Source organism: Rutidosis leptorrhynchoides, chromosome 9, assembly GCF_046630445.1.
Source record: "Rutidosis leptorrhynchoides isolate AG116_Rl617_1_P2 chromosome 9, CSIRO_AGI_Rlap_v1, whole genome shotgun sequence".
NCBI lineage: Eukaryota > Viridiplantae > Streptophyta > Magnoliopsida > Asterales > Asteraceae > Rutidosis > Rutidosis leptorrhynchoides.
In genome coordinates this window covers 232,419,113-232,491,201 of record NC_092341.1, presented here as the reverse complement: position 1 = coordinate 232,491,201, position 72,089 = coordinate 232,419,113, and the positions used below count along the sequence as shown (strand labels likewise).

The 72,089-nt window shown below is 35.2% G+C and overlaps 1 protein-coding gene across 1 annotated transcript; it reads right to left on the bottom strand.

The window, feature by feature from the left end:
* Nucleotides 1–35,528: 35,528 nt before the first annotated feature.
* LOC139867568 (protein RST1) lies at nt 35,529–54,356 on the bottom strand. The gene is made up of 25 exons (XM_071855936.1): nt 53,964–54,356; nt 53,395–53,676; nt 53,114–53,197; nt 52,685–52,961; nt 46,472–46,707; nt 45,441–45,618; nt 45,167–45,360; nt 44,990–45,090; nt 44,779–44,854; nt 44,100–44,231; nt 43,944–44,025; nt 43,374–43,446; nt 42,518–42,686; nt 42,229–42,359; nt 42,042–42,133; nt 41,795–41,886; nt 41,501–41,716; nt 41,311–41,388; nt 40,740–40,922; nt 39,097–39,960; nt 38,715–38,993; nt 37,427–38,089; nt 36,929–37,079; nt 36,269–36,387; nt 35,529–36,128 (listed from the first exon to the last, which is right to left on the bottom strand). Exons 1-25 carry the CDS (start codon nt 54,354–54,356, stop codon nt 35,772–35,774), a joined length of 5,502 nt encoding a protein of 1,833 aa, XP_071712037.1. The 3' UTR covers nt 35,529–35,771.
* Between the last annotated feature and the right edge of the window lie 17,733 nt (nt 54,357–72,089).

Genomic DNA, 72,089 nt, shown 5'->3' with positions numbered 1-72,089 from the left:
CGTAGTATCGATCAAAAGGGTATTCGGTTATCATTGTGTTCATCATTGTTTTCACTGATCATTGCCATTGTCATCATCGAAGTAGCAGCAACAATAGAAACAGGAAGCAAACTGTGCAGCTGCAGTAGCTGTTTGAATAAAAGGAAGAGAATATAGAAGTTGTAGGTGATGGTGTTTTGTGGTGTTTCAATTAGAAAAAAAATAGAAAGAGAAGAGGGAGAGGAGTGAGCAATGTGATGTTGGTCTTTGATGAGATAAAGAAACAGAACTCTTACGTGCAGCAGTAGCAGTTTTAATATGATGGTTCATGGTGGTTTAAGTGAGTTGTGATGTAGCTCTCGGCCAAAAATAACCGAGAGAAGGAGGATCGATGTGATGGTGCAAGGTGGCGGCGGTGGAATGGTTCCGGTGGTGTTGCTTGATAGACAAAACATGAAGGAGAAGATGAAAAAGAAAAAGTGTTTTCAATATGAATCCCCATATGTATGCTATCATTATATGCATATATATAAATGTTAGATATAGATATATAGGATATTTAGTTACTAGAACAATGATTCAATAATTTATTAATAAAAATTCAGTGGGTGGAATTAATAATAATTCAGTGGGTGGAATGAATTGGAAAAGGAAACATAATTAAGATTCGGTTGTTTGATAGTATCACTTTAGTTATATTTATTATATAATGCTAATGATTGTGGATGGAATCATCCAAAAACAGTGTTACATAACTTCAATTTATCACAGTATCCAAAGTAAAACACGGATGAAATAAATGCATGTGGATGTTTGATTGAAAAGATAGAAAACAGAAAGTGTATACATGTGGTGGTGGTGATATCTTCTTATTTATGAAAATATGGACTAGATATAATGTATAGAAAAATGTAGCGACCCGACCAAATCATGTTTGACGGCGCCGTCTACTTAGGTCCCGTTACGTGGTCATAAGTCTTTAAGACAAAGTTTGACCAAAATATGTCGCCTTCATTTCAAAATAAAGATTGTTCCCAAAGTTTACAAGAATTGTTCAACCAATAGTTAAGTTACAACGTTATAATACGAATGAAAACTAGGCGACACGGTTTAAAGTAAAGTCAAAAGACGCTCCATGAAATGCACATATACTCGACATCCAATGCAAGTATCAAATAATGAGCGGAAGCATGTATCATGTATCGTTCAAGGACCTGAGAAAAACATAGAAATCTGTCAACGAAAACGTTGGTGAAATCATAGGTTTAAGTAAGTAAGTACAAGTGAACCACAAGATTTGCATCAATGAAATGATAGTAATACATTCCAAAAGTTTGTTTCACGAGCACCCAATTATCAATGCTTAACATTTCCTTCCATTGAACCCCATCACTTAGTGCTAGAACATACACTGTTTCTCGAAAATATATTTCATTCGTAAACGGTAGCGAACCGTTTGAATGAGGGTTTGTCAAACCCATATGGATCCATACAACATAAGTTCTCGCTTACACCCGGCAAGTGTAACTAATGATAATCGAATTGAGGATTTTGTTCTAAACTCGTATGTAGAATGTTTGTTTTCCTGTACTTGTGTTCACTTAGTAAAAGAAATGTTTATGTTTTCTCATCCCAAATGTAAGTTCAAAAAGAGTAAAAGTGGGACTATGATCTCACCTTGAGTGCACGAGTAGTAAAGTACTTCGACAAGTAAACGTGTGCAAAGAACAATGCTAGTCTTGACCTAAACAATAGGTTTGTATCAATAACGGTAAACACAATAGGTCAAAGATGTTCAATTAGTCCTATGGCTCGTTAAGACTCGATCATAATAGCATGTGAATCAAATTGTCATGTTTCATGCAAGGTACAAGTATAAAAACATGTTAGAACGATTACACAATTATTTGGTTAAGTTTGATTAAAAGTCAACTTGGTCGGGTCAAAGTCAACAGAAAAGTCAACGGGGTCGGGTTGGGTATCCGACAATTTTTCTAAGTTATATAATCATATATGAGCATGTTGGCCAAGTTTCATGTTAATCGGAGGTCCGTAGCATAGCAAACATTTTTATGTCAAATGACTAAAGTAAACAGCCCGTTTTAGTACAATGGGACGGCGTCCCAATTGGCTAGACGGCGTCCCGGTTTTAAGATTGGGACGGCGTCCTGAGAAGCTAGACGGCGTCCCAGTTTTAAGTTTGGGACGGCGTCCCGAGAAGCTAGACGGCGTCCAGATCGTTTTCCAGGCCCTGTTTGCTGTATTTCCTAAGTGCACGAACCAAAACACAAACCAACACATTTCATGACCCGTAAACAATCAAGATATGTATCTTATATCATCGGAAAGCTCTTTCGACAAGGAACGCAACTAAGCACTTTTCATCAAGCAAAAACATCATATACTATAACCGAAATCCCGACAAGTGATCAATAGAGGTTTATTTTCAAGTTTCAAGTTTATCAATTGTAATTTAAGTTTCGGGAATCCAATTTATACATATGATATGCCGTTTTGAAGGTAATGAAACATGTAATACAACTAAACACTTATAAATAACATTAACAAGCATTCAACGCATCAAAAGTTCGTTTTAAGAGTTGTCAACCCTAACCAAAAGTTCACAAAATCAATAATCGCGTTTATGAAGTTTCTTTAATCAATCTATACATCAAAATGAAGCTAATGATACTAGTAACACTTTTAAAACATGCACATTAACAATCTAATAACATTTGATCATCCAAAATCAAGGATTTAGCAAGTAATTTTCATAATGAACTAGTTACACCAAAAACAACAAATCGAGCATACAAATTACATACACGACATCACAATGAGCCATAGACACTAATTAACATACTTTTAAGTCAAGAACACAAATTTAAAGAAAACTAGTGTTTTAGAAATGTTACCCAAACGAGATGAGGTTGGTACCAAAATGAAGAGGATGAAGAGAGGATCACGAATATGTAATTTATTTTGTTGTAAGCCTCCTATATCGGATTTAGATGATGATTGAATGAATTTTGTAAATGGGGGTGTGTTCTTGCTAGAGAGAAAGAGAGAGATGGGGATGATAATGAATGGGTGAAAGGGGTTTGACCCTTTGACCTAGTCAAGGGTTTGATCCCTTGTCAAGTTTAGTCCCTCAACTTTCGTTCGGGTGCGTGAATTACCTAAACGAGATAATTTAAAACGCTTATCAACGGGAGATGTTATAAACATATAACGGACTTTATATTAGTATAACGGAAAAGTAAATGGAAAAAGGCGGGATGTTACATTACCTACTCCTTAAAAGAAATTTCGTCCCGAAATTTAAGTAGGCATAGTAGTCGTTGTTTCTTCCTCGAGATCTTGCGTTTCTGAATTCACAAATAGATGAGGATACTTCCTTTGCATTTGGTCTTGTCTTTCCCAAGTAAACTCGGGTCCTCTTTTGGCATTCCAACAAACCTTGACAATCGGGATTCGGCTTTGTTTCAATGTCTTGACGGAGGTGTCCACAATTTCAACCGGTTCCTCCAAAAAATGAAGTTTGTCATCAATAGTAAGTTCTTCGAGAGGGATGACGATATCGGGTTCGGCAAGACACTTTTTCAAGTTAGATACATGGAAGGTAGGATGAACGGAGTTTAATTGAGGCGGAAGATCTAAACGATAAGCAACGGTTCCAATACGCTCCAAGATTTCGAAAGGACCAATATACCGCGGATTTAGCTTCCCGCGTTTCCCAAAACGGATTACACCCTTCCAAGGTGCGACTTTTAACATTACTCGGTCACCGACTTGAAATTCAAGATCGTTGCGTCGTTTGTCGGTATAGCTCTTTTGACGACTTCGGGCCGTCCTAAGCCTATCTCGGATTTGAACGATTTTCTCGGTGGTTTCGTGAATGAGTTCGGGTCCGGTGATTTGCACGTCGCCTACCTCGGCCCAACAAAGAGGTGAACGACATTTGCGGCCATATAGCGCTTCAAAAGTTGCGGCCTTTATACTCGCGTGATAACTATTATTGTAAGAGAACTCGGCGAGAGGTAAGTGCTTGTCCCAAGCTTTTCCGAAATCAACCACGCAAGCTCGTAACATGTCCTCTAAGGTTTGAATTGTACATTCGCTTTGTCCATCGGTTTGAGGATGATATGCGGTGCTCATGTCTAAACGCGTTCCCAACGCTTCTTGCAATGTACGCCAAAATCTAGAAACGAAACGGCCATCTCGATCGGAGATAATCGATAATGGTACACCGTGTCGGGCTACGATCTCCTTAATGTAAAGTTGTGCAAGTTTCTCCATTTTGTCCGTTTCTTTCATGGCAAGGAAGTGTGCGGATTTGGTGAGACGGTCAACAATAACCCAAATGGTATCATAACCGCCCGTCGTTTTTGGTAGCTTGGTGATAAAATCCATCGTTATCCTTTCCCACTTCCATTGCGGGATCTCGGGTTGTTGAAGTAATCCGGACGGTCTTTGGTGTTCGGCTTTGACTTTGGAACATGTCAAACACTTGGAAACATAAGTAGCTACGTCCCTTTTGATGTTCGGCCACCAATATAGTTGTTTAAGGTCGTGGTACATCTTATTGGCACCGGGGTGAATCGAGTATCGTGACTTATGGGCTTCATCTAAAATAAGGCTTCGTAGATCCCCATAACTAGGCACCCAAATTCTTCCGGCGAAATATCGGAGTCCGGTTTCTTTAACTTCGAATCGAGAGGTGAGGACGTTCAAGTGTTCGAGAGAGATGTTTTCATCCTTGAGAGCCTCATCTTGGGCTACCCGAATTTGGCTATTAAGGTTGGTGTGAATGGTGATGTTTAAAGCTCGGACACGGAGAGGCACCGCTCTTTCTTTTCGACTTAAGGCATCGGCTACTACATTTGCCTTCCCGGGATGGTAACGAAGCTCGCAATCGTAATCGTTTAAGGTTTCAATCCACCTTCATTGTCTCATGTTTAGTTGCTTTTGATCGAAAATGTGTTGAAGGCTTTTGTGATCGGTGAAGATAGTACTCTTGGTTCCATAAAGATAGTGTCTCCACATTTTAAGTGCAAAGACAACGGCTCCGAGTTCGAGATCATGTGTCGTATAGTTTCGTTCATGAATTTTGAGTTGTCGAGAAGCATAAGCAATGACTTTCGTTCGTTGCATCAATACACACCCAAAACCATGTTTTGAGGCATCGCAATATACAACAAAGTCATCATTGCCTTCGGGAAGTGACAAGATAGGAGCGGTGGTTAGCTTCGTTTTCAAGATTTGGAATGCGGATTCATGTTCGGTCGCCCAAATGAATTTCTTTCCCTTGTGAGTCAATGCGGTTAGAGGACGTGCAACCAAAGAGAAATTTTCGATGAATCTACGATAGTACCCGGCGAGGCCCAAAAATTGACGAATGTGAGTAGGAGTAGTAGGAGTCTCCCATTTGCTAATGGCTTCGATTTTTGTTGGATCGACTTTAATACCTTGGTCACTTACAACATGACCAAGAAATTGAACTTCCTTTAACCAAAATTCACACTTGGAGAATTTGGCATAGAGTTGTTCTTGTCTTAAAAGTTCAAGCACAAGTCGGAGATGTTGTTCGTGCTCTTCTTCATTTTTAGAATAGATCAATATGTCATCGATGAACACAATAACGAATTTATCGAGATACGGTTTGCACACGCGGTTCATAAGATCCATGAACACCGCCGGTGCGTTAGTGAGACCAAATGGCATGACAAGGAATTCATAACTACCATAACGAGTTCGGAAAGCGGTTTTGGAGACATCTTCCCCCTTAACCCTCAATTGATGATAACCCGAGCGGAGATCGATTTTCGAATATACACAAGACCCTTGTAGTTGATCAAAGAGGTCATCGATGCGAGGAAGAGGATATCGGTTCTTAACCGTCAATTTATTTAGTTCACGATAATCAATGCACATTCGTAGGGATCCGTCTTTCTTTTTAACAAACAAAATCGGAGCGCCCCAAGGTGAATGGCTAGGTTGGATAAAACCACGATCAAGTAGTTCTTGGATTTGACTTTGCAATTCTTGCATTTCGGATGGGGCGAGTCTATATGGTGCACGTGCTACGGGTGCGGCTCCCGGAATAAGATCGATTTGGAATTCAACCGGTCGATGAGGTGGAAGACCCGGCAATTCGTCGGGAAATACATCGGAAAAGTCACTAACAATTGGCACATCATCGATATGCTTATCATCGGACTCGACTTTCTTAACGTGGGCAAGGATCGCAAAACAACCCTTACGGAGCAGTTTTCTAACTTTAAGGCACGAAACGAGGTTGAGTCTGGTGCAACTCTTATCGCCATAAACAATCAAAGGTTCACCATTCTCGATAGGAATTCGGATTGCGTTAAGATCACAAAGGATGTGAGATTTCGTTTTGACTAACCAATTCATACCGATTATTACATCAAAGCTTCCTAGTTCCATGGGTATCAAGTCAATCTCAAATTCCTTACCCAAAATGTTTAACGTACACCCCCGGTAATATGTGTCAGCACTTAATAGTTTCCCGTTAGCCACTTCAATGGTATAAGTGGTATCTAATGGAAGAGGTGGAGTGCTAAAAGAATGAGTCAAAGTCTTGGATGCAAAGCATTTATCGGCACCCGAATCGAATAAGCAAGAGACATAAGAATTGTTGAGAAGAAACGTACCCGTGACTAGTTCAGTGTCATCCCGGGCTTCCTCGGTGTTGATGTTGAAAGCTCGGCCGCGCATATTGGGGTTATCTTTCTTCTTTGGGCATGCATTTCTATAATGACCCGTTTGGCCACATTCGTAACAAGTGCCCGTCTTTGGTGCATTGGGCCACTTTCGAGCGACGGGAGTGGCACTTTTACAATCGTTGGCCTTATGACCAATTCCTTGGCACCGATGGCAAATTAGCTTACTACATTCGCCAAAATGATGTTTGTTGCATTTGTTGCAAAAAGGTAGATTCCCGGCATAACCCTTCTTGCCGTCGAAAGTGAAAGATTTCTTGGCAAAGTTGTTGTTGCTTGATTGGGAGGGTTCCCACTTTCTTTTGTTGCCGCCCGATTTATCCTCGGCCTTAGGTGCCGGAACTACGATTTCGTCAACCGTTTCAATTAGTTGGCGAGCCATGTTCATAGCGGCTTGATGAGTAGTGGGTTTGGATGACATCACCCCTTGTTTGATGCTTTTTGGAAGACCGAGCATGTAGAGCTCAATCCTTTGAGATTCGGGGTTAACAAGATTAGGACACATCAAGGATAGTTCGGCGAAGCGTTGATTATAAGCTTTAAGATCGTTTCCGACCGCTTTCAAAGCTCTTAGTTCTTCCTCAAGTTTTCGGGTTTCTTCGCGCGGAAAATATTCAACAATCATCTTTTCCTTTAGATCGGCCCAAGAGAGGGCATGAGCTTCATCGGTACCCACCGATTGAACATAGGTGTTCCACCATGTTAGAGCAATTCCGGAGAAAGTGTGAGTGGAGTATTTGACCTTGTCTTGGTCCCGACAACCGCTTATGCTAAAGACGGCTTCCGTTTGCTCAAACCATCGGGTGAGCACGACCGGTCCCCCGGTTCCATCAAAAGTGTGAGGTTTGCACCCCATGAAAGCTTTATAGGAGCATCCCTCGTTTGAGTTTCCGGCTCCATTGTTGTTGTTGTTGTTGTGGTTGTTGTGGTTGTTATTATTATTGTTGTTGGATGAGTGACCGGCCATGGCCGCATCTACGGCGGTAGCTATCATCCGTTCGAGAGCTTGTTCGGGAGTTTCATTGCGGCGTACACGACGAGGAGCCATTGTTCCTTCAAGACACAAGAATATCATTGATTAGTATTCTCAATAATACTAACCGTGATATAGAATAAAGATAAAGAGAAGTTTTTCCTCGACTCGCCTTAAATTCTTTATGTCATAATGTCGGAACGTTCATATGAGTCACCGTAATATAATCCCGGAAATTATATTACCCTGATTCATATGTGCATTCGACATCATTTCATATAGTCAAGGTGGCGTGTCAATCAATTTAAACAACGTGAGATTAAGATGAACTAAGAGTAGATATGAGTAGAAGCGTTCGAGTATAAATGCACAAGTAGTCAAGTAATTCCTACTTCAAGTCTATATGCCGGTTGTAGTCTAGACTCACCAATGTACCCTATGACTCGGGGTCGACACCAATGAACTCTAAATCCCTACAACCAACGCTCTGATACCATCTGTAGCGACCCAACCAAATCATGTTTGACGGCGCCGTCTACTTAGGTCCCGTTACGTGGTCATAAGTCTTTAAGACAAAGTTTGACCAAAATATGTCGCCTTCATTTCAAAATAAAGATTGTTCCCAAAGTTTACAAGAATTGTTCAACCAATAGTTAAGTTACAACGTTATAATACGAATGAAAACTAGGCGACACGGTTTAAAGTAAAGTCAAAAGACGCTCCATGAAATGCACATATACTCGACATCCAATGCAAGTATCAAATAATGAGCGGAAGCATGTATCATGTATCGTTCAAGGACCTGAGAAAAACATAGAAATCTGTCAACGAAAACGTTGGTGAAATCATAGGTTTAAGTAAGTAAGTACAAGTGAACCACAAGATTTGCATCAATGAAATGATAGTAATACATTCCAAAAGTTTGTTTCACGAGCACCCAATTATCAATGCTTAACATTTCCTTCCATTGAACCCCATCACTTAGTGCTAGAACATACACTGTTTCTCGAAAATATATTTCATTCGTAAACGGTAGCGAACCGTTTGAATGAGGGTTTGTCAAACCCATATGGATCCATACAACATAAGTTCTCGCTTACACCCGGCAAGTGTAACTAATGATAATCGAATTGAGGATTTTGTTCTAAACTCGTATGTAGAATGTTTGTTTTCCTGTACTTGTGTTCACTTAGTAAAAGAAATGTTTATGTTTTCTCATCCCAAATGTAAGTTCAAAAAGAGTAAAAGTGGGACTATGATCTCACCTTGAGTGCACGAGTAGTAAAGTACTTCGACAAGTAAACGTGTGCAAAGAACAATGCTAGTCTTGACCTAAACAATAGGTTTGTATCAATAACGGTAAACACAATAGGTCAAAGATGTTCAATTAGTCCTATGGCTCGTTAAGACTCGATCATAATAGCATGTGAATCAAATTGTCATGTTTCATGCAAGGTACAAGTATAAAAACATGTTAGAACGATTACACAATTATTTGGTTAAGTTTGATTAAAAGTCAACTTGGTCGGGTCAAAGTCAACAGAAAAGTCAACGGGGTCGGGTTGGGTATCCGACAATTTTTCTAAGTTATATAATCATATATGAGCATGTTGGCCAAGTTTCATGTTAATCGGAGGTCCGTAGCATAGCAAACATTTTTATGTCAAATGACCAAAGTAAACAGCCCGTTTTAGTACAATGGGACGGCGTCCCAATTGGCTAGACGGCGTCCCGGTTTTAAGATTGGGACGGCGTCCCGAGAAGCTAGACGGCGTCCCAGTTTTAAGTTTGGGACGGCGTCCCGAGAAGCTAGACGGCGTCCAGATCGTTTTCCAGGCCCTGTTTGCTGTATTTCCTAAGTGCACGAACCAAAACACAAACCAACACATTTCATGACCCGTAAACAATCAAGATATGTATCTTATATCATCGGAAAGCTCTTTCGACAAGGAACGCAACTAAGCACTTTTCATCAAGCAAAAACATCATATACTATAACCGAAATCCCGACAAGTGATCAATAGAGGTTTATTTTCAAGTTTCAAGTTTATCAATTGCAATTTAAGTTTCGGGAATCCAATTTATACATATGATATGCCGTTTTGAAGGTAATGAAACATGTAATACAACTAAACACTTATCAATAACATTAACAAGCATTCAACGCATCAAAAGTTCGTTTTAAGAGTTGTCAACCCTAACCAAAAGTTCACAAAATCAATAATCGCGTTTATGAAGTTTCTTTAATCAATCTATACATCAAAATGAAGCTAATGATACTAGTAACACTTTTAAAACATGCACATTAACAATCTAATAACATTTGATCATCCAAAATCAAGGATTTAGCAAGTAATTTTCATAATGAACTAGTTACACCAAAAACAACAAATCGAGCATACAAATTACATACACGACATCACAATGAGCCATAGACACTAATTAACATACTTTTAAGTCAAGAACACAAATTTAAAGAAAACTAGTGTTTTAGAAATGTTACCCAAACGAGATGAGGTTGGTACCAAAATGAAGAGGATGAAGAGAGGATCACGAATATGTAATTTATTTTGTTGTAAGCCTCCTATATCGGATTTAGATGATGATTGAATGAATTTTGTAAATGGGGGTGTGTTCTTGCTAGAGAGAAAGAGAGAGATGGGGATGATAATGAATGGGTGAAAGGGGTTTGACCCTTTGACCTAGTCAAGGGTTTGATCCCTTGTCAAGTTTAGTCCCTCAACTTTCGTTCGGGTGCGTGAATTACCTAAACGAGATAATTTAAAACGCTTATCAATGGGAGATGTTATAAACATATAACGGACTTTATATTAGTATAACGGAAAAGTAAATGGAAAAAGGCGGGATGTTACAAAAAAGACATTTAATAATTTAATAATATAATATAATAATAATAGATAATCAATTGAAATATAAATGTGTAGGTTCCTCAGACGCTATCTATCACGGGCTAAATTTCATGTTCCGTTGCAAATCAGTGGCGGATAGAAAGTATTCGGAAAAATCCTAAATTTTTATTTTAATTATCTTTATTTAATTCAATCATTATGGTATAATTTCCGGTCATTAACTATTAAATTACTATTCACTCTCAACCCCAAGTAAAATATAAAAAAATATTAAAATTCAACAAGTAGTTTCTAAATATAAGTTTAATAAGCCTATAATTTATAAAACTCATTTTCGGATCACCTTTTATTTTAAAATTATATAAGTTCGAATTAAACTTCTCTAAATAGTAATCGAAACGTCCAATGAGTATTACAATCACTTAATATTTATTTTTAATATACTTATATATATATATATATATATATATATATATATATTGTTATGTTTTAAATAATAACTATTATAATATAATATTTTATTTTATCTTACATAGTAAATTCAGATAATAGATTTATATAATATTTCAAATTAATATATATATATATATATATATATATATATATATATATATATATATATATATATATATATATATATATATATATATATATATATATATATATAATTAAATATATACATATCTATTTACAAAAAGTTGTTCGTGAATCGTCGGGAATGGTCGAAGGTCAATTGAACATATGAACATAGTTCCAAAATTTTCGAGACTCAACATTACATACTTTGCTTATCGTGTCGGAAACATATAAAGATTAAGTTTAAATTTGGTCGGAAATTCTCGGGTCATCACACATGTCGTCAACCGTAGATGTAATGAAAGATTGTCTTTTCAAAAATGAATGCAATGTTTGTAAAATGTATCATATAGAGGTCAAGTACCTCGCGATGTAATCAACTATTGTGAATCGTTTATAATCGATATGGACTTCGTCTGGATGGATTAGGACGGGTCCTTTCAGTTGGTATCAGAGCGGTGGTCTTAGCGAACCAGGTCTTGCATTAGTGTGTCTAACTGATAATTGTTTAGATGTATTAGTAAGTCTGGACTTTGACCGTGTCTGCATGTTAAAAATTTTGCTTATCATTTCGTGTCGAAAATTTCCTGCTTATCATTCTTAGAGAATCACTTGTTTATCACCCTTAGTCTAGACACATCTTATTGCATTAATTGCATGATTAGTGTATAGACAAAATTTATATCTTAGCATATCTGCTAATTCATATCTTAGCGTAACTGTTATTGTTACCGATGCCTGACAGCTTCCGTAGATTCCTCCGTAACTTATGGGATTTTAGTATTATATATGCATATGTAAATTATATATTGCAGGGTACTAATCTATATCCTATAATCTATTTCTTATCGAAAATCATTCATCTGATCGTACGAGATGAATCACTCAACCAGATCGAATTCCTTGAATTCCGACAGCTATTCCAATATTGAGTTTCACCTAAGCTCTGAAAGCAGTGTCACCAGAAGGAATCAACCAATCATCCATCCCCAATTCATCTGATGGGTTCGTTGCCGACTTAATCGATGGAGACGCACAGACAGGCGATCCCTTCCACTAACCGAATTCACCTCTTGATAAAGAACCTGAAGCACTTACCGGCGAACCTGTTCGTAACACCATTTTCACCCTCATTTCCCGAATATCTCGCCATGACTATATCATAACTCAGATTCTAAACCTTATTCATCCGCTCGTCCGACCGACAATCATCCCGAAATAATAGAAGAAGTCAACGAACTTCGCGCTCGAATAATCAATTTGGAAAACGTGGTGCAAAACCTACCAGCTTCAGCAACAGCACCGGCAACACCAGTACCACCAACAACCTAAGTTTCAACATCACACACCTCAACATCTCAATCTGTACCTCGAGTATAATCATCGTTCTATGTATTGTTCTACATCATTTATTTTCGTTCGACATGGCGATCATGTAATCTCTAATGTTTTAGAGATTATATATTCTTGTTCTAACGGTAAACCAAATGAGTTTAATATCATATTAACTCATTAAATCCATGATTACATCTGAAGAAAATATATATGTATATATGTTTTCATAAAGATTGTAATTAAAAATTCTTTTGTACAAACTGTTAATGGTGAAAACATTTTAACGGGTAGGTAATACCCAAAGAATATTTAGATTTCACATTAATAAGTTACACTGTACATTCTTCGAATCTGATTCAATAATCATTTACTATCCTATTTATAATCACCGATATACAAATCCGTTCACCACAAAATAACCAGTTTCATTCAATTTCATATTTGAATTCTGACCTATCAGAATCCAACAAGTGGCATAATGAAGAAAACATTAGACAAAATAAAATTTTGTCGTTAAGAATCCACGCTAACAAAATCCTAGCTAACTGTTCCTAGCTAATTGTTAATTCCGTATCGCAATTTATTTATCGTAATTTAATTATCGCAATTTACATTCTCGCAATTTTATTTATCGTCATTTAATTTCTGTTATTTACTTTACGCACTTTATTTATCTTCATTTAATTTCTGTTATTTATTTTACGCACTTTAAATATCGGGACACGTTTACAAAGTTTTGACATATCATATCGACGCATATATATATATATATATATATATATATATATATATATATATATATATATATATATATATATATATATATATATATATATATATATATATATATATATATATATATATATATATATATATTATTTGGAATAACCATAGACACTCTATATGCAGTAATGATCGAGTTCTCTATACAGGGTTGAGGTTGATTCTATAATAATATATATACTTTGAGTTGTGATCGAGTCTGAGACATGTACACGGGTCACGATATGTATTAATTAATTGGAATATTATATATTAAACTATATATGAATTATTGGACTATCAACTGTGGACTATCGACTAAGGACTAATAACATTGGACAATAAAAATGAATTAAAATATTGTTTATAACATATGAAACTAAATAATTCTTCAAGTTTGCCACTTGATTTCATCTTAAACCTCGTTTAAATCTTGACAATTATAATATGTGTTCAAACCTTTCATGATTCTTGAAAACACCTCAATCGAAAGGATGAGCCAACCGCACATCGTCTACGGAAGGAAAGATTTATGCATATAGTTATGCACCTGAAAAACTCTCCGAAACTGAGTAAATGTTTAACACGTAGCTGTGCTAATTCTTTAGTGTTATTATTACCCAAAATAACTTTGCGATCCCTTTTCAAAGTAGCCAATTTTGTCACAGCCCCAGCAAGTCAACTTTGACTTTTCATTCGAAGTAACCTTACTATAATCCTGATATATACGATTACCCTTTTGATACCAGAGAATTCTTTTATTCCACTATATTACCAGCAGACGTACCAGCAACCTCGTTGCTCCTTGGCTCAAATCTCTACGACAAATCAATATATTTATCTATTGAAGTCTTATCATGAACTTCATATATTTATCTATTGAAGTCTTATCATGAACTCATCGGTATCTTGTAACAATAATTACCATACCAAGTACCAGAATGCATCAATCGATAATCTCGAAATTCTCAACGATTCCACGACAACAATTTATATATATATATATATATATATATATATATATATATATATATATATATATATATAACTTCTATCTCCTGGATTTACGAATTCCAATTCTGAAATTTTGAAATGCACCCAGCCTACGAATTAATACATTGAACTTTGAAAAAGCTGAATGAAGCAGCAGAAACTGTAGGCAACCGTAAACAACCTTAATCGCTGGAAGTTTGATGATAAAGAATAGTATGTTGGAAAAGCTCAGAAAAGTTGGAACTGGAAAACGGATTATGCGAAACTATGAAGAAAACCGTGGACAAATCACAAAGAATAAGTTTAACTTCAAAGAATCCAAATGATTCAATGTCTGCTGAAGTCTTTAGCGAATATCTTACTCCTTACTCTAAACTCTTGCGGACAATAGTCTCCATCATCCTCCGATCTTAGATATTCAAAGATATTATCGTATCTTTTATTATAAATATCCTCCATATTTCTGAAGATATTTTCATAACTATTCTTATCTGAAATCATTAATCTCTTCGTGCTATCAGTGTTACATCATATAGAAACTGTTAGCTTCTATATTCTGTAAACTTTCGAGCTTAAAATATGAATGTTATTGAAGTAATATTGGGAACTGATGCATGAGTTAGTATAATATAATGACACTTGATCAACATGATTATATTACAGTAAGTCATGCTGAGTTTTCTAAATGGAACATGATGATTCACAGATTATAACGTCATCATGTGTCATGCTACATAACTCTTTCATTCTGAATAAATTCTGAACATATCAAGAAAATATATTCTTGATAGTTCTATTCTCAATGGTTCTGATAATTTGACAAATCAAATCGTGCTATAACTTTCTTTCTTGTTTGGAACATTAAATTCATTCGAAACTCCATATCTACGAATTCTGGACCATTACCAGAGATGTCCAATCGTAAAAAGAAGAAACGAAAGGACATAACTCCAGAAGAAATAGAAAATTGGAGTATAAATCGCAGCAAAATAGGAGAGAGCATTAACTGTGGATGAGAATGAGTATAGAAAATGGAAGCAGGGATTTCGAAATATAAGAGAAAATATAAAGCCCAATAACAACACGGAGATTACAAACTGTGGATATTAATACGAATAGCAATATAAAAACACGGTATAATTAAGAATAGTATCACCCTAAGGTAATAGTAGAAGTAAACAGATTCTTCTGGTGGAAGATTGAAAAGAAGGATGATAGAAATGATAATTAGGAAAATATCAAGGATCAGAACTGGATTAAGCATTTTTAGAATCTTTTGGACGTATGAAACAAGAAGGAAAGTATAGGAATGGTGAGAATAATGGAACGGAAGAGTTTAAATTATCATGGGAATATCAGATAGAGTAATTGAGGCAGATCACCGTATTTAATTATAGAGATCTTAATCTCCTTATTCGCTGAAGAATCAAATCTCTCAGATTTCGAAGATTTTCTTTAAATCCCTTAAATTTCGGAAATCAATCGTGACTACGTCACCGGTTAAGTCGAACCTTCATTTACTCATTTCAATCTTTTATGATAGCTCCACTCGTACACTTCGAGTAATCAAATTGTTTTATCCATATTATTCAATGGTGATAAAACTTTATTTATCAACTCATATTCATCATGAAAACATTCTTATTGTTAGTTATGACGACCCCACTCAAATTTCAGGACGAAATTTCTTTAACGGGTAGGTACTGTGATGACCCGGGAATTTCCGACTAAATTTAAACTTTAATCTTTATATATTTCCGACACGATAAGCAAAGTCTGTAATGCTGAGTCTCGAAAGTTTTGAAATCTATATTCATGTAATCAATTACCCTTCGACTATGCTCGACGATTCACGAACAATTGTGTGTAAATAAAAACGTAAATATATATGAATTCTAAACATAAGTAATATTATATATGGTAATTTATAAACATGAAATATTATGGAAGATATGATAATTAATAAATTGTAATATATATAAATATTATATATATGTTATTATATATATGTTATGATTAATAATATGTAATATCAAGTTTGATTCATGGATAAAAATATAATTAAATATAATTATTATAGTTACTTCCAATACTTTTATTAATATTATATTATTAATCTTATTATTATTATTATAGTTATAATTAAAATTCTAATAATTGTAAGGTATGATTATCAAGACAAAAGTTAAAAAGATATGAATTATTATAAGAATGATTAAAATTATAATCTAATTATGATTTAAATTAAAATTATCATTTATTATTATTATTGTCATTATTAGAAATTAAGTTTATTTAAATTATCATCATTGTTAGTATTAATATTATCATATTATCATCTTTATCAACAATATTATTATTATTATTATTATTATTATTATTATTATTAGTATTATTAATTATTAATAGTATTAATATATTTATAATGATTAGTTTCAAGAATTAAGAATGTGATATATATATATTTACAGATAAATAAACGAGATATATAAATTATAGATATATATAAATACATATCATATATAAAATACAGATTATATAAATATATATACAAATATAGATATATATATAGATAACTACGGATATAAACATAAAAATATAGATAAATTACGCAATTTAAAAATCATGGGATCCAAAAGTTGTTAGATATCCCAATTGAAACTATAGCTAATTTTGTTTCTGTCTCCAGAGTCGTACAATCAGTTGCATATCTCTATCTGATGTGAATATTTTTTTTTGTTTTTGTCTTCTGCTTTGCTGTAATACTATGTCGATACATATACAGTTGCTATATATCAAATCGTCTGTCTGGTAGAGGGAACGAAAGTCATTCAATTATTTTCCATCATCTTTACCCTTCATAATTCACTCCTGCCTGTTATACATTTTCTTTTTGTTTGATAAAATTAAACAGAAATAAGAAAGACTGTATCGTATATCCCAGTTCTTGGCTCGTTTTATTCAAATCTCAAAACCAAACGAAATTTCAAAGTGTATAAATACAGAAAGGTTAGAAATCCTTCACTCAAACTAACTGCAAAGTATCCAAATCCAATTCTTCAAAACAAGAACGAATTCCTGAGTCAAAGTTTTGGGTTTCCAAAAGTCAACTAATGTTCTATAATCAAATTCGTATCTTCTGCTGCGATTTCACTCAAATTGACGACTCCAATAGATTTTATGAGTAATTTGAAACTTACTTTGTGTTGTAACATTTTTACAAAACATTTTCAAAATCAAAAACACAATTTTTTTTTTTTTTAAAAACGTGACCTGCACAGCAGGGGTGTTCGTATTTTTTTTATGGTTTTCCAGTAATTTAAATCCCTACTAGTCGCTTCTGTATTAGGTTTAAATACTAAAAAAATTAATCAGTAATTCGTTGCTAATGTATTTGGACCTCTGATCAAATTAAATTATTGGAGAAGATGAAGATGAACAAGCATAAACAGAATAAGGGTTATAATAAATTCTGGGGTATTATAAACAGATAAATGGGTGACAGCCCAACGGTTTGGAGTGTTTCGGGTTTTCGAGAGGTCGAGGGTTCGAGTCCCTGGAGCTGCACTATTTTTTTTTTAGGCCGATTTCTTTAAGGTAGCCTTATTTTTATTTTATTTTTTATTTGTATTATTATTATTATTAGGTGTATTAATGATTATTGTTAAGTATTATGATTATTAATATTATAAATGTTAGAATTATAATTATTATTACTAAAAACATATTTATATTTATAAGTATTAAAGACATTATTATCATTAGTATATTTTTTTTTACAAATCAAGTATTATTATGGTTATTATGATTATGACTCTTATTATTGTTATTATTACACTTTTCATTATTTTGTTATTATTATTATTGTTATCATTAAGTAATAAAATCATTATTAGTATTAGCATTATTAATCATATCATTTTAATATTATTATCATTTTTACTGCTAATATCATTATTATTATTATTACTATGATTCTTATTATAATTATCATAAGTAATGTTATTTTCTTTTTTTTTTACCATTACTATCTAATACAACTATTATTAATATTATTATGTATATAAAAATATACTTATAAGTAATATTATATAAAAGTAAGAAATTACTTATATTAACAACTTTTATATAAATATTCACACATAACAAATTAACTATATATATATATATATATATATATATATATATATATATATATATATATATATATATATATATATATATATATATATATATATATATATATATAGTTATATAAATAATAACCATATTTAAACATATATACAAATTTAATATATAAAATATAAGGTTATAATATATGAAATTGCTTAATTACGAATATATGTATTAATATATAAATGAATAATATAGGTTCGTGAATCCGAGGCCAACCTTATACTTGTTCAATGTCGTTCTATGTATTTTTACTACAAAATACATTAGGTGAGTTTCAGTTGCTCCCTTTTACTCTTTACGTTTTTGGGCTGAGAATACATGCAAATGCTTTATTAACTGTTTTACAATATTTATATGCGTGAGTTTCATTTGCTCCCTTTTTAAATGCTTTTGCAATATATATTTTTGGAACTGAGAATACATGCGCTGCTTTTATAACTGTTTTACAAAATAGACACAAGTAAATGAAACTACATTCTATGGCTGGATTATTAAACCGAATATGCCCTTTATTTAGTCTGGTAATCTAAGAATTAGGGAACAGACAACCTAATTGACGCGAATTCTAAAGATAGATCTATCGGGCCCAACAAGCCCCATCCAAAGTACCAGATGCTTTAGTACTTCAAAATTTATATCATGTCCGAAGGAGGATCCCGGAATGATGGAGATATTCTTATATGCATATTGTGAATGTCGGTTACCAGGTGTTCAATCCATATGAATGATATTTTTGTCTCTATGCCTGGGACGTATGTTTATGAGAAATGGAAATATGAAATCTTGTGGTCTATTAAAATTATGAAATGATTATTTATGTTTAACTAATGAACTCACCAACCTTTTGGTTGACACTTTAAAGCATGTTTATTCTCAGGTACGAAAGAAATCTTCCGCTGTGCATTTGCTCATCTTAGAGATATTAATTGGAGTCATTCATGACATATTTCAAAAGACGTTGCATTCGAGTCGTTGAGTTCATTAAGATTATTATTAAGTCAATTATAGTAAGATATATTATGAAATGGTATGCATGTCATCAACCGTAGATGTAATGAAAGATTGTCTATTCAAAAATGAATGCAATGTTTGTAAAATGTATCATATAGAGGTCAAGTACCTCGCGATGTAATCAACTATTGTGAATCGTTTATAATCGATATGGACTTCGTCCGGATGGATTAGGATGGGTCCTTTCAACGATTATGATGTTAATGATGATGACGATGGTATAGATATACGGTTAGAATGATGATGATGATGATCCGTTGATTAAGATGATGATTATGATGAAATATAATGAAAACAGATTGATACGGGTTAATATGTTTGGGAGTAATATAATTTCAGAAAGTGAGCAAGCAGCTCAATGGCGTGGATGGTGTGATGTCTAGCATGAGGTCGCTGGTTTTGTAGTGACCCGAACTTTTTCATGTTTATATATATATTAAATGAAATTGTTATTTACATGATTAAGTGTTACCAACATGTTAAGCAATCAAACTTGTTAAGACTTGATTAATTGAAATAGGTTTCATATAGACAATTGACCACCCAAGTTGACCGGTGATTCACGAACGTTAAAACTTGTAAAAACTATACGATGACATATATATGGTTATATATATAGTTAACATGATTTTATTATAAGTATGTATCTCATTAGGTATTTTAACAATGAGTTATATACATAAAAATAAGACTATTAATTTAAGAAACTCGAAAACGATATATATAACGATTATCGTTATAACAACGTCTTACTAGGTACATATGAATCATATTAAGATATTGATACACTTGGTTAATTATGTTAAATGATAATTAAATATATTATTAAGTGTATTAACAATGAAATACATATGTAAAAATAAGACTACTAACTTAATGATTTCGAAACGAGACATATATGTAACGATTATCGTTGTAACGACATTTAACTGTATATATACCATACTAAGATATATTATATATCATAATATCATGATAATATAACAATTTAACATCTCATTTGTTATAATAAACAATGGGTTAACAACATTCAACAAGATCGTTAACCTAAAGGTTTCAAAACAACATTTACATGTAACGACTAACGATGACTTAACGACTCAGTTAAAATGTATATACATGTAGTGTTTTAATATGTATTCATACACTTTTGAAAGACTTCAAGACACTTATCAAAATACTTCTACTTAACAAAAATGCTTACAATTACATCCTCGTTCAGTTTCATCAACAATTCTACTCGTATGCACCCGTATTCGTACTCGTACAATACACAGCTTTTAGATGTATGTACTATTGGTATATACACTCCAATGATCAGCTCTTAGCAGCCCATGTGAGTCACCTAACACATGTGGGAACTATCATTTGGCAACTAGCATGAAATATCTCATAAAATTACAAAAATATGAGTAATCATTCATGACTTATTTACATGAAAACAAAATTACATATCCTTTATATCTAATCCATACACCAACGACCAAAAACACCTACAAACACTTTCATTCTTCAATTTTCTTCATCTAATTGATCTCTCTCAAGTTCTATCTTCAAGTTCTAAGTGTTCTTCATAAATTCCAAAAGTTCTAGTTTCATAAAATCAAGAATACTTCCAAGATTGCAAGTTTACTTCCAAGTTTTCTAAATCCATTCCAATTAATCATCCAAGATCAAGAAACCTTTGTTACTTACAGTAGGTTATCTTTCTAATACAAGGTAATAATCATATTCAAACTTTAATTCAATTTCTATAACTATAACAATCTTATTTCAAGTGATGATCTTACTTGAACTTGTTTTCGTGTCATGATTCTGCTTCAAGAACTTCGAGCCATCCAAGGATCCGTTGAAGCTAGATCCATTTTTCTCTTTTCCAGTAGGTTAATCCAAGGAACTTAAGGTAGTAATGATTTTCATAACATCATTCGATTCATACATATAAAGCTATCTTATTCGAAGGTTTAAACTTGTAATCACTAGAACATAGTTTAGTTAATTCTAAACTTGTTCGCAAACAAAAGTTAATCCTTCTAACTTGACTTTTAAAATCAACTAAACACATGTTCTATATCTATATGATATGCTAACTTAATGATTTAAAACCTGGAAACACGAAAAACACCGTAAAACCGGATTTACGCCGTCGTAGTAACACCGCGGGCTGTTTTGGGTTAGTTAATTAAAAACTATGATAAACTTTGATTTAAAAGTTGTTATTCTGGGAAAATGATTTTTATTATGAACATGAAACTATATGCCAAAATTATGGTTAAACTCAAAGTGGAAGTATGTTTTCTAAAATGGTCATCTAGACGTCGTTCTTTCGACTGAAATGACTACCTTTACAAAAACGACTTGTAACTTATTTTTCCGACTATAAACCTATACTTTTTATGTTTAGATTCATAAAATAGAGTTCAATATAAAACCATAGCAATTTGATTCACTCAAAACGGATTTAAAATGAAGAAGTTATGGGTAAAACAAGATTGGATAATTTTTCTCATTTTAGCTACGTGAAAATTGGTAACAAATCTATTCCAACCATAACTTAATCAACTTGTATTGTATATTATGTAATCTTGAGATACCATAGACACGTATACAATGTTTCGACCTATCATGTCGACACATCTATATATATTTCGGAACAACCATAGACACTCTATATGTGAATGTTGGAGTTAGCTATACAGGGTTGAGGTTGATTCCAAAATATATATAGTTTGAGTTGTGATCAATACTGAGATACGTATACACTAGGTCGTGGATTGATTCAAGATAATATTTATCGATTTATTTCTGTACATCTAACTGTGGACAACTAGTTGTAGGTTACTAACGAGGACAGCTGACTTAATAAACTTAAAACATCAAAATATATTAAAAGTGTTGTAAATATATTTTGAACATACTTTGATATATATGTATATATTGTTATAGGTTCGTGAATCAACCAGTGGCCAAGTCTTACTTCCCGACGAAGTAAAAAATCTGTGAAAGTGAGTTATAGTCCCACTTTTAAAATCTAATATTTTTGGGATGAGAATACATGCAGGTTTTATAAATGATTTACAAAATAGACACAAGTACGTGAAACTACATTCTATGGTTGAATTATCGAAATCGAATATGCCCCTTTTTATTAAGTCTGATAATCTAAGAATTAGGGAACAGACACCTTAATTGACGCGAATCCTAAAGATAGATCTATTGGGCCTAACAAACCCCATCCAAAGTACCGGATGCTTTAGTACTTCGAAATTTTTATCATATCCGAAGGGTGTCCCGGAATGATGGGGATATTCTTATATATACATCTTGTTAATGTCGGTTACCAGGTGTTCACCATATGAATGATTTTTATCTCTATGTATGGGATGTGTATTGAAATATGAAATCTTGTGGTCTATTGTTACGATTTGATATATATAGGTTAAACCTATAACTCACCAACATTTTTTGTTGACGTTTAAAGCATGTTTATTCTCAGGTGAATACTAAGAGCTTCCGCTGTTGCATACTAAAATAAGGACAAGATTTGGAGTCCATATTTGTATGATATTGTGAAAAAACTGCATTCAAGAAACTGATTTCGATGTAACATATTTGTATTGTAAACCATTATGTAATGGTCGTGTGTAAACAGGATATTTTAGATTATCATTATTTGATAATCTACGTAAAGATTTTTAAACCTTTATTTATGAAATAAAGGTTATGGTTTGTTTTAAAAATGAATGCAGTCTTTGAAAAACGTCTCATATAGAGGTCAAAACCTTGCAACGAAATCAATTAATATGGAACGTTTTTAATCAATAAGAACGGGACATTTCAGGTTCGAGTCCCAGCTCTGACACTTTATTTTTATTAGCCTTTTAAGGTAGTCTTAACATTAGTATTGCTATTATTAATTTTATCATTTCTATTATTAATATAAGTATTATTATTATCATTATGATTATGATTATGATTATGATTATGATTATGATTAATAATTATTAGTGAAAGTATTGTTATTATTATTATTATCATTATTATTATTATTATTATCATTACTATTACCATTAGGATTATTATTACAACTAAACTAGTATCATAATTATTATTAGCAGAAAAATTATTAGTTTATAGTTATTATATTTATCAGTATTATTATTATCAAATATTACTTTTAAGTATTATTATCACTATTATTGTTTTTATTGTAAAAATAATACAATTTTTTTTCTACCAAACAAATATTAAGTTTGATGTATTATATTTATTATATATATTAATTATCAATAAATTAGTTAATTAGAGTAATTTAATAATTATTTGATATATTAATATTAAGAACTTACTTAAGTTAAAAATAGATATTAATTATTTATTAACAAGATAGAAAATAAAAATAAAAATATATTACTAATATTAATATATAAACTTATTCGATTACGATTATTTGTGTTAATAAAAATACTTGATATAGGTTCGTGAATCCGAGGCCAACCCTGCATTGTTCAGTATCGTCATATGTATTTTTACTACAAAATACAGTATTGTGAGTTTCATTTGCTCTCTTTTTAAATGCTTTTGCAATATATATTTTTGGGACTGAGAATACATGCGCTACTTTTATAACTGTTTTACGAAATAGACACAAATAATCGAAACTACATTCTATGGTTGAATTATTAAACCGAATATGCCCCTTTTTAGTCTGGTAATCTAAGAATTAGGGAACAGACACCCTAATTGACGCGAATCCTAAAGATAGATCTATCGGGCCCAACAAGCCCCATCCAAAGTACCGGATTCTTTAGTACTTCGAATTTATCATGTTCGAAGGGAGTCCCGGAATGATAGGGGATATTCTATATGCATCTTGTTAAGGTCGGTTACCAGGTGTTCAATCCATATGAATGATTTTTGTCTCTATACACGGGACGTATATTTATGAGAAATGAAAATGAAAATCTTGTGGTCTATTAAAATGGTGAATTTTATTGTTTACGATAAACTAATGAACTCACCAACCTTTTGGTTGACACTTGAAAGCATGTTTATTCTCAGGTATGAAAGAAATCTTCCACTGTGCATTTGCTCATATTAGAGATATTACTTGGAGTCATTCATGACATATTTCAAAAGACGTTGCATTCGAGTCGTTGAGTTCATCAAGATATAAGTCAATTAGATGGATATATTATGAAATGGTATGCATGCCGTCAACTTTTGATGTAATGAAAGATTGTCTTTTCAAAAACGAATGCAATGTTTGTAAAATGTATCATATAGAGGTCAAGTACCTCGCGATATAACCAAATGTAATGTATTCGTCCAAATGGATTAGGACGGGTCGTTATAGATATGGATATGGATACGGCCTCACCTGATCTATATCCGATCCATTGCCATCCCTACCTATGGGTCGCCAGGTAAGCCAACTGGGTCGCAGTTTGTCCAACCCGGTCGCCAGTTTGGAACTAGATCGACATTTTAGCCATGTGTTGCGAGATCGGGAGCCAAGCTGGCTTTGAGTCATCAGTTTTGCTTAGTGTTTAGTTTCAAATGATTATTTGCAAGTTGTTTTTTCTTCACGCGCAGTCCTTTGTTGCTGTGTACCTTTTCCTGAGAATGCGTTGTTGTTTACCAACAGTTGTCTTGACTTGAAAATTCAGTAGGTGCACTGTCTTGGAGTTCCATAGACTTCATCATAGTGTTACGCAAGTCCCTGGATCAATTCCTGAAGTTCCTTGCAGTTGATTTTAACGTATAGAGTGATTAAGATTTTGTGTGTGTAAGTCTCGGAACTTCTTGATCTTTGTATACATATCAGATTGACTTCTAGGTTTTTGGTAGACATATACGCCTCTTAATTGAGTGTTGGCAATCTCCGTTAGTAATCACGAGCTTCAGTGGTGATCTTTTAGGATATTTCTTGAGCTAAGTTTAGAAAATCTTAATTTTGGCTCTTTTCCTTGAATATTCCGGCTTTTATACAATCCGTGGTTTCAAATCATGTTTAGCAAAACATAGCGGGTTAGTGCGTTGAAGGGTCTATTTTGCTTGAATTCATGTGGATTTGAAGTGGAAATCATTAGTAAAAATGTGACTTTTTACACGATATCAAGCTTCCGGATGCGGATGGTTAACACGTAGTAATAGGATTAATAGGGTTAGTAAGAGGTTGAGATAATAGACATCGAGAAGGAGGTTGTAACATCCCGCATTTTTCCGTTGAATTTATTTTAACACCGTCTTTTTTCTTTTCAGATAATAACTTCCGTTATCTAAATTTGTACCTTTCATTAACTAACGTTCCTAATATTCCCGTTACTTAATTATAACATCTCACATTTACTCTAGCGTTTTTTTTTAAAAATATTCGTTCGGTAAATTCCCGCACCCGCTTTTAAACTCGAGGGACCAACTTTGCCAATTGATCAATGTGGTAACTAGGTCAAATGGTCAAAGTCACCACCCACCACTCATTTCCATCTTCCACCATTTCTCTCTTTTTCTTACTTCCATATTTTCTCCATCTTCTTCTTTTGTAAAGAATCATCATCTAAATTCCATCTAGCAAGTAAACATCAAAACAAATTACATTTTCGTGATCCTCTCATCATCTTCTACATTTTGGTACCAATTTCATCTCGTTTGGGTAATATTTTTAAAACTCTAGATTTCATGTTCTTAGTGTTTTTGACTAAAAATGGTGTTAATTAGTGTCTATGGCTCAAGTCTAACATGAATATGTGTTTGGTTTGCTCGATTTGTTGTTTTGAGTAACTAGTTTGAATATGAAAAATGGGTGTGTTTAATCTTGAGTTTTGAGTGATTAAATGTTGTTTAAATATTAAATTTCATGTATTAAATGTGTTACTAGCATCATTAGCTTCAATTTGATGTGTTGGTTGATTTAGAAAAGCTTCATTTGCAAAATGGTTGAATTTATGATTTTGGTTAGGGTTTGATGAACTTTAAAACGAAATTTTGATGCATTGAATGCTATAAAATGTTGTTAGTAAGTGTTTAGTTGTATTGTATATTTCATTACCTTCAAAACGGCTTATCGTATGCGTAAATTGGATTCCCGAATCACCTTTTGCATTTTTGAGCTTGAAACATTAAATAATGATCATTTATTGAGGTTTTCATTGTTGTTAATGATGGATTTGATTGATGAAATGTGTTTAGTTGTATTCCTCTTTAAATTACCTTTCCAACGATATAAGATACGTGTTTTGAATGTTTACGGTTCATAAGTTATGGTTGTTTGAAGTTGGATTCGTGCTTGAGTGTTCAAAAACTGCCAGACTTGCTGAACAGCCATTCTGAGCGCCGCTCAGGGTTCTGGAGCGCCGCTCCGGGCCCCGGCTGTCCAAAAATACGTATTTTCGTTTAATTCTAACTATGCTACGCACCCCCGATCAACATGAAACTTGGCCAACATGCTTATATATGATTAAAAACCTCAGAAAAATTGTCGGATACCCGACCAGACCCCGTTGACTTTTTCGTTGACTTTGACCAAGTTTGACTTTTAGTCAAACTTAACAAAACACTTATGCAATCGTTCTAATCTTATTTTATACTTGATTCTTGCATGAAACTTGATAACGTGATTCACATGCTACATAATCGAGTCGTAACGAGCCATAGGACTAATTGAACACATTTCGACCGACCATGTATCGTAACCGGTTAATTGATACAACTTACTTGTTTAGGTCAAGGCTAAGCAAATTTCATGCACACGTTTACTTTGTGAAGTACATTTATACTCGTGCACTCGAGGTGAGATCATAGTCCCACCTTTTCAACAACTTTTATACTTTTAAATCATGGGATGAGAAACATATACAGTTTTATACTACATACTTTTATGCTTTGAACACAAGTACGAAAACAAACATTCCACAGTGAGTTAGAACAAAAAGCCTCAATTTAATTTTCATTAGTTACATTTGTAGGGTGTAAGCGAGAACTTATATTATGTGATCACATGGGCTTGACGAGCCTCATTCGGACGGTTCGCTACCGTTAGCGGATGAAATATATATTCGGGTTTAGTGTATGTTCTAACACTACGTAACATGGTACAAAACAGTTAAGTCTTGATAATTGGGTGCTCGCGAACATACTTTTGGAATGCAAACAATTTGGATAATCAACATTATGGAAATAAAAAATCTTGTAGTTCAAAAACAACGTTTACAAACACCTATGATTTCACCAACGTTTTTTGTTGCCAGTTTTCTATATGTTTCTCAGGTTCATGATTGACTATTTGATACATGCTTCCGCGTACACTCATACTTGCTTGGGGTCAAGCATACATGCATACACTTTGATTACTTGCTTGGAGTCAAGCATACATGCATACGCTAGTGATAGCACCTTTGGATTCAAACAAATATTTACATACATATTTACGCTATTTATAGCAACCGTGATTTTAAACTAATTGTGTCGCAAGTTATTTCATTTATACTTTATAACTTTTGTAAACTTAAACTTGTTGTCGAACCGTTTGGTAAACTAAACTTTGTAAGTCTTGTACGTTTCAAATGAATGCGACATAATTTTGGTCAAACGCGTCTCATATAGGGACTATGACTACGTAACGGGACCTAAGTTAACGGCGCCGTCAATGACGATTTTGTCGGGTCGCTACAGATGGTATCAGAGCGTTGGTTGTAGGGATCTAGGATATGCATTAGTGTGTCTGACAGAGTCGTTAGGACGCATTAGTGAGTCTAGACTACAACCGGATATTTAGCCATTGCATTCTGACATACATTTGCTATAGATAGCACTTACTTGACTACTTGTGTATTTATACTTGAATCATTCTTAGGCAAACTTCTTAGTGGTACCAAATTTTCATCATACGAATCCGTATTCTACCACTTTCTGGTAACACTCATAAATTCAAGATTTATATGCGTAAGGATGACGACGACTTCATTAGTTATACTAGTTCGGGAACTCTGTATCCCACGTTGTTATTCACCCTGTTTCAGCTTACTATCCACAAGTATTGTAAAGTTACCACCACTACTTTAGATGAGTATCATCATCACTATTTATCACTACGGTTACGTACTACTCGTTATCATAATTCGTTACTCTTTTCGTACCTAAAGACATTATTGTTTGACTTGAACCGCATTGACGTGAACAATCATTTATACACTTCCCTCTGGAAACGCATCTTCAGAGTTGCACTACTTCTTTCGATTCGATACGAGTCACGTTAGAGATGTCGTCACGCTTTTTTCATTTTAAATCTTCACGATTACACGAACTTGATATTATGGAGTGATGTGGGAATGGAGGTATGAGTTAGTGTAATATAACGACACTCGATCAACATGGTTATATTATAGTAAGTCATACCAAAGTTCTAATGACTCGTGATGGTGATTGGACTCGATCAACCTAATCACCACTATGTGCCATGTACATGACTTCATTCTTTTTGTTGGACATCCGAAAACTCCGAGAATATTGATGACAACCATACCAAGGACACACCTTCGATTATTGTCGAACCATATTTATGCTTCCGAATGAATGACAAATTCTTTCAACTTCAAACATATGTTACACATGTATACTATCTCATTTTCGCACAGTTTATCGACGAACTACAATATGCTTGATATGCTCACATCGAGGCGGAAATTCTCTCGCATTAAACTCGTACTTCCGTATAAGGAAATCTTTTCTCTAAATTCTCAATGGAGAGAGAGACTCTTCACGTTATACTAGTATTCTCCACGAGGGTGAATAGTCCTAGCGAACGTTTTCGGAAACCGATAAATCTTCCGCGACGCGAATTTCTTGAGAAACAAAAACTTGTTCAAATATATCTTAAAGGAATGTACCTCGTCTCGGATCGAGATTCTCGTTCCACTTCTAGATTTTTGGGGTGCCTTACAAAAAGCCTTAGGACCACGTTTAGACATGAGTACGGTGTATCAACCACAAACCGACAGACCAAGCAAACGTACGATTCAAACCTTAGAAAACATATCACGAACTTGTATTGTTACCTTTAATTAATTCCTCTTACAACGATAGCTATAACTCGTGTATTAATGCCGCACCTTTTCAAAACTCATATAGCCGCAATTGTCGTTTTCTTAATTGTTGAACCGAAGTAGGTGACAAGCAAACCACCGGACCCGAACTCATTCATGAAACAACCGAGAAATTTGTTCAAACCCGAGAAAGACTCAATACGGCCCGTAGTCGCCAAAAGAGCTATGCCGATGTTAGACGTAAACCTCTCTAATTCCAAGTGAGTGACCGCGAAATGTTAAAAGTCGCACCTTGAAAAGGTGTAATCCGTTTCGGGAAACGTAGAAAGCTAGATCCGTGTTAGATTAATTCTTTTGGAATCTAGGGGCGTATTGGACCCGTTGCTTACCGTTTCGAATTCCCAACTCAAACAAATTCCGTTCATCCTACATTCTGTGTATCAAACTTAAAGACGTGTCTTGCGAAACAAGAACTTGTTATTCTGCTCGATAAGCTTACTATCGATGACAAACTTCCCTTCCTAGGAGAACCGGTTGAAATATTGACTCGTGAAACCAAACTCTGAGACAACGTGAAATCCCAACTGTCGAAGTTCGTTGAAATACCCAAGGAAGTACCTTCACTTAACCGTAGAATTGACAACGCAAGATCTCGAGGAAGAAACAACGACTACTACTTCCAACTAAATTTCGGGACGAAATTTCTTTTAAGGTGTGGGTAATGTAACATCCCTCATTTTTCCGTTAAATTTATTTTAACACCGTCTTTTTTCTTTTCAGATAATATCTTCCGTTATCTAAATTCGTACCTTTCGTTAACTAACGTTCCTAATATTCCCGTTATTTAATTATAACATCTCACGTTTACTCTAGCGGTTTTTTTTTTAAATATTCGTTCGGTAAATTCCCGCACCCGCTTTTAAACTCGAGGGACCAACTTTGCCAATTGATCAATGTGGTAACTAGGTCAAATGGTCAAAGTCACCACCCACCACTCATTTCCATCTTCCACCATTTCTCTCTTTTTCTTACTTCCATATTTTCTCCATCTTCTTCTTTTGTAAAGAAATCATCATCTAAATCCCATCTAGCAAGTAACATCAAAACAAATTACATTTTCGTGATCCTCTCATCATCCTCTACATTTTGGTACCAATTTCATCTCGTTTGGGTAACATCTCTAAAACTCTAGATTTCATGTTCTTAGTGTTTTTGACTAGAAATGGTGTTAGTTAGTGTCTATGGCTCAAGTCTAACATGAATATGTGTTTGATTTGCTCGATTTGTTGTTTTGAGTAACTAGTTTGAATATGAAAAAATGAGTGTGTTTAATCTTGAGTTTTGAGTTTTGAGTTTTGAATATAATGTTGTTTAAATGTTAAATTTCATGTATTAAATGTGTTACTAGCATCATTAGCTTCAATTTGATGTGTTGGTTGATTTAGAAAAGCTTCATTTGCAAAATGGTTGAATTCATGATTTTGGTTAGGGTTTAATGAACTTTAAAATGAACTTTTGACGCATTGAATGCTATGAAATGTTGTTAGTAAGTGTTTAGTTATATTGTATGTGTCATTACCTTCAAAATGGCGTATCGTATGCATAAATTAAATTCCCGAATCACCGTTTGCATTTTTGAGCTTGAAACGTTAAATAATGGTCATTTATTGAGGTTTTCATTGTTGTTAATGATGGATTTGATTGATGAAATGTGTTTAGTTGTATTCCTCTTTAAATTATCTTTCCAATGATATAAGATACGTGTTTTGAATATTTACGGTTCATAAGTTATGGTTGTTTGAAGTTGGATTCGTGCTTGAGTGTTCAAAAACTACCAGACTTGCTGAAAAACCATTCTGAGCGCCGCTCAGGGTTCTGGAGCGCCGCTCCGGGCCCTGGCTGTCCAAAAATACGCATTTTCATTTAATTCTAACTATGCTACGCACCCCCGATCAACATGAAACTTGGCCAACATGCTTGTATATGATTAAAAACCTCCGAAAAATTGTCGGATACCCGACCAGACCCCGTTGACTTTTTCGTTGACTTTGACCAAGTTTGACTTTTAGTCAAACTTAACAAAACACTTATGCAATCGTTCTAATCTTATTTTATACTTGATTCTTGCATGAAACTTGACAACGTGATTCACATGCTACATAATCGAGTCGTAACGAGCCATAGGACTAATTGAACACATTTCGACCGACCATGTGTCGTAACCGGTTAATTGATACAACTTACTTGTTTAGGTCAAGGCTAAACAACTTTCATGCACACGTTTACTTTGTGAAGTACATTTATACTCGTGCACTCGAGGTGAGATCATAGTCCCATCTTTTCAACAACTTTTATACTTTTAAATCATGGGATGAGAAACATATACAGTTTTATACTACATACTTTTATGCTTTGAACACAAGTACGAAAACAAACATTTCACAGCGAGTTAGAACAAAAAGCCTCAATTCAATTATCATTAGTTACACTTGCAGGGTGTAAGCGAGAACTTATATTATGTGATCACATGGGCTTGACGAGCCTCATTCGGACGGTTCGCTACCGTTAGCGGATGAAATATATTTTCGGGTTTAGTGTATGTTCTAACACTACGTAACAGGGTACAAAACAGTTAAGTCTTGATAATTGGGTGCTCGCGAACATACTTTTGGAATGCAAACGATTTGGATAATCAACGTTATGAAAATACAAAATCTTGTGGTTCAAAAATAACGTTTACAAACACCTATGATTTCACCAACGTTTTTCGTTGACAGTTTTCTATATGTTTCTCAGGTTCATGATTGGCTATTTGATACATGCTTCCGCGTACACTCATACTTGCTTGGAGTCAAGCATACATGCATACACTTTGATTACTTTCTTGGAGTCAAGCATACATGCATACGCTAGTGATAGCACCTTTGGATTCAAACAAATGTTTACATACATATTTACGCTATTTATAGCAACCGTGATTTTAAACTAATTGTGTCGCAAGTTATTTCATTTATACTTTCTAACTTTTGTAAACTTAAACTTGTTGTCGAACCGTTTGGTAAACTAAACTTTGTAAGTCTTGTACGTTTCAAATTAATGCGACATAATTTTGGTCAAACACGTCTCATATAGGGACTATGACCACGTAACGGGACCTAAGTTAACGGCGCCGTCAATGACGATTTTTTCGGGCCGCTACAGTGGTGTTGCAAGTGTTTGATATATCCGTCAGCTTTAATAATACATAGTAAGGTTAGTAGAAATAGAATATTGGTCTGAGCACGTAGATTGTTTTCCTTTATGATCCGCTCATATGATCACATGGAGTGGTGACATAGGTCAATTACCATGTCACTATTTATATGGTGTATTAGAAAAAAGGGAGTGGGAGGTGTGTCAATTGTGTTAGTCGCCATCAAAATATATCTTTTATGATATTTCTTTGCTAAGGATAGATATGAGTGCTACTCCGTAATACTTTTGTGAAGCACTAGGAATTTTTTGAACTTTTTTTTAGAATATCTTTTTTTTTGATGAACAAGCATCCTTTAAGTTGAGTTCTTTTTCTCAAACGTATTCATTTTTGTTCTATAAATGGTTCAACAATAAATGTTGAACCATTTAACTAAGAGGTAATCAAACGCAATATTAGTTTTAAATTGATGAAATTATTAGTTGGAGAAATGAAAATCCTCATATTTTAGTTTTTTATTGATTCCTTTCCAACTCCATTATACAATACGATCTATTTAAATTTTGGATTTGTCTTTGATATTATGGTTTCAATTGGGATTTTAATGAGGTAATTTAATTTCTTTGAAGATGATTTCATGATAATTTGATGTGCAGGTGGGAGTAGATTTATTTGAAAAACATGATCATGGAAAAGGTTCGAGGTGAGTGGATGAGTGAAGTTTATAAATGAGTGAAGTATATAAGTGAGCATCTTCTATATTAAATTAAATGTGGATGAGTGAAGTTTATAAATGGGTAAAGAAGATGAAAGAAAAAACTGAAATTACGGGACTATATGTGTAATTTTTCCTTTTTTTTTTTTTTTTTTTTTTTTTTTTTGTGCAAAAAACATGAAATTAAATTAGAATAGATCTAATGATCTAGTAGAGTTACAATTGTGTCAGACTACACGCCAGAATGAAAGATCACACGATCTTTTTTTGACTAACATTGACTTGGTCCCTATAACAAATCATTGAACAATAAAATATTGCGCCAATATACCCTTAAAAAACTGTTCAAACTCATATAACTAATTCAATTACAATAATTAAACACACTCTGAGATACACTAAATGAAACTCCTTGAAATACGAAACAGTCCAATTAAACTCACCCACCTTGTGAACTACACCACCTTATAACCATCTTATGAACTACACCAAATGAAAATTCCTTATAACCATCATAACCAAACCAACGTCCCCAGCTCTTCGAAGATCCAACCGGCAAATCCACCAGAAACCGCAACAAAACTCGACAAGGAATCACCCATCTACATCCAATAAAACCCAAACCACCAACATACACCATTCAAAACCTAGAGAAAGGAGATCAAGGGAGGCGGAACGAAAAATCACCGCCGAAAAAGTGACGTATATTTGGATGTCATAACATCATGAACCAAGAAACCCCCCACTCTAAGAATTGACCATAGCACCACTAAAGAGAATTGACCTAGCACCACTAAAGAAGTCCGGGAAGAGTGTAGAGTCGAGGATGAGTGGTAGAGGCACCATGAACAATCCATCGGAACAAGACCGGAGTAAATGGTTCGAGTGTTGGTGACGAGGGAAACAGGACCGGAAGATGAGCAGGGACCATAATAATGACAAACATGATAGGATCGTACAACCTAACAACATGTCCTACAATATAAGCCCAAGAGTCCATCCTTTTCTAAAACCAATCGGTAGCAGACGGAGTTCCCCTTAAATTTATATGCATTACATTTGTTTTGTCCCAAAACCGATGTGAGACTTTGATTTGCACCCCAACAAACCTCCCCTCAAACCCAAGTCCATAGGTCATCCCCTCCAACGATAGTCCGTTCCAACCTTTATCACTACAACCTCGAAACTCTCCACCTGATTAGGTCCAGGATCAGGGAGATTTCGGTACAGCTGTCCACCACATCCGGGCTATAGCTTGGCTCTGATACCACTAGGATCACATAGTCCAACAACATGTTCTACAATATAAGCCCAAGAGTCTATCTTTTTCTAAATCCAATGGGTGATAGAGGAACTTCTCGTTAGACTTATATGCATACATTTGTTTCGTCTCATGACCAATGTGAAAATTTGATTTGCACCCCAACAAAACATCCACCCATAACAACAAAACACAAAAACCTTGAACCCATGATACCATTTTCCGGCGAACAAAAAGTTGCTTGTTGAAAGTCCAGGAAACGTAACTCCGATTAAACCACCAAAAGTCACACAAAGATGCATTACCGGACAAAACAAGAGCAACGACCGACCGCCACCTATCTCCGGTTGAATTCCGGCAGCACAAGAAAACAACGTTTGAGTCGCTAGAGACCAACTACAACAAGATCCAGCTCCAAGCCGCCCAAACAAACAACCCCACCACTAGATCCACAAACTACCAGAGTAACCACGGTAGTTTACACCTATGAACATCGACGAGGAAGAAAGGGCCAACGATAAACCAAAAGGAGCAAAGACCATACGACTAGTAGGAACGTGGAGGAAAAACCGGAAGAAAAAACAGAGAAGAAAATGGTGGCCGGACCACTAGTAGCCCCGGTGGCCAGAGGAGATGAAATGGAGGAATTTCCCTTTTTTTTTTAATTCTTGGGAAGTGTACCGAGAGTGTTTGTGTGTGTGTGTGTGTGTTTTTTTTTTTTTTTTTTTTTTTTTTTTTTTTTTTTTTCAAATTTAAGGTAGTTATATGACTATAATTTTTCCATTTATTATTATTACAGTTGCTACTATTAGTTCTAAGGTATTTGGTTTATAAATTTTCTTTTAATTAATGTTAAAAAAATTAAACGCAAGGTGATGCTGATAAATATCCATAAACATAAACATATATTTAATTTAATACAAAAGATGCTCACTAAATACCTAAATCACATTCCGTTGGTATAACCTCTTCAAGAAAAGGAAGAATTTTATCACTTTGTAACACCATATTGATCTATCTTAGTTTATCGTCCGTGTATAGAAACAAGAAACAAGCATATATTACCATATCATCAGCGTACATAAATACTTTGGTAGATCGATGAACTTGCAAGTCGTGAATTAGTATTAGTCCAAATTTAGGAGACGTTCATGTTAGCAAGCATGAGCCGCTGCTCAGGAGACAAGTGAGTTTTCAAAGCAACACAAGTATGATGCATCACTTTCAACATATACGCACCCATCTCTTTTTCGGATTCATCAACCGATTGTTGACTTGAAGAGACTTTTCCATTAGAAACCCAATCGTAAATACGGTTGGCTGAAGTCAACATAAGTGAAGCTATTGATTCAGAAACTAACCCCCAGTTACTGTTGTCTGATATTAGTGATGTTATGGTTAAAGACAAGTCGCTTAATACAGTATGTGGGTTCACGATCAGAAGAGGCATATATTTGGAGAAGCTACCACATAGCAAGCTAATAAACTGTAGAGCCTGCAAACATAGAAGTGTACTATATATTAGAATATAGATGGATAGATGACATACTTTAAAAGAGATGCTGATTTTGACCCACATAATAGGATCACTGGTCAAACGGGTCTAAACCCACATGATAGGGAATTAGTACTTACTGTCGTAGGGTAACTTGTTACACAGCTAATTTCGGCTGCATCAACAAGCCACTGTCGCTTAACACTTCCTTCAGCATGTTGCAAAGCCATTACTACTTCTACCAGAACCTCCCATATTGCTGCAGTTTTACGGAAAGATTACACACACACACACACACACACACACACACACCCATATATGTATGTATATATAGGGTTCAAACATTACTTTATAAACACTTATCAGAAAAACATTTTTCTTCACACTTTTACAATGATTGTTGAAATAACTTTTAGAAACTATGGTACAAATTTTAAATCAAATATATTAACTTCTTCACTGTGACTATTCACTAATATAATGTGATTATCACCTGCTCGAGATAATCATAAATTAGGACTTGATAAAAACATGTTATTCATTTCATTATCAAGTTATACAATGCTTTTCAAATGTTGACCAACTTTGTATTTGAACAATATTGACCGACTAAATCTGACTTGGCGAACTAAACCCAGTTTTGAGCCATTGATCGACGTTGACCGATAAGAGGGGTTTTGGAAAATCTAATCGCCTGCTTCAAAAAAGGGACTACTCGGAATTTTACAACAGTGATACCTATAGATACTACTATCATATAGAGCTATAAACATATCAAATAACAGGTTTAGCAAACTAACCATCAGATCTGGTGTTTAATATGTAAGGTTTCAGTTTTGACAGTTCAATCAATGGAGTAGAACCATTCGCCACCAACCTCGCTCTAGCAATCATCTTTTTCTTCGTTATGTAAAACTGATGGCTTTCCTGAGTGACACTCGTAACCTGAATCTGTAGATGGCACCGGTTACCGTACAAACTTAAGATATAAAATATATTACAGGCACGTCAATGAATGTATGGATAAACAGTTTAACTAGAATTATACTTAGCCTATTAATGGGTACCAGTTATACTCCTCCTTTAATGGGTCAAGAGGGTAAACATCCAAAAAGTAGCTATAATGGAAACAAATTGAGAAGTCACTCCTGAACTGTTCTCTTTCAGACACTAGATTCTAATTGAAAATTATATATTTGTCTCAAATTTGCAACTTGGCTAAAATGAGCCCTAGTAAAAAAAAAAAAAAAAAGTAATAAATTCCATCAAGTGATTCCAAATATAAAAAGACATGATACCTGCAAACAATGTGATAACCAGTCCTGACGAGCCTTCCCCAAACATTTTACTGCTTCAAACCACTCATCCCCTTCATAAGTTTCATTCACATCTGAAGAACTTAATCCCGAAGCTACAGGCAACAAAGAAAAGAGCACCTCCATGCAATGCTCGAAGTTCGGCATAAGTTTTTCGGAATCGAGAGAAACTTCTTCTAAACACATACGAACACTCTTCCAGCATGATAATCTTAGTAGACTTTTCTGTTTTTGATCATAAATTTTGTCAAATGATAATGGTGACTGTATGAAGTCAGCCACGTCATCAAATAGTTTTTCAAGCCTAGATCCCGAGAATATCTTTAAAGTATGTGGTAGATGAGAAAAAATGCACAACTGCAAATTCATTTCAAGCATCTTGAACCTCGAGAGTTCGAATAGCTCATCAAGGAAAGTTAACAACGGATCAAACTTACTGCCATGAACCAAAGAGAATACTAAACATTCTTTCCTTAATTTCCCTTTCATGAAAGCAGAATCTACTTGTAATATATCAGCAACTTGATCCTCATATCGCATGCACCTTCTAATGATCGAACCCCAATCAAGCTGTGGCAGTCTTGGAGCATTGGTGAGGCATTGCAAAACAGTAACAACTGTGGTAACGTGGGACCCACTAGCAGTCTGAAAATGAACAAGTGATGAAAAGATAAGTATAACTCAGGTTTAAAGGTGCTAATGAGCTTTTAGTGAATGTGTTTTGCATGGATGTATCATATATGCTCATACATTAAAACATGACACATATATGCCCACTATATAGAAGATTTTTATATAGGTAGAAGACAGTAAGCCAAATAAATAAATACTTTGATGTCAATGAAGAATAATTATTCTAATGATGCTATTAACACTAGTCATGACTTGGGTTGTTTACATGTGTGTTTTGAAAGTATCATGTGATGTTCTCTAATCAATATCAGATAATCAACTATAATAGACCAGACTAGAGAAGATACTATTCAGATATGCCCCTACTATTTTGAATTTGCATTAACAAATCTTGCGCCTCTAAGCAAAATTAGATAAGCAGATTTTATTCATCCAAACACTAAAAGCTGAAAATTGGGGTTTCAGGTCACAATGATCAAAAAATCAGTTCTAATACACATATCTGAACACATCCATAACAAAGCATCAAATCTGTTACCAAGTTTTTTGTACGATCATTATGGAAAACCATCTAATATTTGACGGTACAAAATTGAATTTAAGATGAGAGTAATTAAAATAGTGATAGGTTACCAACCTCGGAGTAGTTTAGATTCATTAGCCACAAGCTGAGTTTCATGACTACACTATCATCAGGCAAACTTTGGGATGCAGAATTTGGTTTTGTTCTGTCTTCATTGTAAAGATCACTGGACCAGATATAATGTCTAAGAAACGCGACTGCCCAAGCAGCGTAGTGTTGCAGTTGGTGTTCATCAGAATGTTGAGCAACAAGAAAAATATCCTGTATCAATGACGTCAAGCTAGGCTCCATAACAGCATTTGAGAATAGAGGGCCAGTAATATAAGAAGATTCCTGTTGAAGAACAAGTAAACAGTAAAGTTGAGTAATATAATAAAACACTGTATATATTAGAAGATTCTTGTGATGGGTCGAAACTGCCACCTCAGTGATTTACCTTCAATTCAGGACCAGATCGAGAAAATGGTAACGGGCAGTGCAGAAACATGGTCCCAGCCCCTGCACCCAAAGCATTTACAACTCCAAGCATAGCACCAAAATGAATAAGAGGTGGTTGAGGATTAGAGTATATCTTTTTAAACATATCCAGTAAATCTATCACACACTTAGCATCCAGTGAGTGGACCCCCTCATTCAAAATGCATCCAAGAAAATTCCCTGCGCCTACACAGGACGCCATCAACAAAGTCTGGCGAAAAGTGCCAGAACTTTTTGTATCGATTAATTCGTCTATTAGATCTTTATATGCACCCAAAAGATAGTTCAGCTCAGCGCCATCAACTAGTTCTACTTTTTGGGAAAAGGACACTACAAATGGAAGAGCAAGACAAGCACCCATAGATAAAAGTGGTTCCGATTGATTGTCATGAGGAATCCATGATGTAATCAGGTTTTTTATTTTCTTTACTGCATCAGGATAACCAGATCTGTATATTGCAGTAACAGAGGTTCCTAATCCTATGACAAGTCCTGACACACCCCATATATCTTCTTCAAGATGATCAGAACTTTTGTTGATTAAACTTGTGGTAATATCCGGGTCATTTGTATTTTGTTGCACTGAAAAATATTCAGATAGAGTTTGGAAAGTGGTAGTTGAAGATTGTGCATAGTGATCAATTAATCGACATAAGGTTCTGATAATCTTGCCAAGTAATTCAGTTTCCTGAATCTCGTGGGCTTCTTTATCTGAAATGTGGTTTCGCCCTGGTTGAAAGCGTGTAAGAAGATCTTGACATGAATAACCTAAAGCAACTCCACAAGCACCTCTTACAAGAGTGCTTTTACTTGTACATGCAACCTAAAATCAAATATGAAACAAAAAAACATATCAGAAATGTAGCCTAACATGATAATGTGCCATGCTTAAAAACACTTCTACGTAGGTACTTTGCAACTCCCTAATGTGAATAGGACTGTTTAATTACAACGAGAGAGAGAGAGAGAGAGAGAGAGAGAGAGAGAGAGAGAGAGAGAGAGAGAGTGTGTTATACCCATAAATAAACAAGAAGCAAAGAGATATCCTTTTTATGTGAGTGTGTTTTAAAGGCAGAAGCGAAAGCATATGCAAAGATAATACTATATTGTTCTAGTTGAGAAAGCTACATTTGCAACATAATCCGAAGTCTGAACTACTAGATGATGAATGGGAATATGTGGCTAGATCAGGTTCAATGACGGGTCATACTGTCATACCACAAGCACCTTTTGTCAAGTTTGACAGAATTTATATTACTAAAAGGAAAATTCATATTGAAACGATAATCTAAATCTTTAAAAGGTTTAGAAGGTTGTTCACAAAGAAATAGACTTTGGGTGACTCTCAACCATTCTTTAAGTTAAACTTAACTTTTCACCTGTCTAAGATCAAACACAACCCTAATCAACCAACTAATATATATATATATATATATATATATATATATATATATATATATATATATATATATATATATATATATATATATATATATATATATATATATATATATATAATTACTATGGGATAATCTGAAACTCAAACCAAATGAAATCTTTGTACAATCTTCTCAAATACAAAACGAATGTGATCATTAGTACCTCAAGAAGTGCATTTATGTTTTCAAATTTTTGTTTGTGATCAGTCACGTGCAAGCAACTTGAGATGACTCCAAGAGAAAGTGCTGCTGACCACTGGCGATATTCATGTTCATGCTGATATAACCAACTCAACAGAAACTTCGATGCACTTGCTTTTGTAGCATGAGCAGATGGGGGAAGGACCTAGCATATCAAAATATTGAACCATCACAAAGAGTATTCATATGGTAATCAAAAACAACCTGGTAAGAAGAAACAAGATTATGTTTTCATTTGTAAACTACATTATGATTCGCGTATGATTTGTCTTGCATCATTTATGTTTCTGTATTGTTTAATTGCTGTATCAACTTCAAATTATTTACTTAGTTGGCATCCGTTGTGTCTCAATTACGGGATTGTATCTCTAGTCAAAGATTTAATCACGTCTGTTGTCAGCCTGGATAATAATTGCACAGAGTTTGGTTGTTTGAAGTGTCCTAGCATTTCAGTCATAAGATAAACATTGACATTTGACACAGAAAAATAAAAGTGGCATCGCCAATTATGAGCATAGCATGGTAATATTTACCAAACAGAGTGCACCCACAGCTAGCCCAATATTCTCAGCAGACCTAGGAATAGATTTCTCAGCCACTTGTCTCATACACTGCAATGTTAGATATACAATTCTCACATTCAGATATCATTTGAAATGAAATAAAGCAACATCAATGAATGTGACACGTAGGCTGTGGGATACAGTTAAATGGTTACTGAACCTTTAGAATATCATCAGTTGCTTTGGAAGGTGTGGCCAACACACTGGAAGATGCCTTAGCGTCCATTAACGATATGCAAGCCCGCAGCCAACGTTGCAGGAAGGGTTTCCAAGACTGCAGTGAAAGAAGTGCAACTATCATATTCCTTGAGAGCTGTAATGAGGAAGCTATCTCCTTTAATGCCATTTCGTATTTGGCATGTAAATCATGCAAAACCTGGATACAAAAGACAGCAGATGTAACAACACGGTAAGTATTTTATAATGACAGTACACAAGATGGTACATGTTTTACCTTTAAACCGCCTTGGTTATTATCATCTTTCACATTGAAAGAAAAATGAAATAGAGCTGCACCTGGTAGTTCTCTTCCTTTACTGTTATTTCCTGCACATGGCATGGTAATATATTTTAAGCAAACAGCTTGCATGCTTACATAGTTACATACGTGTATTAGGGATTTCCATTGGGCCGTAAGGAGAGCAGGCTGAGACAAACTAAAGAAACAAGTTTAAATTTGAGAACTGATCTGAAAGATGTACCTGAAAGTTCAACAACGCGCGGAAAAACGTCTAGTAATTTTTCAATCTTGTTGGCAGGCATCTTTTTCTCCTTTACCAGTCTTCGTCTCGTGCTGGGGATAAAACACACAAGGAGCATGTATCAGAACTTGGAATATAGTAGCAAACAGTCCAGTGTTAAGAAGACAAGAAGAAAAACAATTTTTACATGTGTTCGTGTGTTATAATCTTTGCTTGAAAGCTCTCCATGGCCTCAAGAACTTTGGGACTATTCTCAGAAATAAGCACCTCTATGTTCTTTTCCCTGAAATCTGGAATGAATTGTTGGATGTGAGGTACCTAAAAGATCCCATATGGATAAAAGAACTCAGACAATGCTAGATCTAGAGTAGTAAAAACTTGTATTTCGTGCATCATAGGTAGTCGAATAGCAACTGTGACATTCTAGTATGATAATGTGCAGTATTGACTTTTTATTAGACCAGATAAAACTATACCTCATAGCGAATCAACGCCTCAAAAGCAGATGCTCTAGCATTAGCCCAAGAAGAGTCATCTAAGGAGTATCTTGATGTGGCAATTTCCCATAGTATCTTCATAACGCTCGTCGCGCTTTCTGGATATGATTCGGCATCCATTGCACCCCATCTTAAAAGTTGAGATATGCTGGACACAGATCATCGCTGACAAATATTAGAATGGATATGTAGTGTACGGGGGTAGTTGTACAATAAGATTCCGTGACAGGTGTGATAAATTTGCAGAAACATATGACATGATAAATCATAATGGCTGAATACCCACATAACACGATTGGTAACATGAAATTATCAACTATATAACGAATATATGTTCTTTTATATTTTGATATAGAAAGAATATAGATAAGCGATTAATAGTTTGAGATATGTGACTATTTAGGGTATGTTTAGCAAAACTAGCTGGTAGCTAGTAGCTTTTAGGTAATAGCTGGTAGTTGGTCGCTTGTAGTTAGTAGTTGTTAGCTTTTAATATGTATATAGGTGTCTATCAGGGTAGCTGAAACTGTTAAAATAAAGTGTAAAATGACAAAAAGCTAGGAGCTTTTGCTCAAACGCTAGTTCAATTAGCTTTTAGCTTTTTCACTCCCTCAAAAGCTTAAAGCTCTTGTAGCCAAACAGCTTTTTATTTGGTAGGAAAGCTTAAAACTAGAAGCTAATGCTTCAAAAAGCTCTAAAAAGCTTGCTACCAAACATGCCCTTATTCACCAGAGTGAGTATCGAATATTCTAGCACTTCATAGAATAACTATTCATGTATGATAATTGAAGGTAGTTTTAAACAAATGTAAACATACAAATGTGTCTGGACTAACCTATTTGCAATAACAGGATCAGTAGAGTAGCTGAGAGCATACTTTGATACAACATCCCAGGCAGTATAAAAATCTGGATAGCAGTTTCAATACAATATCAATAGATCAGCCAGCACCATAATAGTAATATATACATCTGATTACCAGCAGTATTGTTGTAAGCAACAAGTTCATATGGGACAAAAACAGAAAGGCAGTGCATGTGCTTTCAAACACGCATGTCGAAAAGGCAAACATGAAGGGGTTAAATATCAAGTCTAAAAAGGTATATTTCTTGTACAAATCATTACCGCTTGGATCAACCAAACACAAAGTTTATCTAGAAAAAAATATGACTTTAATAGATATCATTGAGTTGAATATAATTAACAAGAATTATATCATTCCAATAATAACCCAACATTTAACTTATATATATATATATATATATATATATTAAATTAAAGGTTGTATGCATAAAAGACACTTTAGGCACCTTTGGACTCGTTTTAAACATTTGACATATTTCCAAAATGAAGTGAAATTGCCACATCTGCAGACAGATTTGATTCATGTACTAGTTTGTCTCACCAATCACATCAGCTTCACATAGAAGGGAAAGACTTTGAATACCGAGAGCTTGTATTATAGTATCTGTGCTCTCAATGCATGCCTGTAAGTTAAGATAAACATAACATTTAGCATAAGAACATGTTTCTCATAAAATTAGCTACAGACCATTCATACCTCAACTGATAAGATAATGTCTACACCCCTGTCAGGATTCTTCAAACAAACATCCCGAATAGTAACAGCCATGCTTATACCGATACTTCTCTCGCATTTGAAATGGGTGAATGCTTCAGGAAGTAATAAACCCTTAAAAAAAATAAAGTAAATAGTGAAGTGATAAGGTCTATAAAATTTGAGAATATAGAAGTACAATGAAGGAATCTTCACAACTTTATACATTCAAACCTATAACATGAGTCACCATGTATCATACATGTGAGCATATTTCTCGTTACTGTTGCTAGTATTGTGATTTTGGCTCAAATCCATGTCTTCTTTATTTTCAATTTATCATAATAAAATTAATGCTCTTCTAGGGCTACATGCATTATATCTACTTAAGTATCTCATCCCACCAAATGGCCTTTGGCCTAGCAATATGAGAGACACCCAACAACAGATGGGTTGAGGTTCAAGCTTCAATTGAAGCATTGAGTGTGTGTATATATATATGTTGTGGTTGTAACAAGTGTGTGGATTAGGTTGTAACCCTGACATTAAAAAGCAAAACAAAACAACACAAACAAGTCATATATACATACATACATATATAGATAACGAAAACAAATGATGAACATAAAGATGAAAAAACTTCTAAAACACTTCATGAAAATAAACAGAGGAAATTCCTTACCTGCAAACTTCCAAAAACCCGGTCATTGATCTCCCAGGTTTTACAAAGCAGACGCAAAGCAGTAGCGTATAACACTCTAACACACAAAAAACCAAGGAAACAAATTATCAAATCATATGAACTTATAAGTTCTTTGGGCAGATTATAATGCAAAACATTATCTTATGAATAAGAATAGAACAAAAGAAAGAGCACAATCATAGCGACATACGGATTTGCATCCTTCTGAATCATTGGTAAAATCGTTTGGACTACAAGTGGTATCATTGCTGAATGTGACACAAGTGAGGGTAGCATCCTCAGAAGTTTCAACTGTGACATTTACTATAAGATTAGTAATGTTAACATTTGAGCTTCAAATAGAAAAGACTAATAAGACGTTGCCTACCAATATGTCATGATAGTCTATTTCTTTAGCTTTAGCAGAATATATATTTTGGTAAAATAGAACTACTAGAAACAATGGAACACCAAGTTTAGGATCCATATTCCCAGTAACAGCTAACAGATCTACCGCACAGTTTCCTAATGTAGGATGCAGAATGAGAACACTGGCAATTGCACCAATCAATGGCGGAATTTCTAGAAGAATAGGAAGGTATTATTAGGTAAAAGATATGTATTTGAGCATGATTGATAAATATTGAAAATTAATAGTTTACCATGTGGAAATATTTCCTGCAACTGAGACCCAGGAAGGGATGATTTTTGGACTTCAACCATCTTTTGACAATACTCTGTTATTGAGACTGTCCAGCTTTTCGGGGATTTCTGGTTTTTTATTACATCATTATCGCATAGCAAATGTAAATAAAAAGAGCCAGAAATAGAAGTTTGATCCTGAAAAGATAAAGAAGAAGCCCAAGATCATATACTTGCTTGTTTGACCTACAATAGCATGGCGGAGCAAAACTGCAATGGTGGAAATTAAGATATCGTGTTTGAAGAAAGTAAAACGGTCACGTGAACCCTAAAAAGTATGAAGGCATGCAGAAAAAGTACACTTTCCAAGTAGCTGATACAAGCATCAGTGAAAGTATATTTCATTTTAGCTTATTTAGCATATATGCATGATGTCTACAATAAGTATACAGAAAAGCACGTTTAAGTTTATGTTTTCACGTGACATGGTAAGAACCCGTGAGAGTTGGTTCTAACAGTAATTCTAGTAACCGCGCTATTCAATACATAGTTCAATTCAACAAGCTGTTCAGATGTGCCTATTAACAGACCACTGATTCAATACAGTTATAGTGAAATTGAGTTGTATCAATTAGTTTCCTCACTAAGACATGTGATAAAGTGTTCGGGGAGTCATTCAATTAGTTTCCATACTTGGATATTGTGTTCAACTTCTATTTTAGGGAATCAACTGATTTGACCTCAAACAAAACCATGCAAGTTCCATGAAAAAATTTAATGAGACAACTGAGAACTATGTGTTACCATGTCAAAGAAATCGATCCGACATCTAAGCCACACAGGACAAATTATCTAAAAAGATAACTATGAAACAAACATAGGTGAAAACAACTCAAACATTATATTATTACACTACATAAAACAAGTCTTACCAGTAGAAATAACCAAAAGTTCATTATAAAATTCTACCACCTCTTAAAAATAAGGCCATGCTAAATAAGTAGAAAAAAAAGTTATTGTCAGTAATAAGATAAGATGCTGGAAACTGCACCTGAAACCACAAATGGCGGAAGACCCTAAATATGATGTCTTCCAATCTACTGATGCGTGGAAATCTCTCCTCCATTAGTAGTTCATTTATGGAAGAAACCGAGATATTCAAAGAGAGCTTTCTTAAAATAACAAGTAACTCGGATGCTGCTTCTTTAACATATCTAGAAGGAGATGACATGAGATTAATGGCAGGAAACACAAATAAAATCTCTTCATGCACATTAATCATGGTCTCTGCACGTGTAGAATCAATATTGGCAAAAGAAAAACCTCGTCAGCAGTATGCAATAAATTTTATATTATTCCATGTATATATATTCAAGTTCCTTGAGTCCAGAACTTTGTAAATGCTTACAAACAGTCATGCCATTAAAAAATTATATTATGTTATTGTGTACAAGATTGACAATATCATACAAATAAGTTCTTCTAAGGTGTTAAGAAATTTGAACTCTGATAAAGACATACTTAATGAACGGATAATGTTTTCAATTTCAGACTACCTGGGAGGGCGAGTATATTTTACACACAGATGTATGTGGCCAAACCAGGTTATTCTGTGACCGTTACCGACCCTTTCCTTAACCATCTGAGATAGTGAGATTTGAACCTGAGACCTCTTGTGAAGAAAACAGGACCTCAATCACTTGGGATGGTTAAAGAACACATCGAATATATATGCTAAGAAATATGTGTCGTGATTATATTAAACTGTTGCATTAAATATGCCTATTGGTCTTGACTTAATAGCTACCAAGCAAATTTCTGAGATAGACGTTATGGGTTGAAGAAATTTGGTACCAGATTATAAGACAGAATAGTAAAATTTAAGAACAAGAACTTATTGGAAATCCTTCTCCAATTATAGAAAAACTCTTATTACATTCTCCTTATTACATCAAGCAACTATCCCTATTTATAGTTGATTAAACTTGTCCATTAAGCAAGTCTAGAATAATCTAGGATAATCAAGTTTAGAATAATCTAGAATAGTCAAGTTTAGAATAAATTAGAAAAGTCAAGGAAGAAGCAAAATTGAAAACAATGACGGCTAGCCCACTTGTTATCCGTTCACATGTTCCACCTCCTCAAATCCATTTGAGATATAATTTCACAAAATAAACCTCTAACTATTACTTTATGTCAAGATTGGTCCAACAATCACCCCCCCAATCTTGACCTTGAGTCATCATTTATTTCTTTGAGTCTTCAATCCTTTGAACCCCAAGAATCTCTCTCATTTCAGCAAACTTTAACTTCGGCAATGCTTTTGTAAGAATATCAGCCCGTTGTTGATCTCCACTGATGTATTCAACTTTAATCTTCTCGTTTTCAAAACACTCTCGTATGAAATGATACCGTGTGTCGATATGCTTACTTCTTCCATGAAATACCGGATTTTTCATCAATGATATTGCTGACTTATTATCAACTTTGATCACAACTTGTTCTTTTTTTCTTCCAGTTATTTCAGCTAAGAGTCCCCTTAACCATATTGCTTGACAAGCTGCTGCAGTAGCAGCCATAAATTCTGCTTCGCAGGATGATAAGGCCACTGTTTGTTGTTTTTGTGAATTCCAAGCAATAGGTCCATCATCAAAGTAGAACACTAATCCAGTAGTACCCTTTCCATCATCTGGGTCCACCGAGAAGCTGCTGTCACTAAATCCAAGTAGGTTATTGCTACCATTCCTTCGATAGTGAATACCCAGGTCTACTGTTCCTTTCAAGTACCTGAGAATTTGCTTAACAGCTTGAAGATGAGTAATTTTAGGAGTTTGCATATACCTACTTGCATATCCCACCGAGTATGCAAGATCCGGCCGTGTATGAGTTAAATACCGAAGGCATCCAATTGTTTTTCGGTATTCAGTTGCATCAACACATTTGCTGCCATCATCTTTCATCAACTTCAGACCTGGTCCCATTGGATATTTGGTAGAATTGCACTCCCACATTCCTGCTTCCTCTAGGATTTTTTTAGCATATCTTGATTGATGAATTTTTATTCCATCTATGCCTTGTATTACTTCGAGTCCGAGATAATAAGAAAGTAAGCCCAGATCACTCATCTCGAATTTATCTTCCATTTGCCTTTTGAATTGTTTGATTTTCTCCAGGTTATTACCCGTTACAATCAAATCATCAACATAAATTCCTACCAAAAGTGATCCTTCTTGTGTTCTTTTTGTGTATACAGCTTGTTCAAGCTTACATCTTCGAAATCCATATTCCTTTAGAACTCCATCTAATTTTGTATTCCAAGCACGTGGGGCTTGCTTCAGGCCATAGAGAGCCTTTGACAGTTTGTACACCTTTTGTTCCTTCCCCTTTATCACAAAACCTTCCGGTTGAGATACGAAGACTTCTTCCTTGAGGTCACCGTGTAGAAATGCTGTTTTAACATCTAGGTGATGAACATCCCACCCTCTTTGGGCTGCCAAAGCTAGAATAAGTCTAACAGTCTCAAGTCTAGCTACGGGTGCGAATACCTCGTCAAAGTCTACACCATGTGTCTGGATGTAGCCTTTGGCAACTAGCCGTGCTTTATGTCGTGTGACATTTCCTTTTGCATCCCTTTTAATTTTGTATACCCATTTTAGTCCAATAGGTCGGTGTCCTTGGGGTAGATCCATTAACTCCCAAGTATTATTCCTTTCAATGGAAGCTATTTCACCTTCCATAGCTTGCTGCCATTCTTTATATCTTGTAGCTTCCCTGAAATTTGTTGGCTCTCCTTCAGTAAGAAGAAGATCATATACATCACTTTGATTTTTCCAACCTCGAGGTGGTGTATCATCATATGTCTCCTCTTTTGCCATAGATGGATCTGACTCATTGACTGTCTCTGTCGGGAGACGAGACAGCATAGGTCCTCGTTGTTTTACTGTTGTTTCAGGACTGCTAACATCAGAATGGGTTATGCTTTCCTCATTGGTCGATCTTTCTTGACTTGAGGAGTTGCTGCTTTGTGGGCTATATGAGCTACTTGGGCTGCCTGGTTCAGTAGGCCCATTTTCGGAATTTTGATCAGCCGAGAAAACTTCACCGGGGTTTATATGTATCACGAATTCTCCTTTGTGATTAGGTTCTTGATTGTATTCTACTCCGGAATGCCAATCCCATTTGCGTGCTTCATCAAATTCCACATCTCGACTGATTACTATTTTCATCTTCTCGGGATCATACATACGATGTGCCTTAGTTCCTGGTTCAGTTCCTAAATAAACCATAGGAATACTTCTGTCATCAAGTTTTTTTTTTACTTGATCTGAAGGTACTTTCACATATCCAACACATCCAAACACACGTAAATGATCAAGATTTGGTCTTCTTCCTTTTAAAACCTCATATGGTGTTTGATTTTTCAGAATCTTTGTGGGCAACCTGTTTAGAACATAAACCGAGTGACGTACTGCTTCAGCCCAGAAACTTTGTGGCATATCCATTGCTTTAAGAATACTCCTTGTTGTGCTCATCACTGTTCGATTTCGCCTTTCAACGATACCATTCTGTTGTGGTGTGTAAGGTGCAGTCAATTGTCTTGTGATTCCAGCATAATCACAATACTGATTGAACTCGTTGGATGTAAATTCTCCTCCCCGATCAGTTCTAAGGACCTTTATTTTCCTTCCATATTGATTTTCAGCAATCGCCTTGAATTTCTTGAATTGCTCAAATGCCTCTCCTTTGGTTTTTAACATGAAAGACCACATAAACCTGCTGTGATCATCAACAATCAGCAGAACGTACCTGTTTTCAGCTTGGGTGGCAGGGGAAATAGGTCCGCACAGGTCTGCATAAACCTGTTCCAGTGGATTTTGGGCTCTAAAAGTCGTCTGGACAGGAAAACTTTGTCGTGAATGTTTCCCTGCTAAACATGCTTCACACATCTGTGTAGGGTGATCAATAACCGGCACTCCATCCACTAGATTGTTGGTCCCTAGCCGCTTTATTGTATCAAAGTTCACATGGCCGAGACGGGCATGCCACAACCATGCTGGATCATCAATCTTGGCATGTAAACAGATTGGTGTCCCAACCTCGAGATTAATTTTATACAACCGATTAGGGGACCTTTGAACCTTCATTAGCAGCGATCCATCTACCTCAAACATATATAAGAAACCATGTTTGATCAAGATTACACAACCCCCTTCTTCAGCTTGCCCAAGACTAAATATGTTAGTCTTTAAGTATGGGATATAAAGTATGTCGGTCAACAAACGTTGTTCACCATTCTTACATGTTAAAAGAATAGATCCTCTTCCTTCTATATCCACACACGAGTTATCCCCAAATCTCACTGTACCACCAATATCCGTATCAAGTTTTGAAAACAGTCCTTTGTTTCCTGTCATGTGGTTTGTTGCTCCAGTATCTAAGTACCACATGTTTTCTCCACCATCATGTGACTCATACTTTGCTGGAAAAACCTTCTTTTCACTTAGATGAATTACTTCCTTCTCGCTTCTTTGATTGGCTACGGACATCAATAGTGCAGGTCTATCATCATTAGCCACTGGTAGTTCGGTTGATCTAGCTTGAGTCAAATTTGCTTGTTCTCCTTTCTTTCGTGTTGGACAATCGGATGAGAAGTGTCCAAATGCATCACATCGAAAACACTGCAGCTTTGATCGATCTTTAGTTAAGTTTTCAGTTATTTGTCTACCAGCAAAAAAGTTTTGTCCGCGGCCTGAACCCCTTCCTCGACCACCAAACTGTCCACGACCTCGGCCCCTACCCCGGGTGTCTTGGCCATTCCCTCGACCTCGACCAAAGCTGTTTTCCCTTTTCTTTCTTGAGTCCCATCCTTCATAGGACAACAGAAGTTGGTCATGGATGTTATTTATAGTCTTTAGACTGGTTCGTTCTTCGTAAGCTTTTAGCCTACCCACAACTTCCTGAAATTTCACCGTTTTGAGATCAACCAGTTGTTCGATAGTGGCTGCCATATTTAAGAATTTTTCTGGTATGGCAGTTAATATTTTTCTCACCAACGTGGTTTCCACAATGACGGTTCCAAGTGCAGCTGATTTTGAGGCAATTCCAGAAAGTTTTGCTGCAAAATCATCAATTTTTTCGTTATCTTTCATCCTTGCTGCTTCAAATTCAGCTTTAAGAGTTTGAAGCCTAGCCTCCATCACTCGTTCAACTCCAAGGTGACGGGTCTTGATTGCATCCCAGATTTCCTTCGCATGGGTGCAACTTGCAACTTGAAGAATCAAGTCTTCAGGTAAAGACTGATACAGATAAGCGATTGCAGCATTATCCTTTTTCTGATCGACATCAGTTCCAGGTTCAATTGATTCCCAGATTCCATGTGCCTTAAAAATCGCTTTGATCCTAAGCGACCAGATGGGATAATTGGTCGCAGTTAGGATAGGGCACTGGAACGTAAGATGGCTGGTATCCTTGATTGCATCCGAGGTATTGATAATATCCCCATGAATCTGGTCTTCGATCGACGCTCGTATTTTTCTGTCTTAGAATCTGGTGATTGATCTAGTCCTTTTGATCAACAACACGATCCCTTTTGTAACTCAGCTCTGATACCAATTGAAGAAATTTGGTACCAGATTATAAGACAGAATAGTAAAATTTAAGAACAAGAACTTATTGGAAATCCTTCTCCAATTATAGAAAAACTCTTATTACATTCTCCTTATTACATCAAGCAACTATCCCTATTTTATAGTTGATTAAACTTGTCCATTAAGCAAGTCTAGAATAATCTAGGATAATCAAGTTTAGAATAATCTAGAATAGTCAAGTTTAGAATAAATTAGAAAAGTCAAGGAAGAAGCAAAATTGAAAACAATGACGGCTAGCCCACTTGTTATCCGTTCACATGTTCCACCTCCTCAAATCCATTTGAGATATAATTTCACAAAATAAACCTCTAACTATTACTTTATGTCAAGATTGGTCCAACATGGGTATCATTTTTTCTATCAAAACGACAGTAAAACACATAAAGGCAGCGACAGTTTGCAATTATAAAGACTAATATAAAGTGGATTCAACATATAAAGGGTATTGCAACTTCCAAAGGCACGCTGAATTTTCTAAAATTTTAGGTATCAATTATTGAATTTTAGGAGTTAGGGTATCTCTAACAACTACACGAGGTAGCTAAGTTACGATATAATGCAAGGTTGAAAAGTAACAAGAACCCGATACTACATCAAGAAAAGCTGAGCAGATTTACCGTTTACACTTTTCCACTTTAAAAGATCCATAACCAACTGTAGTACCAATAACTGTATGTGTTCCAGCTCTGATTGAATGAGGCTAACAAACAATGACAACATCACAGCAGATAATTCAGGTATATATTCCAAACCAAGCTCTGCCTGCACAGCTATTATGCACCTTGACATGTCATAAATGCGTTCTTCTTCAACAGAATAACTGGAAATATCAGTGCACCATGAGAAAACCATCTCTATAAGTTCTGCTCCACATAATTGTGCGTCATGAATCAGCTGGAGGTCAAAGACTAAGTCAAATATAAAAAATATATATGTTTTCATGGGTATTCAAACTCAATAAGCCCTCTTAAGTAATAACAATAGTTGAATACATACACAGACAACCACATAAATTAAAAGCAATCTATCAAATATCAATGACATACCACACCATTACCAGCCAAGTGACTCAAAACCGCAACATATGCATCCACAATAGATTCCATGAGATAACATACATTAGTCACATCCTAAAAAACATCATACGAGAAGTTAGTATGCACACCTATATTGGTCTAAAAAAGATGTAAGAAGTAGCAGATGATAGCTTCATTAGTATTAACGACAATTAAAGGTTGCATAATCAATTAATAGCTCATATAGTCTCATACTACAAATAAACCAAAGATTATAGGCAAAAAAAAATATAAGCTTCCTATTCACTTACTTCTGCGCTGTTGCAACGCATGTGTTTACAGCATCTCATCAACAACTTAAAAACGGGAAGTGCCTCATCAGGAAAACAACAACAGAGCGATGCAATTGAAGATAAAAGATTCCTTGCAAACAACGACATCGTATCCGAAGACGACATTTGGATCACCAAAAAGTTCAAAAATGGTCTTAGGAAGTCACACACTCCATCCATTCCCAAATGCCTATTCTGCATAGTAAATATAAGCACCTGTCGCACAAGCTCTGTCCGAACCTCCGTTCTGCAAGTGAGAATCTGCCAAAACCATCCATATTAATGCTCCATTTACATTAGAATTATCATACTCTCACAAACATTATATAAATATTCTAATTTTAGTACATCGTTATACAATTATAATTTCGTCTGTTAACAATCAGCGCAAACACATTATTATAAACATACGAATCAAATTGATTTTGCTAAAATGTCACCTAAATAGTGAGCCTGATTAGACTATAAAATAATATTTCGTACACATGATAACCTAAAAAACAAACTGATTTAGTATGAGGTAAAGTATTAATTTGTACATTTGTTACCTTAACGAAAGGATGAGCTTCGTTAGACTGAAACCGAAAGCGATCAATATCATTTTGAAACCCTAAACGAACGAGGAATCCTAACGCTTTAACGAAAAGGTTAACGAAGCGTGAACCAGAGCCTTCTAGGGCTGATTGAAGTTCTAATAAACCACGAGAAACCTGTAATTTAGAATCCTTAACAAGAAGACAAAGCTCTCGGACTGATTGATCAACAACCGCCGGTGAATTTGAATTTAAACATTGAGCAACGGCGTTTAATGCCGGGTCGGATTCAGGTCCGGTGAGTGATGAAAGTGATCGAAGCTTCTCAAATATGGATATAACAGCGAGTTTTTGGAGCGATGGTTGAGGTAAACGAGTTCTTTCTAGAAGAGGGTGAAATAAGTCCATAGTTGTTGACGAGAAGTTCAAATGTGTGCGGCCTCACCGGACAGCGATGGTGAATATCACTTGAACGAATACTTGATTACTTGGAATATGAAAAGGTTTATCAATGAAAAAAGTTGAGAATTGATTTGCTAAACTTTTAAATTAACAAAAATGACGTACAGTATAAGCCCAACTTGTTGAATTCTCTAACGATTGGTGTAATGGGTTGAGAATCAAGGCCTCGAAATTTTGGAAGCTTATTGGACTGGCTTCTTTATGGGCTATATAGATTGCAAAGAATGATTTGGTTTTTAACGGATTATATAGGTGTTGGTCCGCTACCGTGGAAAGAATAAAGTTAAAGGTGTTTGAATGGCTAATGAATGCGAGAGTGTGCGAGAGTCAGTGGCGATTCTAGGATGCAAACTCAATGGGGTCCTATACAATTTGAGTGATACATTGTAAAAAATTTTTTTTCTAAAGAATGACTATTGACTTTCATAATAATCACTAATTTTAAAAATATATGGGGTCCTATCTATAAATTTAGTAGTGTCCTATAATATTTTATTAGTATTTTATACATATGTAAAAAAATTTAATGGGGTCCTTTGACCCCACTTGCTTCCATATAGAGTCGCCATTGGCAAGAGCTATCAATTCTACATTTGGAAGGATCAACCTTGAATAATTATGTGAAGAGAGGCTACTGTTCGAATTCTCCTTTTCATTTGTAATGCTACTGTGTTTCTTTTGCATTCTAATTAGATTACTATGTGGTAAGGTTGCAAAATTCGCTATTCGGGGATTAATCGGTCGGGACTTTTGAAGGATTAATCGGCAATTCGGGAATTAATCAGAGATTAATCGGATTATACTGTATACATTATATATTAAATTTTAAAAAATATATGTGTAATTATAGAAAAAACCATAAATATAAAGATAATTTTTAACATAATTGTCTAAAATTGTTCATTTTGATTCAAAAAAATAAAATTCTAGTTTAAATTCATGTTAAAATGTTAACCATTTTTGACTTTGACTGACTTTGATTACCAAATTCGATTTTGATCCATCAATTGACGTTGACCGTTTAATTAAACGGATTTTAGAAAATCGGGACGGATTGCTCCTAAAAGTGATTAATCGGGGATTAATCGACGAGTAATCGGGTTTTTTACAACATTGTTATGTGGTAAGTGGGTTGGTTTGTATAAGCCCAACTTGTGCACTGTAATGTACTGGTCTTCAATTCACAATTTCGTGAATTGTTGTTTTAATTTTATATTTTCAGTTTTTTGCTTAAAAAAATGACATACAGTAATTTATATCAAGTAACCTAAAAAGAAACAATATCATTTGATCCTTTTGGACGGCAGAAACTTTAAGGCCTCGTTTGTTTAGAACTTAATTGGACTTAATGATATAAAACTGAATAAGTCGTATGGTGTTTGTTTTTGACTTAATAAAAATATATTGTCTTAATATTCTAAGTCATGAAAATGTGAATTCTCATATTGACCCTTACTCTTTCAAAACTGCTAACGTAACTGCCTATAACTACCGTATGTACAAGGTTAAATTTGTAATTTTAATTATTCAGTCATTTATTCAGCACGTAAAACAAACAATAATTATTTATTCATCATTTATTCATCACAGACATCATAAGTTGATTCAGACAACATAACCTAATAAAAATAAAAAACAAACAGAGCCTAACTCTATATTTTAAGTTGTAATTAACTCTACAAACAAAAAGAACAACCACCAAACTTTCAATAATCCTTAAGCTCCCTTTAAATTAATCACTGCCATTGTCAACGATGATAAGCAGCGCCGCCGCCAACACTGGCGCTTCCTCTCTCCTCCAATTGCTCTCAATATATAATACTCATTGTCATGCTCTCCTTTGATTTTTTCCATCTAGATTTTGATTTTAGGGTGTAATCAGTTTGAGATTCCCGATTGCAAAACAAATTTGAGAGTTTTCTGATGTAGACAAATTTTAATATATCAACTACCATTTTTTACATTTTATTTTATTTTTATATATGGGTACGTATCAAAATTGTGTGACAATTTGAAGTTGTGGTTCTGTAATTTGTTATAAATTTTACTTTATTTAGGTTTTCATTGGATATAATATTGGGGTATTTTGGTGAATTTGTTGCGGGTGATGTTTTAAGTTAGTAAGAAGTACTTTCATGTGAAAATTTGATAATAGATGTCAATATTAGATATTTCGACCTATTTAGTGTGCTTGCTATGCTATTTTTATGTAAAAAAGATGTAACAAGTATGTGTATATACTTATGTTCATTTAAAACCTTTGGTGTTGCAATTCTTTGAACCATTTATATTATTAGTCTTTATGGGCGACAGAAACTCTAACCCTTTTCTATTTTAAGTTGTAATCAACTCTACCAACAAAAAACACAAGCATCAAACGTTAAACAATGCTTACGCCTCCCTCTAAATTAATCATCACCATTGTCAACAGTGGTAAGCAGTGTCGTCGCTGCCAACACCAGCGCTTCCACTCTCCCCCAATTGCTCCGCAATATATACTACTGATTGTCGTGCTCTTCTTTGATTTTTTCATCTACACTTTGATTTTGGGTGTAATCAAGAGTTTGAGATTATTGATTACAAAACAAATTTGGGAGTTTTCTGATGTAGACAAATTTTAATATATCAAGTACCATTTTTACATTTTATTTTATTTTTATTATTCTAATCTAATTATATATGGGTACATATCATATATTAGATTCAATTATGTGAATTTGAAATTGTGGTTCTTTAATTTTTTATAAACTTAACTTTATATAAGTTATCATCGAATATAAATTTGGGCTATTTTGATAAATTTGTTGCAGGTGATGTCATAAGTTAGTAAGAAGTACCTTTGTGTTGAAAATTTTGAATTTGATGTCAATATTAGATTTTTTCAACTCATTTAGTCTGATTATTATGCTATTTTTATGTAAATAATATGTAATAAGTATTTGTAAATACTTGTGTTCATTTAAAACCTTAGGTGTTGTAATTATTGAGCCATTTATACTAAAATTACTGTCAATGTGATGTTTACGGATAGACAAAAGTTGGTAGATGTCTGTACAACAACTATATTATATGTAGAAAATAGAATAGATGATTCATCCCATAAATACAATCACAATCGTACTACTAATTTAAAATACTCTTTCAAATACATTTAGGTCTCACAAAAACAATATAATGTGGTATTTTTGGTTCTTAAAACATATAACTTCATCATGTATTCGGCTCAATTATTTTGCTATATACATATACGCTGGTAGATACCTAGATAATTAAAGCTCTTATTTATGAAATTAAGTTGTCATGCTAATATCTAATTGAGTATTGCTATAGTGTACTGTAATGTTTTAGTAGGTTGATTGTGAAAACTTATTTAATTAATTTAACACAATATGTTTTACATCAGTGTTGGGTTATAGGTATAGGTATCAGTAATATTTGCTTATAATTTGATGTTGTTATGATATGATATGATGTTCAATGCTTACACGTAAAATATAAGCCACGCGTTCATTTATAAATCAAGAAAATTGGTTTAATTTATTTTACTTAGTGTCTTTTTTTTTACGACGAAGAAGATACATTTTATTCGAAACACAATAACTTCATCAAAACGATGAAAGTTATCGAAAACAAGTACAAGGAAATAAAGAAACACTTGGACTAATGCAAGGAGTCATCAACAAAAACTTGTAAAAGATTAAAAGCAATTCTATTGGCAAAGTATATACGGGTTTTGCTCCCATACGTAGGCTTGAAGACCGTGAACGAGAGCGAGAATAGAAGCCCAAAGACACATCTTTAACTTGATATTATGTACCACAATAGAACGGCAAGTGAATTTCCTATTAAAGATGCATACCTTTAACTTGAGATAAGACAATATCCAATCTAGATTGATAAATGCAAACAGAACAATGAGGTGGAGGGACTAATAGCTGTCATGTTTAGAACTTAAAGATTTACCACAAATACCTCTCATCTATCCTATTCATAAAAGTTTACTAATTGAATTGCTTCAGCGACCCCCACAACTTCCGAGTCCGAACTCAAAGCTATACATACTTAACCTTTCCTCATTTTACAATCTCTTGAAAAATGTTGTACAGTATCTTGAAATTCACCAAATGTAATGACCCTGGTTTTTTCAACTTTTAATTAATAATATTTATTATTAATTCTTGCGTTTTAATGAATGTATTTTATTACATTTACTTGTTACCGTATTTAACTTTACATGTCTCGATTTGTCTTTGCGACACACGTACTTTACACGAATAATATTTTCGAATATTATTTACATTCATGATTAATTATTATTAATCATTTTAGTTAACTAATACAAGTGGTTAATTACTTGGGCTTTATTTAATTAATTGTTGCTTACTTACTTGGACTTGGGCTTTTACTATTTGATATGGACTTGGAAGCCCACCCTACTTCTCTTGATGGACTATTAGGAGCCCAACATTATGCTAATGATGCTTTAAGACTAAACAAGGATTAATTAGTTCATGGGAATCTAGTTACATGTATACTTACACCTTGTTCCCACACCATTTAACTTTATTACCACTTCAAGCTCACACCATTCTCCCATGTATGAAAGTTAAAGACTTGACCTTCCTCTTTGGCACCTCTTTTGGCCGTCGGCCTTGGTGGGAGTAAAGGGGGAATCAAATTTTTTTTTTTTTTTGTTACATATTACTAGCATTTTACTTCACTCTTTCACACACACTCTTATTTGCAACTTCTTTTCTCTCTTTTTCTCTCAAGACTTGTAAGTAATAAGCTTTACTATCCTTTCTTTTTCCTTCACAAAACCGCCACCTAATCATCATCATTTACTTGTCTTTGTTTGTTGATTACTTACTAGTTATTTGTTGTTGTTAAAGATCAAGTTTTCTAACTTGTATCTTCATGAAATCTTGTTACTTCCATCTTTATTTGATGAAGTCAAGAACAAGGAATCTAAACTTTCTAGTTTATGGTTCTACACTTAAATGTTTTCAAGATTTAAAGTTCATAAGTTTCATTATCATACTTGTATTCATGTTTGTAGACTTAAATCCTAAGATTCAAACTTTGATTTGAATCTTCCTAAGTATGAAACAAAACATGAACATAATACTTGTACTTTAGTTTATTTCTTTCTTTTGTAAGTACTTTAAAGTTTATGATGTTGTTATTTTGGTCAATTGTTACTAGTTAATCTTGATCTCATTTTTCTTGAACCAAAGTTAACTTTGTAAGTTCAAGAACATAAAAGTATAACTCTCTAGTTATAACTTCATATACCTGTGTTGGATCTAAGTTTCTAAAGCTTATGGTCTTCTAATTTTGTTGTAAACAAGAGCTTATGAGCTTACATACACTTTTCAAGATGAAAATCTAAGTTTCATAACTTATGGTTTCATTAAAGTAAAGATCCAAGTATTATAACTTAGGATCTAACTTAAGAACACTAGATCTAGACTTTCTAGTCTAGGATCTTTAAGATCTAGCTAAGATCTAAGTTCTACAACTTAAGATCTTGATTATTTAGTTTACTTTCAAGTTTGTAGCTTAATATTACTAGTAGAACTCATGTATGTGTCGGATCTAAGATCTTGATGTAACTTTGGTTCATCAAACTGCATACAACTCTTAAGTGAGTTATGCTACATATCTTAGACTTACACTAGTGTTATGATGGTCAAACCTTGGTTAAGATGATGCAAACCCATCAACGAGTTGTACACTTAAAGCTATACGCATCAAGGATGAGAACCGTGATGAGCATCAAGCACCAAGAACCCACCGAAACACCTTTCTTACTATTTTCTGGAACTGATCAGACTACTTGGGCTACTGTAAAGTTGATTTTCAGTTATTTCGGTTCGAGTAGATGATTTTCCGTTTAGACCTCGTCTTAATCTGAGTTACGGTTTAGGATCTATGGCCTCCCGAAAGTCACTACACCCTATTAATGTTGTGCTAAAATTTCTGACATACTCGCACTTAAACTGTCACCACGGTCAAACGAAGACGATTTTGGTTCTAGAAATTGGTCAGCCTCTAGGGGACTCATATACGGAACCATGGCCACTGGTCTCACCTCATTTCAGTTTGTTTAGAGGTCGTGGCGACTGAACGAAGTCAGCCCTTATTTCAAACCCTAGTCTTGACTTAAAACTTACTTTACACTTTTTGTTTAATGATGAATGATGATGATACTTAAGACATAATTTACATACATTTAAACATTCGGGAATGATTTACTGACTCAGTAACTTTTGACTTAGGTTGAGGACCTTCCGGACCAACCACTTGCTTACTTTTCCCGCGTATCGACTTTTACTACTTTCCACTGTGAGTTATAGCATCCCTTTTTACTTTAACTATTTTGGGAACTGAGATTACATGCGCATTTTACATTTTACATACTAGGCACGAGTACTTAAACTTTATATATGTGTGGGTTATACAACGGCATAAACTTTCCCCTTAGCTCGGTAACGTTTAGTCATTGGTCTTTGAACCGGTGAACGCGAATCTTAGATATGGATCCATAGGGTTTGACATCCCCACTCGAGCTAGTAGCGCTAGCATTTAATGGGTGTTTAATACTTCATAAACATACGCACTCGCCAAGTGTACTTTTAGGGGGTGATAAACGTTAAGTTAGTTACCAAGTGCCCACAGTTATACATATACTTTTTATACTGTTTTGAAACGCTGTTGAAGCACTGAAATCTCGTGGCCTACCTTACATTACTGTTATACTTAAACTATAGCCCACCAACCTTTGTGTTGACGTTTTTAAGCATGTTTTTCTCAGGTGCTTAAGGTTTGCTTGCTTCCGCTGTACTAGTCATGCTTTGTAGACACCCGCTGCGCTTATTAGAGATGTCACCGCATGAAACGTTTAATTTGCATTCAAACAAACTATATTACTTTTGAAACGATGTAATTGTAACGACCTATGGGTCACGTACTATTATTGTTGCTTGCTATTAGTTGAAGCATACTTTCGGATGTTAAACATTTGACGTTGGTTAAAACGTCACCTTTTATCATGAATGCAAACTCTTTTTGAAACAACATATAGTATTTGACCTTGTAATGATCCTGTTGTTGATGATTCGTACACGATGGTTTTGTACGGGGCATCTCATTTGGTATCAGAGCATTGGTTGTAGGGAATTAGGTTGCATTAGTGAGTCTGGACCGACCCGAGTAGGATTCACTAATAGGACTAATCTACAACTTGCTAGTTTACTTGTTTCTGCGGAACTTACTGCATGCTGCTACTTACTTTTACTGCTATATCCCGTATGCTACTACATGATTTCACTACTGCATGCTATTATCTGTTTTCGATTGCATGATACTTGTCGTTATTGCCATGATACTTATTGTTATGGATGATCTAGACTGTCATAGTTACTTTGCCTAATACGTGCTTGCTTTATGACTTACTGACATGGAAAAAGTTATTTTTCCTTGTTCAGATGTCGGATATTCCACCTGTTATCATTTTGGAGAGCGACTCAGACTCATCCGCCACCTCGCCTACCATGGTTGCCGATTCTCAGATCCCGTCGTCGACACCCTCCAGTGACTCTGGCACTTCGTCCTCTGGAGCCAGTAGCCATGCACCCGACCCAGTGGTCACCTTAGACGGAGCCGAGGACCTACAGGAGATTCCAGCTCCACTTGTCCCAGGACCCTCGGAGCCACAGCACCATTTCGGTGGTGCTGTGATTCCCGCGGAACTTGGGGAAGGTCCGGTCCGTAATGAGCATAACCATTGGTGCTGACGCCTTCCTGATGGACGTCTCGTGCCGATCCCGCCTTTCAGATACCGATTGATGATAGCCGGCCGAGCAGAGCCACCCGTGCAGCCACCCCAGATGATTCCGACGACTCATCATCCGACGACTCATCCTTTGATGACTCCAGTGACGAGGATTCCGACGAGGATCCCGAGGAAGCACCCGTGCAGCCACCCCCTACCCCGCCGAAGAAGCGGTATCGTTTCGAAGGTACTGTTATTCCTGGGGTTAACGGAGGGAGATCGTCTGTTAATGCACATGGACTGAGGACTAGAGTTACCGCCCGTAAGCGGCTTGTGCTGTATCCTGCTGATCCCTTCATCCGTAAGCCTTACCGCTATGCACCATCTACTTCTGGAGCCAGACCATCTGCACCACCGGCACCACCCGTACCGACTGCATCGCCTGCCCCACCATCTCCCTCTGTCGAGGAACTGACGAGGGAAGTGGAGATCCTCCGTGCTCGGGTCACTGAGCTTGAGGACCAGATGTCCCACGTAATGGACATCCTACACCCACCATTACCATAGGACATTTGTATTAGATTTCATTATGTAATCTCATTTGTAGTTTCATGTTTTACTTATGTATTGTACGAACCTATGCGGATGTATGCAACTTGTTATTAATGAATGAAACTTTGTGTTGTTTAATTCTTGCACGGTGTTCTATTTACGTTACTATATGATGATTTCGTGGTATATGTATCTAGTTGCATTACCTGGTTAACATGTGATGTGTTGATTCCATGTTGGTTACCATATATTGTATTACTATTATTTGAATACTGGATTTTGACTTGAGTCAAAAATTTTGTTTAGAACATCAATGGCCAACGGAAGATCAACGCCAACCGCAGCACAGATCGAGGAAATGATCGCTGAACGTGTGGCCACAGCTTTAGCGGAAAGGAACCCCCAAGCTCCACCAGTTAACCAGCCCATTCGTAATGGGGGCACATACAAAGAGTTTCAAAGCTGCAAGCCCCACAACTTTAGTGGTACTGAGGGGCCGGTTGGTCTCACTAGGTGGTTTGAGAAATTAGAATCCGTGTTCCGTGTTATTAACTGCTCAGAGACAGACAAAACCAAGTATGCCTCGTGTACGCTGTCAGATGGCGCACTAACCTGGTGGAACACACTGGCTCAAGCAAAGGGTATTGACGAGGCGTATGCTACGCCGTTGGAAGAATTCAAGGGGGCCATGATTGAAGAGTACTATCCCCGAACAGAGATCCAGAAAATGGAGATTGAGTTTGGGCAGTTGAAGGTTGTGGGAAACGATCTCGATGGTTATAATCGTAGGTACTTGGAACTAGCCCTGATGTGTCCTACCATGGTTACCCCGGAGTTTAAGCGTATGGAAAGGTACTTGTGGGGACTTCCTAAGTCCATTAAGGGAAATGTCACCTCATCTAAGCCACCAAACGTCCCGGAAGCAATGCGCATGGCGCACACTTTAATGAACTAAATTATCAGCGATGAACTGGAGAAGACAAAATCCGAAGCGGATAGTAGTGATAAGCGTAAGTGGGACAACAACAAGGGGATAGCCTATGATCAAACCCCCGTTAAGAGGCACAACAACGGTGGGAATCCTAATCCGAACACCAACTCGAACCCCAACTACAAAGGTACTCTACCACAGTGCAAGAGGTGCTACAAGCACCATACCGGGTACTGTAATGTTGTCTGTGAAAAGTGCAAAAGGACCGGGCATATTGGCAAGGACTGCAAGATCACCACCACGACTGGGAAGCCGAACCCCAATGGACCAAGAAAGTGTTATGAATGCGGACAGACGGGCAACTTCAGAAATTAGTGTCCCAACAAGCGAAAGGACGGTAGACCACCGCGTGTCAGAGCTTTCAATGTAAACGCAAGGGACGCCCGTGAGAACCCCGACTTGGTCACAGGTATATTCACTATCAACAATCTATTAGCTTCTGTTCTGTTTGATACTGGTGCCTATAGAAGTTATGTATGTAGACACTTTTGCTCTAAGATAAATTGGTCGTTATTTCCTTTAGAGGAGAGTATGCTTGTAGAGGTAGCCAATGGAAAACTTGAGAAAGTTGACCAAATTAGCCGAGGAGCTATTATCAACATAGCTGGTGTGGATTTCGAGATTGACTTGATATCCATTAAGTTGGGAAGCTTTGATGTTATTGTCGGTATGGACTGGTTGACCAAGATAAGGGCCGCATTATCTGTGGAGATAAAGCTCTTCGTATACCGCACCGAAATGGTGAGCCACTGAATATTTACGGAGAGAGATGTAGCTCGAAACTGAATCTCATTAGTTGCATGAAAGCGCAAAAGATCATGAAGAAAGGACATTTTGCTGTTTTAGCACATGTGAAAACATTAGAAACCGAAGTGAAGAGCGTGAATGACGTACGAATTGTGAACGAATTTTCCAATGTCTTCCCGGAAGAATTGCCTGGATTACCACCACCGAGAGCAGTAGAGTTTCAGATCGATTTAGTGCCAGGAGCTGTACCCGTAGCTCGAGCACCCTATCGACTCTCACCTTCTGAAATGCAAGAGTTGGAGAGCCAATTACAAGAACTGCTAGACCGTAGATTTATCCAACCAAGTTTCTCGCCTTGGGGCGCACCTGTTTTATTTGTGAAGAAGAAGGACGGATCATTCCGCATGTGTATCGACTACTGTGAACTCAACAAATTAACGATTAAGAATCGGTATCCTCTTCCCAGAATTGACGATCTTTTTGATCAACTACAAGGATCGAGCATTTACTCTAAGATCGATTTGCGATCCGGTTATCACTAGTTGAGGGTGAAAGAGAGCGATGTGATGAAGACTGCATTCAGAACTCGTTATGGTCATTATGAGTTTCTCGTGATGCCATTCGGTTTAACCAATGCACCTGCCGTATTCATGGACCTCATGAATCGTGTCTGCAAGCCATACTTGGATAAGTTCGTTATCGTCTTCATAGATGATATCCTCATCTACTCCAAAAGCGAAGAAGAACATGAGCAACATCTTCGTCTAGTGCTTGAACTCTTGAGACAAGAGCAACTTTACGCCAAATTCTCCAAGTGTGAGTTTTGGTTGAAGGAAGTCCAATTTCTGGGTCATGTTGTGAGCGACCAGGGTATCAAATTTGATCCCGCAAAGATTGAAGCTATCAGCAAGTGGGAAACCCCCACTACTCTGACTCATATCCGCCAATTTTTAGGTCTCGCCGGTTACTACCGAAGATTTATTGAAGGTTTCTCTCTGATTGCGCGTCCTTTGACCGCGCTGACTCACAAAAGGAAGAAGTTCATTTGGGAACTCGAACAGGAATCAGCATTTCAAACCTTGAAAAAGAAGTTAACCACCGCACCTATCTTATCACTTCCTAAAGGCAGTGACGATTTCGTCGTCTATTGCGATGCTTCGAAAAGTGGTTTTGGTTGTGTACTGATGCAACGAACAAAGGTTATCGCTAATGCCTCTCGTCAACTAAAGATTCACGAACGAAATTACACTACGCACGATCTCGAGCTTGTAGCTGTTGTCTTTGCATTAAAGCTGTGGAGACACTATCTTTATGGAACTAAGAGCACTATTTTCACCGATCATAAAAGCCTCCAACACATCTTCGATCAGAAGTAACTAAATATGAGACAGCATCGATGGATCGAGACACTGAACGACTATGATTGTGAACTTCGTTATCACCCTGGCAAGGCCAATGTTGTAGCTGACGCTTTGAGTCGAAAGGAGAGGATGGCACCTCTTCATGTTCGGGCACTGAACATCACCATTCATTCGAACCTCAATAACCAGATCCGAGCAGCCCAAGATGAGGCCCTCAAGGAGGAGAATATATCTCACGAATACTTGAACATTCTCGTCTCTTGATTCGAGGTTAAGGAGACTGGACTCCGATGCTATGCCGGAAGAATTTGGGTACCCAGTTATGGAGATTTACGGAACCTTATACTAGATGAAGCCCACAAGTCGAGATATTCGATTCATCCAGGAGCCGATAAAATGTACCACGATCTTAAGGAACAGTACTGGTGGCCTAATCTTAAGAAGGACGTTGCAACTTATATTGGGAAGTGTTTGACTTGTTCGAAAGTTAAGGCCGAACATCAGAGGCCTTCTGGGTTACTTTAACAATTGGAAATCCCGTAATGGAAGTGGGAAAGGATAACAATGGATTTCATTACGAAGTTACCGAAAACGGTGGGCGGATACGATACCATCTGGGTTATCGTTGATCGTCTTACCAAATCTGCACACTTCTTAGCTATGAAGGAAACTGATACGATGGAGAGACTCGCTCAACTATACATAAAATAGGTTGTATCTCGTCATGGTGTGCCCTTATCGATCATCTCAGATCGTGATCCCCGTTTTGCTTCCAGATTTTGGCGTTCTTTGCAAGAAGCCTTGGGAACCCGTCTCGACATGAGTACTGCGTATCACCCATAGACTGACGGACAAAGCGAACGCACCATTCAGACTTTGGAAGACATGTTGCGTGTATGTGTCATTGATTTCGGAAAGGCTTGGGAAAGGCATTTGCCGCAAGCCGAATTCTCTTACAACAACAGTTATCACTCGAGTATTAATGCCGCACCTTTTGAAGCGTTGTATGGCCGCAAGTGCCGATCTTCTATTTGTTGGGCCGAAATAGGCGAAACGCAAATCACCGGACCTGAGATAGTCCATGAAACAACTGAGAAGATTGTCCAAATTCAAGCGAGACTTAAGACAGCCCGTGATCGCCAAAAGAGTTATGCCGACCTTAAACGTAAAGACTTTGAATTCAACGTGGGTGACTGTGTAATGTTGAAGGTCGCGCCTTGGAAAGGTGTGATCCGTTTTAGAAAACGTGGGAAGTTAAACCCACGATACATTGGTCCTTTTGAAATCTTGGAGCGTGTTGGACCCATTGCTTACCGTCTGGATCTTCCGACTCAATTGAGCTCGGTTCATCCTACCTTTCATGTATCGAATTTGAAGAAGTGTCTTGCTGAACCGGAACATGTCATACCATTCGAGGAACTTACAATTGACGACAAACTCCACTTTGTGGAAGAGCCTGTAGAGATTATAGACTGTGAGATCAAAACCTTGAAACGCAACAAGATTCCGATCGTCCGAGTACGATGGAATGCCAAACGAGGACCTGAGTTTACCTGGGAGCGAGAGGATCAAATGATGCAGAAGTATCCTCACCTTTTCCCAACTCCTCCATCTACCTCAGCTTAAAATTTCAGGACGAAATTTTCTTTAACAGGTGGGTAATGTAATGACCCTGGTTTTTCCAACTTTTAATTAATAATATTTAATATTAATGCTTGCGTTTAAATGGATGTATTTTATTACATTTACTTGTTACCGTATTTAACTTTACATGTCTCAATTTGTCTTTGTGACACACGTACTTTACACGAATAATATTTTTGAATATTATTCACATTCATGATTAATTATTATTAATCATTTTAATTAACTAATGCAAGTGGTTAATTACTTGGGCTTTATTTAATTAATTGTTGCTTACTTACTTGGACTTGGGCTTTTATTATTTGATATGGACTTGGAAGCCCACCCTACTTCTCTTGATGGACTATTAGGAGCCCAACATTTAAGACTAAACAAGGATTAATTAGTTCATGGGAATCTAGTTACATGTATACTTACACCTTGTTCCCACACCATTTAACTTTATTACCACTTCAAGCTCACACCATTCTCCCATGTATGAAAGTTAAAGACTTGACCTTCCTCTTTGGCACCTCTTTTGGCCGTCGGCCTTGGTGGGAGTAAAGGGGGATTCAATTTTTTTTTTTTTGTTACATATTACTAGCATTTTACTTCACTCTTTCACACACACTCTTACTTGCAACTTCTTTTCTCTCTTTTTCTCTCAAGACTTGTAAGTAACAAGCTTTACTATCCTTTCTTTTTCCTTTACAAAACCGCCACCTAATCATCATTTACTTGTCTTTGTTTGTTGATTACTTACTAGTTATATGTTGTTGTTAAAGATCAAGTTTTCTAACTTGTATCTTCATGAAATCTTGTTACTTCCATCTTTATTTGATGAAGTCAAGAACAAGGAATCTAAACTTTCTAGTTTATGGTTCTACACTTAAATGTTTTCAAGATTTAAAGTTCATAAGTTTCATTATCATACTTGTGTTCATGTTTGTAGACTTAAATCCTAAGATTCAAACTTTGATTTGAATCTTCCTAAGTATGAAACAAAACATGAACATAATACTTGTACTTTAGTTTATTTCTTTTTTTTTTGTAAGTACTTTAAAGTTTGTGATGTTGTTATTTTGGTCAAGTGTTACTAGTTAATCTTGATCTCATTTTTCTTGAACTAAAGTTAACTTTGTAAGTTCAAGAATATGGAAGTATAACTCTCTAGTTATAACTTCATATACTTGTGTTGGATCTAAGTTTATAAAGCTTATGGTCTTCTAATTTTGTTGTAAACAAGAGCTTATGAGCTTACATACACTTTTCAAGATGAAAATCTAAGTTTCATAACTTATGGTTTCATTAAAGTAAAGATCCAAGTATTATAACTTAGGATCTAACTTAAGAACACTAGATCTAGACTTTCTAGTCTAGGATCTTTAAGATCTAGCTAAGATCTAAGTTCTACAACTTAAGATCTTGATTATTTAGTTTACTTTCAAGTTTGTAGCTTAATATTACTAGTAGAACTCATGTATGTGTCGGATCTAAGATCTTGATGTAACTTTGGTTCATCAAACTGCATACAACTCTTAAGTGAGTTGTGCTACATATCTTAGACTTACATTAGTGTTATGATGGTCAAACCTTGGTTAAGATGATGCAAACCCATCAACGAATTGTACACTTGAAGCTATACGCATCAAGGATGAGAACCGTGATGAGAATCAAGCACCAAGAACCCACCAAAACACCTTTCTTACTGTTTTCTGGAACTGATTAGACTACCTGTGTAGTGACCCAAACTTTTCCATGTTTATATATATATATATTAAATGAAATTATTATTTACATGATTAAGTGTTTCCAATATGTTAAGCAATCAAACTTGTTAAGACTTGATTAATTGAAATAGGTTTCATATAGACAATTGACCACCCAAGTTGACCGGTGATTCACGAACGTTAAAACTTGTAAAAACTATACGATGACATATATATGGTTATATATATAGTTAACATGATTTTATTATAAGTATGTATCTCATTAGGTATTTTAACAATGAGTTATATACATAAAAATGAGACTATTAATTTAAGAAACTCGAAAACGATATATATAACGATTATCGTTATAACAACGTCTTACTAGGTACATATGAATCATATTAAGATATTGATACACTTGGTTAATTATGTTAAATGATAAGTAAATATATTATTAAGTGTATTAACAATGAAATACATATGTAAAAATAAGACTACTAACTTAATGATTTCGAAACGAGACATATATGTAACGATTATCGTTGTAATGAAATTTAACTGTATATATATCATACTAAGATATATTATATATCATAATATCATTATAATATAATAATTTAACATCTCATTTGTTATAATAAACAATGGGTTAACAACATTCAACAAGATCGTTAACCTAAAGGTTTCAAAACAACATTTACATGTAACGACTAACGATGACTTAACGACTCAGTTAAAATGTATATACATGTAGTGTTTTAATATGTATTCATACACTTTTGAAAAACTTCAAGACACTTATCAAAATATTTCTACTTAACAAAAATGCTTACAATTACATCCTCGTTCAGTTTCATCAACAATTCTACTCGTATGCACCCGTATTCGTACTCGTACAATACACAGCTTTTAGATGTATGTACTATTGGTATATACACTCCAATGATCAGCTCTTAGCAGTCCATGTGAGTCACCTAACACATGTGGGAACCATCATTTGGCAACTAGCATGAAATATCTCATAAAATTACAAAAATATGAGTAATCATTCATGACTTATTTACATGAAAACAAAATTACATATCCTTTATATCTAATCCATACACCAACGACCAAAAACACCTACAGACACTTTCATTCTTCAATTTTATTCATCTAATTGATCTCTCTCAAGTTCTATCTTCAATTTCTAAGTGTTCTTCATAAATTCCAAAAGTTCTAGTTTCATAAAATCAAGAATACTTCCAAGATTGCAAGTTTACTTCCAAGTTTTCTAAATCCATTCCAAGTAATCATCCAAGATCAAGAAACCTTTGTTACTTACATTAGGTTATCTTTCTAATACAAGGTAATAATCATATTCAAACTTTAATTCAATTTCTATAACTATAACAATCTTATTTCGAGTGGAAATCTTACTTGAAATTGTTTTCGTGTCATGATTCTGCTTCAAGAACTTTCAAGCCATCCAAGGATCCTTTGAAGCTAGATATATTTTCTCATTTCCAGTAGGTTTATCCAAGGAACTTGAGGTAGTAATGATGTTCATAACATCATTCGTTTCATACATATAAAACTATCTTATTCGAAGGTTTAAACTTGTAATCACTAGAACATAGTTTAGTTAATTCTAAACTTGTTCGCAAATAAAAGTTAATCCTTCTAACTTGACTTTTAAAATCAACTAAACACATGTTCTATATCTATATGATATGCTAACTTAATGATTTAAAACCTGGAAACACGAAAAACACCGTAAAATCGGATTTACGCTGTCGTAGTAACACCGCGGGCTGTTTTGGGTTAGTTAATTAAAAACTATGATAAACTTTGATTTAAAAGTTGTTATTCTGGTAAAATGATTTTTATTATGAACATGAAACTATATCCAAAAATTATGGTTAAACTCAAAGTGAAAGTATGTTTTCTAAAATGGTCATCTAGACGTCGTTCTTTCAACTGAAATGACTACCTTTACAAAAACGACTTGTAACTTATTTTTCCGACTATAAACTTATACTTTTTCTGTTTAGATTCATAAAATAGAGTTCAATATTAAACCATAGCAATTTGATTCACTCAAAACGGATTTAAAATAAAGAAGTTATGGGTAAAACAAGATTGGATAATTTTTCTCATTTTAGCTACGTGAAAATTGGTAACAAATCTATTCCAACCATAACTTAATCAACTTGTATTGTATATTATGTAATCTTGAGATACCATAGACACGTATACAATGTTTCGACCTATCATGTCGACACATCTATATATATTTCGGAACAACCATAGACACTCTATATGTGAATGTTGGAGTTAGCTATATAGGGTTGAGGTTGATTCCAAAATATATATAGTTTGAGTTGTGATCAATACTGAGATACGTATTCTGGGTCATGGATTGATTCAAGATAATATTTATCGATTTATTTCTGTACATCGAACTGTGGACAACTAGTTGTAGGTTACTAACGAGGACAGCTGACTTAATAAACTTAAAACATCAAAATATATTAAAAGTGTTGTAAATATATTTTGAACATACTTTGATATATATGTATATATTGTTATAGGTTTGTGAATCAACCAGTGGCCAAGTCTTACTTCCCGACGAAGTAAAAAATATGTGAAAGTGAGTTATAGTCCCACTTTTAAAATCTAATATTTTTGGGATGAGAATACATGCAGGTTTTATAAATGATTTACAAAATAGACACAAGTACGTGAAACTACATTCTATGGTTGAATTATCGAAATTGAATATGCCCCTTTTTATTAAGTCTGGTAATCTAAGAATTAGGGAACAGACACCCTAATTGACGCGAATCCTAAAGATAGATCTATTGGGCCTAACAAACCCAATCCAAAGTACCGGATGCTTTAGTACTTCGAAATTTATATCATATCCGAAGGGTG

Coding starts and splice junctions, on each gene's coding strand:
- LOC139867568 (XM_071855936.1), bottom strand. CDS start 54,356: ATGGACTTATTTCACCCTCTTCTAGAAAGAACTCGTTTACCTCAACCA. Junction 53,198..53,394: donor TGCGTTGCAACAGCGCAGAA/GTAAGTGAATAG, acceptor GATGTTTTTTAG/GATGTGACTAATGTATGTTA. Junction 40,923..41,310: donor CTGTGGGTGCACTCTGTTTG/GTAAATATTACC, acceptor TTGATATGCTAG/GTCCTTCCCCCATCTGCTCA.